The sequence below is a fragment of the Nelumbo lutea genome, chromosome 1 (assembly GCF_056320005.1).
Source record: "Nelumbo lutea isolate HS-2025 chromosome 1, American lotus-T2T, whole genome shotgun sequence".
Classification (NCBI taxonomy): Eukaryota; Viridiplantae; Streptophyta; class Magnoliopsida; order Proteales; family Nelumbonaceae; genus Nelumbo; species Nelumbo lutea.
The window spans coordinates 112,011,939-112,083,849 of NC_142684.1; the positions used below are offsets into that span (position 1 = coordinate 112,011,939).

Here is a 71,911-nt window from a genome sequence, read left to right on the forward strand (position 1 = left end):
CTACTTCTTTCTAATTACTTACTAACTTAGTTACTTATTTTTAGCATTAATTTTTTAGTTACTTCTTTCTAGTTACTTACTAACTTAGTTATCTATTATTTCTAGTCTTTAGGATTGGCATTAATGGCAAGTAATGCTAGGAAAGAAAAATCCCTAGTCCCCACACCTTTAGAAAGATTGACTTCTTGCATTTTTGGAAAGATTAAAAGAGAGGTTCTCTACTCTCTAAGGTATCCTACTATCCTTTACACCAAATTGGCAAATAGGTTCTCTACTCTCTAAGCATTGCAAATCATAGTCTTCTTCCAAATTTCATTCTTCTTTGATTCTTTCTTTCCTGGTCCGCCTCTTCAAGGCTCAAGCACTTTCAAGATTTTCAAATTTCAACATCACTCATTCACTTGGCTCTCCCATCTTCTCAAATCTCAATTTTCATTCTCTTAACTCTCAAGTTTCAACTTCTCAAGACTCAAGCATCACATTCATAGGTTAGTATTGTTTTATTTAATATTTTTAAAATTTAATGGATGTTAAAAGTTGATATATTTTATTTGTGTTTTGTTTAAGCTTTGAAAAAAAATCTGGTTATTTATGATATATTTGCACAAAAAAAAACTTTAGTTTTGTATGAAAAACCTAATCTATTTAAATATATATTTCAGTTTTAATTTAAATATATATTTTATATTTAAAACTGTTAAATATAGATATTTCAATTTTGCATAAAAACCAAAATACCTGAAAAATATTTGTTAAATATAGATATTTCAGTTTTAAATAATAAATATATATCTGAAAAAATATATATATATATTCTGAAATATATCAGATATATATTTCCAAAATAAATAATCCGATATATTTGTATATATTTTTTGGTTTTAAATATATATATTTTTGAAATATATATTTCCAGAAAATATATTCTGAAATATTATATATAATATGTATATTTCAGTTTTAAATATATTTCCAGAACTGACCCAAACTGACCAGACCGGTTTTGGTTAATAGAGGGTTATTCTTTAGGTAACCCCAACTAGGTCAAATCGATTGAAAAAAAAAAAAATTAGTAAACCGATCCAATCCAATCCATAAACAACTATCTTTCTCGTTCTCTTCCCTGGTGATATAAGAGAGCTGCCGGAACCATAGAGGTCAGAAAAAGGAACCATCGAAACCACAGAGGATGGATGGTATAGGGGAATCGCAGTTATAGCCTTTCCCCTCATCTCTCTCCCTCTCGTTCTCTTCCCTGGTGCCATAGGGGAGCCGCCAGAACTGCAAAGGTCGGAATCAGAAGCAAAGCAGCCGGCAGTAGTTTTGTTGATAGTCATCGATTATTGAAGCCTCGTCATCTGTTTTTGCGCTCTACGACTCTGATTCCAATGTTTGTCACTGACTATTTACTCCTGTTTGCCACCAACTATTGATCGCCACCGACTATTGATCGTCACCAACTGTTGATAGTCACCGACTATTGAAATGGCAAAGATCACTGACTATTCAATTTTGACCCCCTTGTTTGACTATTCAATTGAATCTGTTGGAATATGGGTTTCACTTTGCTTTTCGTATCAATTTATCCAAAGAATAAAATAGAAAAGGCAGGCGTTGCACACAAGACCTCAAAGAGAACAACCCCAAATGGGTATATCAGACTTCTTTGTCAACTGCTACCGACGGAAATACTTCAAATAGAAAGTGTAAGAGGGGCCGGAGGTGGAGGGGGTTAAAGATCGAGCCAGCTCAATTTGCCGCTGCTGAAAGGAAGAAAAAGGAATTGTTGAGGAATAAAAGGTAAAATTGGGTTTTAGAAAAATTGTGTCACCTTCAAATATACTTAATCAATTAGTTAAACCATAAAAGTAATTTAGGAAATTTAACTTTAATCAAACAATAAGGGTATACTTAATCAATTAACTAAACCATAAGAGTAATTTAAGAAATTTGAGGGCGGGGCCATCGGCCCTATCAAAAAATTGAATCGAATGTGAAACCTTATAGTGAACGACAATAACCACTTCCATCTCAGTTTAGCGCTTACACTGGACGGATTTACGTGATGGATTAAATGGCCTCTGCATCTTTGGTAAAAGCTAAAAATGGGAAAAAAGGAGGGAAGAAACGAGGAGAGGAATAATAGTCAGTGTAGAAGAGAGGTAAAATGTAGAGACTTTCGCAGTTATCTGATTCATTCCAATCATAATTAGTAGTTTAGTACATAATAACTGCTTATTTTCTAAATGCATTCCAATTGTGGAATCAACTCCACAAAAAAAAAAAAGAAAGAAAAAAGAAAAGAAAAGAAAAAATCCAATCAAACAGGAATGGCACTCCTAAGTGAGGCCATCGCCCCCCTGATTCTCTCTGTGGCTGCTTGCAGCGTGGAAAGGGATGCCGCATAGGAGACTCGAATACAGTTATCATCTCCAAATGCATCTCCAGGGACAACTGCAACCTGTGAATTCAGCCACCACTCAATTTCTAAATAATTGAAGACATTTATTAAATCTACAATTTAGAAACCAGGGGGAAATAATTAAGAGGAATGGCAGCATGGGAACCAATATCTAGCTTTGATGGACCTAGTTATTAATCTTCTAAATCATGACTTAACAAGGTGATCTTAATTTCTACCTACAAATTCTTGTCTCGTCTGGTATAAATAATAAAGTGGCAGTTAGGATCATCTAACCAGAAATTTTTTCTGCTATAATAGATTCCTAAGATGCAAATCAGTGGTTCTAACTCATACCCTATTGCACTTTGGTAATGAATAGATGATCTAATTCCTCTGTCCCGTTTTTAGGGCTGTAAGTTGAGTTGCCTGATTTGAGGAATCAACCATATCAGGCTTAGGTTAGGGTTCGGGCCCATTGAAAATTTAGCAAATTCCCAACCCAACTTGCATCCCTGCCCATTTTTGTACTTTTGATTCTCATTAGGGAAAACAATGCATCTGTTTTTTTTATTTTTTGATAAATAAAATAATGCATCTGTTACCTGTGCTTCATCAAGCAGATACCGACAAAGAGACTCTGAATCCTTGATGACACCAAACCCCTCGGCCTCTACCCCATAGTAGGAGCTGAAATCAAGGAAAAGATAGAAAGCACCCTGCAAAATACACAGGAATTCATTAAGAGAAACTGAGAAAGTTTTCAAAGTCATGGTTCAAATGAGTGAAAGAATACAAATTGCTACCTGAGGCTCTGAAATCTTAACACCCTCCAATTCTTTAAAGCTTTTAACCAAGAAATCTCGCCGCTCCTGGAATGCTTTTACCATGGTAGAGACTGCCACACCTCCAGCATACCCTAATCCTAAAGCAGCAACCCCCGCTTTCTGAGAAATACTGCTAGCACCAGAAGTTGACTGAAACAACACCATGAAAATTAGTAAGAGCTTCATTATACAGGAGAAAACTAAAAAGAGCTACCTCTACTAATCTTGACTAGACTCTTGGACAGAAAATTCCAGCCTTGGTGAGGTGAAAACTAACAACAAATTAAAAGAAGCTGAAAAACCAAGATATTGTAATTGAGCAACACTTGCTGCTTCAGGAAGAGGGGGAGCCCCAGGTTACTATGCCGTATATGTGCCCTTAAAAGTTAAAGGGCATATGTTCTATGCCAAAATTGACACAATTGATCCAGACAGCTGAAATCAGCCATCCAACCCAGGGAACAATTGTAACAGTTGGCCATAAATTTGACCATCCACCCAGTCTTGGAATCATGTTGGATACTCAACTTATCTGTAAATTTATGCATTCAAAACCATGTTCAGTTCTTATGTATCTGAGTAACATAGTGAAAAAAAAAAAGTCAATTTGGTGCAGGTTTTTTGGCCAAAAAGTTTGCTCAGAGTAGTATCAAGCAAATAGTTAGGGGGTCAGTCTCCTGATCCCTGAACAAATCTGCCACACCATTTAATGCAATGGACCTAACAGATCTTATTAGCCACAAAGCAGTGGAAGAATAACATATATCATATTTTTCTAAATTTTAGATAAGTATGAAAAGAAAGCCCAAGAGAACAACTGTATGGATCAAATGTTTATTTTCTTTTGCTTTTATTTTTTTATTTTTGTGGGTCAGTGAACCATACAGTTATGGTCAGACAATCTTGGTGAAATTTTGGCTTAAATCTCCTAGGTAGACTCTCACTGGATGATAAATGGTACCTGGCTCTGGATTTTCCCACATGCTGCAACAAAATGTCTAGGACCAGCAAGATATCCAAGCCGCCAACCAGTCATTGCAAAAGCCTATAAATATGCCACCTTCAAATATTAACCCTCAAGAAAACATATCATCCAATTAAGTTAAGTAGCTTTAGGCCATGAAACTTTGTCTAGATCAAGAATGATAAGCAGGTAAAATGTGAAATGAGCATGAAGCAAAGATAAAGTCTTGGGTCAATGCACAAATGAAAAGCAGGCAAATTGTACATTACCTTAGAAAAACCATTCACTGTTAAAGTTCTCTCCCACATGCCTGGCAAAGAAGCAAAACTTGTATGTGTCTCTGGTGCATAAATGATATGCTCATAAATCTCATCAGACAAAACCTGATGCACAAATGAGGATCCCAGTTAAATTTTAGGCTGAGATGAACAAAGAGAACATGCATCTTTTCCTCACTTTTATCATAACCATATGATCCTACCAGAAGCCTGGGATGCTTTGCTACAATATCAGCTATCTCCTCAAGCAGTTTCTTTGGATAAACAGATCCAGTTGGATTTGATGGAGAACAAAGAATCAGCAGCCTTGACTTATCAGTGAGTTTGGATGCTAGAAGCTTTGGGTCTAATAGGAAATTGTCAGTGATGTGCGTTGGCAGAATAACAGGTGTTGCATCAGCCAGCCTTGCCATTTCTGGATAGCTTACCCAATATGGAGCTGGAATTATAACCTGAAAAAGAAAATTTAGAGTGAAACACTTTCTACATATAAAATCATTAGAACAATAGATCTCAACTGGTACAAAAGCAGGTGTCGTCCATATGCTCTCAAAACACTTTCACCATTTACACTATTAACTCTGGGTCTTGGAGTTCCAAGCATGTCAACATTTTGATCAGGAAGTTTGCTCAGATACTTAATAGAATAAACAAAATCCTACTGTTAAAACTGAAAAATAAAAAAAATCTGACATCAATCATCAAAATATCTCACCTGTTATTAATAATTCGTGCTTTAATGACCCCTATCCTATGATGTAAATGGCCTGGGAATTTATACAACTTTATTTGTATGTTAACTTTTTCTTTTAAAGGTGAAGTAAGATTTAAGCCACATTGAATAGCTATAAGTAGTAAAGATATTTAACTAGGTTATGAAAGTGAACAGTTGTTGCTCTCACCACCATCCATCATCAACATTATGTTGCAACATGGAATTTTCTATTTCTGTATCATTTCCTAATAAGGCATCATAAAGTTACAAAACCAGACTTAATGTACATATATTTGTCCTCAATCACATAATTAGTACAACAGATCAAACTTTTTTACCAAAGCAAGATGCTTCGGCAGCAGTTTTGCATGGTTTTGTTATGGAACCTAGAAGGCTGTCTTGAGATTGAAGAAATAAAATATCTGAAGAATATGAAGATAAGGTTTCAAAGTTGAACTCCTAACTTGACCTTGCAAAACATGTCAAGATCTGAATTAAGAAGGTAGAAAGAGGAAAAGAAATATTAAAAACAAGAAAGGGATTACATCCTTGGTAAAGGACTTGGAAAAATGTTATATCAAGCTCTAAACAAAGAATTTGGCATGACAATTCAGAAATCCAAATCATAGGCACACGTACACAGTTCCAAATGTTACAAGATATAATCCTAAAATAATTTCATCATGTGATATATGACAATAAAAAAAGTCGTTACCCAATTTAGGTCCCATGTGATATATGGCAATGATACTTTAAAATAAACTAATACACAAGAAAAGTCATATAAATGGTTTAAGTAATTTCAGTAAGAACGTGATAAAGTAAGTTTTTTCTCTCTCTAAATACTAGCATGTGTCAAAAAATTGGTTTCACTTTGTTTCGTGTGTCAGAGACATTATAAAATGTTGATGCAGGCTATCTAGGGTCTAGGGAGAAGTGGATTTAATGTGGATCTAATTTTTCTTTCTTTCTAATATTTATTTTTGTGCACATAGAGGTCGCTCTCTGATAAAACCTGTCTTTATATGTTTGCCAGCTTGAGATTTTACAATTACACCAAGAAATGGCCCCCTTTTAGTGCATATGCCATTACAATAAATCCACAAGAAGAAAGACAGTTCTGAAAGTGTTTCGCCCAGAGATTATACAGATTCTGTCAATGATACGATGACAATGAAGGTAATAATCACTTTACCTCATCATCTGGAGAACAAACTGCAAGCACAGCTTGCAGGATACACTGCTTGGCCCCATTACTAACCAAAATCTGCTCAGGTGTATAAGTCAGCCCATTCTCCTCTAACATACGAAAATGAGGTGTCAAAACCTTTCCCAAGAACAATCGTAAAGTTCCCAAGTACTTACTTGGTTTGAGGACTATAGAAACTTTAGATTTACAACACAAGAACTAACCTTTGAGCTTATGACAAATTGCTGTCCGCAACTCCAAAGTACCAGCATTTGGGGTGTACCTTGTGTAACCTTCACGGATTGCTCTAATTCCTGCCTAAATTTTGAAAAATAGGGTAGATAATAGAGAAACTAAATGATGAGTACCATTGGTATTAACATAGAATAAACACAAACGATTAATGGCAAACAAATTAGGCGGAAGTGAATAGACAACCTCCGCAATTACAGCTGGGGTGTCAAAATCAGGTTCCCCAGCCGCTAATCGAATAACAGGCACTCCAGCTTGTGCAAGTGCAGTTGCCTGGTCGGTTATAGCCATTGTCTTGGAGGGCTTGACAGAATTTACTCTGGGGCTCAACGAGATGTCAACCTGCATATTCTCGAAGATGCTCTGTGCTCTTACCACAGCAGATATTCTAATTGTCTGGACGCGTAACCTCTTCCCTAAAGATCTACCAGAAGAACATAACAGTGTAAGAAATGCTGTCTAATAAAGACTAACCGAGAAAAGGATCAAGATCAACAGCTTAGTAACCCCTGCATCACTACTTTGAGCTTACATAAAATCTTCACAATCAAGTTCTTATATAGTACTTGAACAAACGGATGTAAGTCAGAACCAGACAAAAAAATTCTATAAATAACAACTAAATTCGTGCAATAATAAGAAAATTTTTTCGGAAAAATTTTATCGACATACAGTAAAGAGTAAAGAGATAAATAAATAAAGTAGCAGGGAATTTCAGAAAGAGAAAATGATACAGGACGGCAACATTCAAGCTTTAGTTTCAAATGAAAAACTCCTTGTAAACTGAGGCCACAGAAAAAATCTAAAAGAAAATAGGAAAAGCAGAAAAGAGGTACTCAGAGAGGAAATGGGGGCTCACTTGAGGGAGAGATGATGAAGATGGGAGGAGAAAGAGAGGGATCTGAAAGCTTGGGGGTCCAAAGATATTCCGGAAGGCTGATTTCGAAGAAGACGAGCTGGTCTTGAAGTAATGCTGGTGCCCCGAATAGAGCCGGCCATTAGAGAACTTCAATTTGCGATTCCCTCACCCCTCATCCCTCGTTCCTCGAATATTTGAAAGGCAGAAAGCTAGAGGTTGGTGAGAGAGAGCGCATAAAGGGAGTTGGTAGCGATGAGGACGTTAGGTCTGTTGGGCCCGGCATTGCAATGACCAATCCGGATGAGCTGGAGACAAAAGTATACACACCCGGCTGAACTAGCTATCATAGTTGAATACACCAGTGTTTACTGTAGACCCATATGAGATCCAGCTTTTTAAACACTGGTGTGTCAAACCGTGATAGGTAATTCAGCCGGGTGTATATGTTTTTGTCCAGCAATGCCAACTGAATTTTGGTGAGAGAGAGCGCATGGTTTGTTGGTTATTTGGAGTTTGAAAAACGGATCGGGACGAATAACCCGAAAATTTTGGGGAAAAAAATCTTCCTGTCGGCGTGGAGTCTGGCCTGGTGCTGTGGGTTGCACTACAATTCAAGTTCGTGCAAATAGAAGCTCGAACACAGGTCTTGGATACTCCAAGCCAAGGTCAAAGGACTTAAGATAAACGGGTACGGATCTGGAACAGGATTTTGGGTAGGCAACAGTTAATGGACTTCAGTATTCGAGTGGAACCTGAGAGCTGCTGTAGTGGTAGAGGAGACGGGAGTAGGTGTGACACAACCACCCACTCAATATTCAAAGTTGGGATTGGCAGCTGGAAGTGGAACTGGACATTGATGATTGATCCTTTACGGTCTTGTCTATGTTTGATGTTCGGTTGCTAATGGGCTGGGGCAAATCTCATGCATTGAAGTTTAACCTATTGTGTCATTTATCTCCAAGCGCTTTTTGCAACTTTTGGCTCTAAATATCAATAAAAATAAACTTTTTATTATAATATTTAGACTATCTTTAAAAAAAAAAATATTAAATAAAGGTAAAAATACTGTTCACTTTGTTATCTCGGACGGTGAATAACGGTGGCAAACCTTCTTCACCCCTCTTTCTCTCTCTTCTTCACATTTGAGCTGTTCCAAACTCAGAGTAGAGCAGAATGGTGAGATCCCTCTCCACTCAGATCTGTAAGACATTTGTCGCACCTGAGTGCGCCAATTTTGCTGCTTACCATCTAGGGCTAGCTGAGCCAAATAGAACGAATAGGTTGTGGTAATAGGAGAAGGAATGTTTAATCTGCTCTGAGTTTGGAATAAGTGGAAGAATGAGGTGAACAGTATTTTTGCCCTTATACTAAATTTTTTTATTGATATTAGGGGCCTAAATTGCCCTCATCGACAAGAAGGGAGGAAATTCTAACAAGTGCGTGAACCATGACACATCCCATGTATAATGATAGTCTCGTAATTTGCAAAGATATTATCATCACTTTGAAGATATGTTTTGCATATTTATAATGTCAAGTTCAAGGCATTAATGTACTCGATTCCTTTTATTCATGAAAAAAAATAAATGGCCTTAACAAAGTGTCCAAAACTCTCTTTGTATCAAGTTCGGTATAATAATTGTATTAATTATATAATCCAAATTGTGGCAAATGCCGTCAAATTCCAATCTCATTAGCCGTAAGATTAAATAAGGCGGTAAATGAGAACAACATTGATTATCAGGTTAGACACGACCAATGCTCTACAAATGCATTTGTATTAATGCAAATAAATTTATGCTGCAACCAAACACAGCCTGAAGGAAAGAACTTGAGAAAAGAAGGTGAAATAGTGAGACTGTATCACTTGTGCTATTCTCAATTGAAGATATTATGACTGAGAAGCTCTTTGACTTGTTATTCAGTTTGGTCGTGTAAATAAAGCCTTTTTTTTTTTTTTTTTTTATCTGTGTGCCTCTTTTGCTCTACCGTTGAAGATGTGAAGCATATGAACGATGGAAACATGAAGGTAGAAAATGTTGATGGCAATGGACTTGATGGACAGCAGTATTCAAAAATCAATTATGCCCTATGAGGACAAAGTAAAAGATTGATATGAGAACGGTTACTGATCCCTATCCCGAACTCCATTAAGGAAACTAATTGGCTATATGAAATATCAACGACTTATGGGAGAACAAAATGTCACAGAAAATGGTGAGTTAAAGTGTCTCTTTGAATGTTTAAAAGAAAAACTATTTTCCAGAAATGAGAGTATGGCAATAAAAATTAAAGGAAAAAGGCAAAATATAACTAAAAAAACAGTTGTTTACAGGACCGACACTAATAAGCATAAACTACGGCTCTCAAGAACTTGTTCACACTTGCAATTTCAGTTTTCTTATCCTGTAGAACACTCACCAAATAACTGTATTAATAAAGCATCCGAAAAGAGAAGCATGAAATATATAATGATAAAAACCACAAGTGATACATGTAGAAAAGCCGTGATCAGCATGTTGGCTTGATATTAGAGACTAAAGTATGAGCAGAATACTAAGGGCAACTGACAAAATGTCGTTTTAGCTGGTTAGAATTGAAAATTAGGGCTTTGAACAAATTTCGACTATAAAGAAATGAAAAATAGAAAAACTAATGCAAAAATCATGCTTAGAGGCTGGATGACAGAGAGAAGTGGTCGGACTGAAACATTGATGGTTGGCCGAACCATTTGCAAGCCCAGCAAAGAACATATAATTCATCAAAGATCCTCTTATATATATATAATTCATCAAAATAATTAATGACCTGGTAAGAAGGGGTGAAGCCCTGAAGAAAAAGAAAAATATATATATATATATATATATATATATATATATATATACCTACTGAACTGAGAATGAAGGACGATTCCTTTGCTAACGGTGGCTTACTGGTGGTGGTGTGGTGGAAAGAGGAAGAGTGAGGCTGAGGAGAGCTAGAGAGTAGGGACTACCTCCATTTTTTCCATCATGTTCTCCTTTGGGGGTGAGGTCTTTATATACCGGAGTCCTCGTGGGTTAGGTGGGTAAAAAACCTCCAAACGGTAAGACTCATCACATCCCGTCAGAACTAGGGTATGGTGGTGAACTCCTCGAGGTTGTCAGACTGGCGTTGGTGTCAGGCGGCCAGGTCAGCACCTGGGCTAGGTTGTCAGGGCAGCGCTTGCGTCAGTCGGCGGGTCGGTGTCTGGGCCAGGTTGTCAGGTTGGCGCCTGTGTCAGTCGGCAGGTTGGTGTCTAGGTCAGGTTGTCAAGCAGGAGATCTTCCTGCGATATGCCAAACTACTCCTGTACCGAGCTACCCTACAAGTGGCGAGCTGCTCGGGGGAGCTATGCCGAGCTCTTTGGTGACCGAGCTCCTTGGTGAGCTACCAAGCTCGTGGGGTATGCATGCCGAGTTTATCGGTGGGCGTCTTATGGGCGGCTAGGTCGGATCATGTGCTAGGCTGGTCCAGGTCGTGCAGGTCGCACGCAGGTCGCGCAAGTGGCGCCAGGCCGCGTGCAGGTCGCGCAGGCCGCACACATGTCGCGCAGGTGGCGCCAGGCCGCGTGCAGGTCCTGCAGGCTGCACGCAGGTCGCGCTAGGCCGCGCCAGGCCATCCAGACCGGTGCCCGGGTGGGTCACCAACTTCGTAAGTTGTTGCCTGGGTGTTTGCCTAGTTGTCACGAGGTGCCACATGTCGCAATTTCACTGGAGGGCCAAATCTGCCCTCATCAATTGCCCCCCACTCCCGAGCTGAGAGTAACTCAGCGAAGAGAGTAGATTTCTTCTTTTGGCCTGTAAGTTGACGAGCTAGTAAGTGCTGATCCCATTCCTTAGGCTTTGGGAGCCACCTTTATGTGGCGAGCTGCTAGTAAGGTGAGGAGGTCTCCGCCAGTTCAGTAGTGTAGCCTTTAGGATTTGGGGGCAACTTATAGTTCACTTTTGCTGATTTTGCTCCTGCTGAGGAAGCGACTGGATATTTAGCAATAGTGTGGCCCATAGGCTTTGGGAGTGACTCGTAGTCTACTCTTTTTTTTTACTTTGCCCGTGCCCGAGAGGAAACCAGGTCTTAAGCAGTAATGTGGCCCGTAGGCTTTGGGAGTGACTCGTAGTCTACTCTTTTTTGACTTTCCCTGTGTCGGAGAGGCGACTAGATCTTAAGCAGTAATGTGGCCCATAGGCTTTGCCTGTGAGGTGTCGAGCTATGATTGTGCTACATCAACTTCATAATGCCGGTCACCCACTCCTACAAGAAGCTACTAGGAGCTCGACCTTCGGGGGCAGCGCTACTAACTTTAGGTCGCTAGCTCACATGGGAGCCTTGGAAGGCTCGACCGGTAAGGGTACCTATGTAGTCTGTTGGCCGCCAACTCCTGCGGGAAGCCACGGAGAGCTCATCTTTGTAGGGGGGACCTTGCGGAGAGGACTGATGAGGCATTATCTGAATTGGAAGTAAGGTTGGTAGAGCTACTTAGTCTGTTAGCTCCCTGCGTAGTCTTTGAATTAAAAAAAAATGTAAACTATAAAGCGATAGCTTCAATTTCCAAAAAGTGAGGCTTTGGTAAGATGAGAACTTAGCTTTTGTAGGATGAGAACTTAGCTTTTTGTAGCGTGTTCCCACAGACGATGCCAATTGATGTAACTGTTTCTGGCTACGTACCAGTTTTTGTGATGTATAAATTTTTTGGCTAAGTACCTCGTTATTTGACCTGGTGGTGACATGCCTTGGTGATGAGCTACTTGGTGGCGAACTACCTAATTGATGTAACTGTTTCTGGTCACGTACCATTTTTTGTGATGTATAAATTTTTTGGCTAAGTACCTCATTATTTGACCCGGTGGTGACGTGCCTTGGTGATGAGCTACTTGGTGGCGAACTGCCTGGTGGAGAACTGCCTGGTGGCGAACTGCCTAGTGGAGAACTGCCTGGTGGAGAACTACCTGGTGGCGAACTGCCTGGTGGAGAACTGCCTGGTGGCGAGCTCCCTGGTGGTGAGCTCCCTGGTGGCGAGCTCCCTGGTGGCGAACTCCCTGGTGGTGAATTGCTTGGTGGTGAGCTGCCTGGTAGAGAACTCCCTGGTGGAGAGCTACCTGGTGGCGAGCTCCCTACTAGGCGTCATGTGACTTAGAGAACGGTGGAGCTCCCTGGTTTAGCGCAACCCAACTGCTCTCTGCATGAGGTGGTCTTCTTTCCTTTGTAGGCAGTGGGAGCTGAGGGACCTGCGAGAACTCCATCTTTTCCTCCTCTTTGTAGGCGACGGGAGCTGAGGGACCTGCAAGAATTGAATCAGAGGACCTAGGGGTATTTTCCCGGCGGGGGCTCTCCGACGCTTAAGTTAGCACTCTAATTGTAGAGAGCTTTGAAGATGATATTGGAGAAACGAGAGAGCTAGAGAGCAGGGATTACCTCTATTTTTCCATCATCTTCCCCTTTGGGGGGTGAGGTCTTTATATACCGGAGTCCTCGCGGGTTAGGTGGGTGAAAAGCCTCCAAACGGTAAGACTCGTCACATTCCGTCAGAACTGGGGTACGGTGGTGAACTCCTCGAGGTCGTCAAGCTGGCGTTTGTGTCAGGCGGCCAGGTCGGCACCTGGGCCAGGTTGTTAGGGCGGCGTCTGCGTCAGTCGGCGGGTTGGTGTCTGGGCCAAGTTGTCAGGTCGACGCCTGTGTCAATTGGCGGGTTGGTGTCTAGGCCAGGTTGTGAGGCATGAGATCTTCTTGCGATACGCCAAACTACTCTTGTACCGAGCTACCCTACAAGTGGCGAGCTGCCCGGGGGAGCTATGCCGAGCTGCCTGGCTCTTTGGCGAGCCCTTTGGTGAGCTACCAAGCTCCTTGGTGAGCTACCAAGCTCGTGGATATACATGCCGAGTTTATAAGTGGGCGTCTTATGGGCGGCTAGGTCGGATCATGTGCTAGGCTGATCTAGGTCGGCTAGGTCGCGCCAGGCCCCGCGTAGGTCGCGTCAGGCCGCCCGTAGGCCGTGTGTAGGTCGCGCCAGGCCGCGCCAAACCGGCCAGACCGGTGCCTGGGTGGGTCACCAACTTGGTAAGTTGTTGCCTGGGTGTTTGCCTAGTTGTCACGAGGTGCCACGTGTCACAATTTCACTAGAGGGCCAAATCTGCCCTCATCAAGTTCCTATGTGCTTAAATAAGAGTCTTGATATCAAAATGTAGAGGCTCCTTTTGTCATTCAACTCAAATAACTCACATGTGTGGAGAGTGAAAAAGCAAAGAGCAATGTGCAAGGCTTGTGGTGACAGACGTTTCAATTCTCACATATTCCTCTTTATATTATAGATGCCCTGATTCTCACTGGTGACCCTTGATGCTCATACAAACCTTAGGATGTATTTAGTTGCAGTGCAACTTTATTTGTACTAGTATGAATGCATGAGAGTGCAAATGAAAAGAATGTAAGTTTTCGTTTAATTTTGTTTTGGGTTTTAATTTATATTGCTTCAGGCTTTATTTTATTTCATTTGTACTGTAAGAAAATAAAAGTATAATTTAAAACAAAAATAAATCAAAATTTGCACCACCAATATTTTGCATCAGTGAAAATAAATTTACACTGCAACCAAACACAACCTTAGGCTCAGTTTGGAAGGAGTACAAATGCAAATACCTAAGAGTGAGTGCAAAACCTTGTATTTTGTATTATTTTGTATGTATTTGTATTGTACATATTTGTATTTATACCCTATTTGGGAAGGGTATAAAAACGATGGTTCAGTCTATATATGCAAACTGCTTTTGTTGGTGTTTGATAAGAATGCATTTGTCTCTGAAATGACGACAAATATTTATTTCAATAATCAATGCATTCAAAATGAGAGAAAAGTTTGGATCTAAAATGGATACAAACTTTGCACCCAAAAGCTATTTAATATTAAAAAAGGTGAATTCCAGTAACTTTTATACTTGCAACAACTAAAAATAATTGGACAAGACTACAAAATTATGACCACAAAACTAAACCAACTTTACATTTTTTATGACCAGACATTCACATTTGTACTGAACATTTCTGTATTTGCACTCGTCCCAAACAGAGCCCTTCAAAACAAGAGAAAATATGAATGGTAGATGCCGCCTCCATCCATCCAACATACGGAATGGTTCAACCACAATGGCTATTCTTTTCCAAAAGGAAAGCTTACATCCAGACCTGGCGAGAGTTTCAAATTCCGAATTTTTCTTAACAAAGGCAAAACATCTTACAATACAAATAATCTGACAAGATACCTTTGGATTGGACCCAGATTACATTGTCCCTAAGGAGATCAGATTACATTGTCCTTACCCCTGTTTTTTAATACCTTTTGACAAATGATCTAATCTATGACAATTCCATTGCCCGTAAATAAGATTAATCAAATCCTTTGGGCTGTGTTTGGTTGCAGTGCAAATTTATTTGCACTAGTATAAATATATGAGTGCAAATGAAAAAAATGCAAATTCTCATTTAATTTTGTTTCGAGTTTTACTTTATTCTGTTTCATGTCTTAATTTACTTCATTTGTATTGCAATTAAATAAAATAAGCTAAAATTTAAAACAAAAATAGGTCAGCATTTACACTCAAATCATTTGCACAGCAATAGTTTTGCAGCAGTGCAAATTTATTTGCATTGCAACCAAACGCAGCCTTAAACACATGGTAACTTGATTTATACTTACGGTCGTCCAATAGTAGCATAATAATCACCGCCAGCTCATATCCAGGCCACATTCCACACGTTCAAATCAGACCTTTTATGAATTTGCCAACCAATAGTCTTTCGGATGCACGAACAAGGCACTTCCAAATAAGAGATGTTAAAATTATTAATTTTGTGAGCGAAATTCAAATTAGTCTTCAAGTATTTAGATTTAAGCATTTCAAAGAATTCAGTAAATGCCAAGCTAATTTACCAATAAGAGCTTTAATCACCACAACGTATTTTTTTATAATAATAATGATATTATTAATAATCTCAACAGATTTCTTAACACCAAGATCCCCCTCAACTTTTCACATAATATAAATTTAGAATTACCCACCCAGTTGAACAATGGGTCAATATGGGTCGAATGACAGGGTCAGGGTCGATTGGGTCAAGAGTTACTCCATTGACTCTCTCTTTAGGGTTGGATTTATTCTCCCAAAATTCTCTCCCTCTCTCATGTTGCCAATCACCTCCTCACAGCCTCACTGCCTCTCGCTCAGATCTCTCTCTCTGTTCTTCGGTTTGAAGATTTGAATGAACAAAGACTACACTCAGAAATTTGAAATATTTGCAAAGTCTTGTAAATTTTTGCAACATGAATATGGAAGGTGATGAAGGAAGATTTGGCCCGAACTCACATTTATGCGACACGTGGCAAGAACAACAGTTCGGCACAAAAGCAAACCTAAAGCGTGAACACCAAGGGGACACCAGCGGCACAAAAGCAAACCTAAACTCGCTTGCCCTACCTTGTAACAGTTCGCCGAACTGGCCGACCTTGTAACAGTTCGGAATACACCTCGCCGAACTGGCCAACCTTGTAATAGTTCGGGATACACCTCGCCGAACTGGCCGACATTGTAAACAGTTCGGGATACACGCCGAACTGGCCTACCTTATCAGTTTGGGATATACCTCGTCGAACTGGCCAACCTTGTAACAGTTCGGGATACACCTCGCCGAACTGGCCCGCCCTATACATACCTCTGAACTCAAGACTTCGCCTCGTTCACCACTTCGCATCACCTTCTGGGCACCAAAACCAAACAAGTCGTACCATACCTGACACTGAGGAAGTCCGTACCCGAGGGCACCGCACCCGACTGACTTGGGATCTGACGCTTGACGGCCGCACTTAAAACGGCCACCTACCACCGCCACCTGACACCGCCACCTGACACCGCCATCTCCAGTTAGAGAGACGGTTAGGCAGTGGCGGTTCTGTCCCAGCAGAAAGGACGACGACCGAATTGGCAGACGCAAGAGTAATCATACCCGACCTGACAAGGGCCTCGAAGCGAGTGCACGAAGTGATTATAAGAACCCCCTGCCCCCAACAAACAAGGTATGTGAACTTTGCGCTATCTGGTCTACACTTTGCCTTTGAGAGATTACTGACTTGAGCTTCGGAGTTATCACATCGGGTTCCCCTCGGAGTTCTCTTCTTTCCCGTTTCAGGCTCCCCGACGCTCCAGCTCAGAGGCGAGTTCGTTGACAGCTAAGACCGGCCGGATTGCACTCCATCAATTGGCGCCATCTGTGGGAATAGCTTCTAAAAGCCTCCCTCTAAATCTCTTCTACCTACCCTCCTTTCAAAAACTCCAACACTGAAATGGCCTCCTCCAGCAGTGCCGGACATGGAACCGAAACAACCACTACCGGAGAGCAACTTCATGCTCCGGCGGCGTGCATTGGGCAGTTCACCATCCCCCTTTCAATGGATGGGATCCCAAGCTTGAATGTGCCACACGCGGTGGCACCTCTCCCAATACCCATCGAAACGAACTTCGCGGAACCAACTGCTGTCCCACTGGTAGCCTGCCAAAACCAGATAGATGATCTGATGCAATGCATGCGGGCAATGCAACAGTTCCAGCAGCACCAACTCCAGCAATACTAGGTGTTGCACCACCTCTCCCAACACCATTATCAACAACAATTCCCTCAGCTACCCTTGAACCAGCCGCTCCCCGACACCCTGTTTCAAAGCCAATCAAGGCCTCCCCCCAAGGTGGATGACCTCACCAAGGAGAGGCTTCCCGACCGCAAAACCCCCCTAACAGTCAGGCCTCATCCCCGGGCCGAAAGCAAAGAAAGATCACCCCCGCCTCGCAGCCTACGGGTGGGTCAAGAACCTCGCCAACAAAGTCACCTCGGTGCTCCAAGCCCGAGTTCCCACTCACGGAGAACCGCTTTAGCGCCTTAGCAGTAGGCCAGCAACCCGGGCCCATTGAGCTTGGCAACACGGAGGCAAGCAGCACCAGCACCAGGCCCACTCAAAGAAGGCGCCGGCGAAGTCGCCGAACTTCTAGTCGTGTGCTACCCGAGCTCAGAGGCAAGGAAGAAACGAGCTCGAGCGAGGTAAAAACCGCCCCCATTCTCTCAGTTCCTTCCCCCCTTTCAACAGAACTTTTGGCAATCCCCTTGCCTAGAGATTTCAAACTCCCTTCTCTGGACAAGTATGATGGGTCCTTCGACCCCAACGACCACGTTGATGCGTTTCAGTCGCAAATGCACCTCGCTAGGGCAAGCGAGTCATGCATGTGTGTGGCCTTCATCACCACCTTCAAAGGGGTGGTCCGCACCTGGTACCGGAACCTAGCTTCTGGGTCAATAAAAAGCTAGCCCCAGTTCGTGCAGATCTTCACTGCGCACTTTGTCACCAGTAAAAAGTGTCCAAAAACCGAGGAAAGTATCTTCGGGGTAATCCAAAGAGAGGGAGAACCCATCCGGAGCTACATCAAACGGTTCAATGAAGCATGTTTGCAGATCCCTCGGTTAGACCCCGTGGTACAGCTCGCCGCGGCCAAAAGAGGGGTGACGCACAAAGAGTTCAAATGGCACATGGTGGCCAGCCAGCCAACAACCGTGGCCGACTTCCTCAAGCTCGCAGACAAGTTTATGAGAACAGAGGAAGAGATCAACCAAAGAATCGAAGGCGGGGTTGAAAAAAGAAAAAGAGAGGGCGAGCAACCCTCCAACCCTGGCGACAGAAGAGGCCATAACCGAGAGGCAAAGCCGAGCCAACCGTCCCGAGCTCCCTTAGCAGTTCGGACGGATTACACCCCATTGAACGCAAGGCGAACCGAGATTCTGATGACGATCAAGGACGCGCCTTACGTAAAGTGGCCACCTCGCCTGAAGAGCAACCCCAACGAGAGGAACAAAAATTTATATTGTAGTTTTCATAAAGATCACGGTCATAGCACCGAACAATGTAATAATCTCCGCGACGAGATAGAATGACTCATCCGTTGCGGGTACTTAAGAAATTTTGTACACTACGACAATAGTAATAAAGCAGGTCGGCAAGGGGAATACGGGAAGGATGTCCCCGAGCCAAGCAACAGACTGACCGAAGTCTTGCAGCGACCTCCCCCAGAAGAAAGGCCAGTCCGGGGAACTATCCACGTGATAGTGGGCGGTTCGGTGGTGGCAGGATGCACTTCAGCGGCAGCAAGGACGTCGGTTCGCGAAGCAGCCCAAGAGGAGTAGAACCCTCCCAAGAGGTCGAAGAAGGAAGAACCGATCTTTTTTACAGAAGACGACGCACGAGGTGTTCACTACCCCCACGACGACGCGCTCGTCATAAAGATAAGGATCAACGACTTCGAAGTTCGGCGCGTGCTGGTCGACTCAGGCAGTTCGGCGGACATACTATTCAAATCGGCGTTTGACTAATTGCAGTTGCAGAAAAACGATTTGAAACCCGCTCATACTCCTCTGGTAGGCTTCAGCGGAGAGGAAGTCAGGCCCTTGGGAAAAATAACAGTACCTATGGAAGTCGGCACATGGCCGTGCGCGATAAGACTCAACCACGATTTCTTGGTGGTCGCGACCCCCTCCCCATACAACGCCATAATAGGGCGACCAATTATGCATATTCTGCGTGCAGTGGTCTCCACCTATTATCTGGCAATGAAGTTCCCCACAGACTTCTGTGTGGAGGTAGCGGGGGGCGACCAACTCGAGTCCCGCAAATGCTATGTTGCCGCCCTAAAGAGAAAAAACAAGGCAGCCGACGACCTCGAACTAGAGCGACCTGCGGAGCAGGGCGAGGAACGAGCTTCGCCCACTGAGGAAACAGTCGCAGTCCCGACCTCGGCTACAGATTCGACGCGAACTCTATAGATTGGCGCCTCCGTCAAGGAGCCTTTGCGAACTGAACTGGTGAGTTTCTTACTCCAAAATTTAGATATTTTTGCATGGTCCACAGCAGAATGCCCGGTATTGACCTTGGCCTCATAACTCACAAGCTTAACACTGACCCTGTAGTCAGACCCATTAGACAAAAGAAACGCAACTTAGCCCCGGAGCGCTGGAGGGCGGTCGATGAAGAAGTCGAAAAGCTCCTCACAACAGACTTCATAAGGGAAGTTCATTACCCGAGCTGGGTAGCCAACCCAGTGCTGGTGAAAAAAGCCAACGACAACTGAAGCATGTGCGTCGACTACACCGATCTGAACCGAGCTTGCCCAAAAGACTGCTTCCCCTACCCCGAATTGACCACCTCATGGACGCGACCTCGAGACATGAGCTGCTAAGCTTCCTGGACGCCTACTCAGGCTACAACCAGATTAAGATGGACCAGTCCGACCAAGAAAAAACCAACTTCATTACCGAGTTTGGCCTATACTGTTACAAGGTCATGCCCTTTGGGCTAAAGAATGCTAGTGCGACCTTTCAATGACTTGTAAATAAACTTTTTCGGCCTTTAATTGGCACGAAAATTGAATGTTATGTAGACGACATGGTCGTCAAAACACAGTTTTCGCGAGAATTAATAAGAGACTTGGATTATGTCTTCCAAATTCTGCATCAGTATAACATGAGACTAAACCCAAACAAGTGTGTATTCGGTGTTACCTCGGGTAAGTTCCTAGGGTACATTGTCAACCGGCACGGCATTGAAGCCAACCCGGACAAAATAAAGTCCATCCTTGATATGAGACCACCTCGGAAAGTAAAAGAAGTTCAAAGGCTAAATGGCCGCATAGCCGCTCTGAGCCGCTTCATGTCCAAGTCGACAGACCACTGCCTGCCTTTCTTCAAGGCAATCAAAGGCAAAGGGTTCGAATGGACCCGAGATTGCCAGCTCGCATTCGACGAGCTAAAGACTTACCTCGCCACCGTACCAACCTTAGCCAGACCCGAGGAGGGCGAAGTCCTAGAACTGTACCTCTCGGCGAGCGATGAAGTGGTCAGTTCGGTATTAGTAAAGCAAGTAGATCGGGTCCAGCGGCCCGTCTATTATGTTAGTAAAATTCTGCAGGGAGCAGAAACAAGGTACCCGCAAATAGAAAAAATTGCCTACGCACTAGTGATATCAGCTTGGAAACTCCGCCCGTACTTCCAAGCTCACACCGTCGTTGTCTTAACCGACAAACCCCTAAGACAAGTTTTGCTGAAGCCCGAGGTCTCCTGTAGGCTGACGAAATGGGCCATCGAACTCAGCGAGTATGATCTCCAATACAAACCCCGAACCGCAATTAAGGCCCAAGCTCTGGCAGATTTTATCGCCGAGTGCACTTTCAGCCACGAAGCCCTATAGGTCAAGCCCGAGGTCCCCAGTTCGGGCGAACCCAGAGCTCTCGAGCCAATAGAGTCTGAACCCCATGAAGTAGCAGCCAGTGTGGCATCTCTCCTGGTCAGGCGAAACGCGAACTGGGATGAGGAGCCTTGGATCCTTCACGTGGATGGTTCCTCGAACCAGTAAGGCAGCGGGGCTGGAATAGTCTTATGCGGCCCGGGCGACACAAAATTAGAATACGCACTACGCTTTGAATTCGCAGCATCCAACAACGAGGCAGAGTACGAAGCACTGATAGTCGGGCTGAACTTAGCGCGAAAGGTAAAGGCAAAGCACTTGGTCATCTGCAGCGATTCCCAGCTCGTAGTCAACCAAGTTAAGGGCGAGTATGAAGCACGCGAGCTCTCCATGATCGCATATTTGGCGAAAGTAAAAGAGGCCCTGCTCAACTTCCAGTCACACTTCATCAGGCAAATCCCGAGGTCAGAGAACACTGAGGCCGACGCTCTGTCCTGGTTAGCCAGCAAAAGTCACAACAGCGTGAGAACCATGTACATAGAGGATTTACCTCGGCCTAGTATTCTCGGGGGGGGGGGGGGGGGGGCAGAGGAGGTCGCTCCCGTCATCGAAGTAGAGCCGAGCTGGATCGACCCACTTGCGAGCTTCCTGATAGACGAAACCCTCCCTGCAGAACGCAATGCGACCAAGAGGGTGCAGCGCCAGGCAGCCAAATACGTCATAATAGACGAACGGTTATACCGACGGTCCTACACGCTCTCCTACTTGCATTGCCTGCGACCTGCCGAAGCCGAGTTCGTACTCCGCGACACTCACGAAGGCCTGTGTGGCGGACACTTGGGGGGCAGAGCACTCGCCCAAAAAGCACTTCGACAAGGATACTACTGGCCAACGATGAAGGTCAGAAACACGCCAATATCCACCATCAGCCTGCTTCCGACCTCAAATACCTCGCCAGCCCGTGGTCTTTTGCACAATGGGGCATCGACCTCCTGGGACCATTCCTGCCAGCAACAGGCGGAAGAAAATTCTTAGTTGTTGCAGTAAATTACTTCACGAAGTGGATAGAAGCTGAACCTCTAGCAACTATTACGGCCCGAAACATATAGAACTTCTTTTGGAAGAACATAGTATGTCGTTTTGGGTTACCTCGGGTACTAATTTCCGACAACGACAAACAGTTCAAGGATATCAAGTTCCAAGAGTGGTGCCAGAACATGGGGATTCGGCAAAACTTCACATCAGTCGCGCACCCGCAGGCAAATGGTCAGACGGAAGTAATGAACAGAGCCATCCTGCGCAGACTGAAAGCACGTCTGGATCGAGCTAAGGGACTGTGGGCCGAAGAGCTACCAAGTGTCTTGTGGGCTCACCGAACTACAGAAAAAACCGCCACGGGAGAAACCCCCTTCAACCTCACCTACGACACTGAAGCAATGATCCTGACGAAAATCAAAGTACCAACATTGCGACTAGAAACGTACGACGATCGGACAAACAGAGATGAGTTACGTACCAACCTTGACCTACTAGACGAGGTAAGGGACCTCGCGCATATCCGGACAGCGGCCTACCAGCAACAGGTAGCTCGCTACTACAATGCCAGAGTAAAGCAACGAAGCTTCCGAGTCGGCGACCGGGTCCTTCGTAAGATTATGGTGCCCGAACCCGGTTGGGGCAAACTTGGACCAAACTGGGAAGGGCCCTATAAAGTAAAGAGAGCGCTTGGGGGTGCATACGAACTCGAAACCTTGGAAGGCAAACAAGTACCTCGAGCATGGAACATCGTGAACTTAAGGCGATATTACCTATAAACCGCTAAACGAAGTGGACGAAATCAGGTCCTATGGGCCACGATGCAGAGCCAAGAGGAACATCAGCGTAAACAAGCAAAGAAAAGTCGGGCATATTATCAGCTTGTCAAAAAATCAATTCGCTGCAAAAGACTCGCGGCAAAACAGGTCGCGAAAGTATAATAACCCGGACAAGTGGCATATTATCAGCTCGACAAAGAAACAGTTCGGGAAAAAGGAACACGTGGGCAAAAAGATTATCTATTCCGTTGCAAGAAACAGTACATTGGCCATCAGAAGGCACTTACAAAAAAAATATATATATTTTTACATGCCCGAAGCTACTTCTTCGCCATCAGAAGGCACTTCAACAACACCCGAAGGCCCAGCTTCTCCTTCAGAGTTCGGCTCGCCATCGGCAACATTGGCCATCTCCTGAGTTATATGCGAAGTGGATATGGCACTAACATCAAGGTCGGGGTACGTGTTCTGGATCATCCACCGGCTCAGTTTGAACCCCCTCCTGTAAGAATCCACCATCAGATCGTCAAAACGCAAAGAGGCAATGTAGTCTTCAACTGCCTTCTTCTTGGCGTCTTCAATGCCTTGGGAAAAATCTGCGTTTTCTCCCTGATGTCCTCCTGAAGATATTCGACTTGATGCTGCAAATCCAACTTCAAGTCTGCCATGTGCTTAACAACGACCCCCATGGCCTCGGCATCACGCTGAGACCTCGCCTGCCTGGCCATTGCGATGCGAGTAGCCTCTTCGGCAGCATAAGCGACCGCCTCAGCAGCTCGGGTATTCGCCTCTGCAGCACGGAAAGCCTCTTCAGCAGCATGAGCGGCAGCCTCAGCAGCTCGCGTCTGTCGCGAGCTCCTCTCCACTTGGGCTGCTAAAGCATGAATTGAAGAATTCACCTACCAAAAGAAACAAGTGAGCAATGACAACAAAAGCGACAGAAAATGAAAAAGGCAGACGAAATCTGACTTACCACCATAGCATGTGTTACAGCGCGACAGGCGACCTAGTTCAAAGGAAGATCGGTCCACGTCGCGATCTCCTAAGGGAAAGTAGCCTCCCTACTCTTCTGAAGAGCATAGTTCGGCGTCAACACGCTCCTGAACTCCCCTTGAGCTCCCAAACCCGAGAGCCCAGGCCGCGTATGAGCGGACCCAGAGTGAGCATGAGAACTTGAGTATGCAGGAGCGCCCGGCAGCTTCATGCATCGGTGGAGTCACCTCGGGCTCCCTGGGTAGATCCTCCGACGTGTTGGCTAGAACTTGAGGCTCCTCTTCCGGGGGCAGCTTAGTATGAGTTCGCTTGGCGACCCGCTTCCTCCTCTTCATACCTTGGAACAGACGCCTCCCATGAGTTCTCTCTGCGTCCATCACACCTGCAGAAAACGAGTTCAACATCAGAAAAAATAAAGGAACAAAGCAACAAGAAACCACAGAACTAGAAACCTATCTGAACTCAGGCCGACCACAATAAGCTTGGCCTCCATTAAGTAGTAATGGCACTTCAAACCTTGCCGTGCCCATTGCCGAAGGCCCTTCACCGTCTCTTTGTCGAGAGTAACACCTGAATCAGGAGCGGCCTCACCCCACCCGGTCTGAAAGGGCCATCATTGTGCACTTCGCACACCGAAGTAGTCCCGCTTCCACGCCGGGACTTTATTAGGAAGATCGTGCAGAAGCTTGAAGCCCGGGCGAGGAGAAAGGTAATACGCCCATCTTCCCCCAAGAAGAGAACCCGCCTGTCTCTTGAGCATAAAAATGGAGGAGAATATCTCTAAGTCTAAAGGGAAATTCTACTCGCAAAAAGGGAGACTGTCCCCACCAGGTTCCGAATAGAGTTCGGATGAAATTGGCCAATGGTGACACTGAAGTGGTTTATGACTTCAACGAGAAGGGGGTGGAAAGGAAGTCACAACCCCGCAGCGAACTGCTCTCGAAAAATCACGATCTCATCAGGACCGTGTTCCCAAGGAAAGCTACCCGAAGGAATAAAATATGTATACCCCCCAGGCAGATTGTAAGACACAAGTATCGATTGAAGCCCCTCAGGCGTAATGGTCGAGGGACCAAACCTGTCTAGCATCCGACCTCGGCGAGAGGTAGATGCCAAACTGCTCGAAGCGACTCGGCCTACTGGTTCATAGTCCTCGAGTTCCACCTCAGGATCACTGAGGCAGTCGGGGGATACGGCTCAGTTTGTAGAACCTACGTCAGTCCTACTTGAAGAGTCGACTGAGCTATCAAAGCTAGACATTGAGGAAAAGAGGTGGATTCAGGAAAGTATTCACCGGAAGAAAGTTTTGAAGGCTCCGGAGACGGGAACAAGCCAAAAAACCTTGGAGGCTATGTAACCAGCCTAGACGCGAGCTGAAAAGTTGGACGCGAGCTCAATAGGCAAACCACAGAAGTGACAAATCGACTGGGGTCCCCCACTATTTATAGCTACAGTAACCAAGAACCGACTGTGTAGATCAAAGACGATCCGACGACCCACATTTGCGTTGACCACACGTCCCCTGAGGTCGAGACGTGATTGGCGCACGTCTTTCCGAAAAAAGCGAAACGTCAGCGCACGTCTTTTTGAAACCGACGTCGCACTGACGCACGTCTTTCTGAAACTGATCGCGCCGCACGTCTCCCTGACAAATGCCAACGCACGTCCAGCAGTGGCGCGTCTTTTTCTGACCCGCTGTCATGTCCCAGCGGTGCGAATTTTTGAAATTCAAAATGCACCATCAGTTTCCTGCCTTCTCGGAAACCGAAGAACCCTTGCAAAAGCAACACGCGCAGTCAAGATTCAAAGGACAGGACAAATCCACCTACCACCTCGCAAAACTCCCCGCACCAGGGCAAGACCCTTGGCATGAGGAGTGGGGGGCAATTGATGAAGGAAGATTTGGCCCAACCTCAAAGTTATGCAACATGTGGCAAGAATAGCTCGGCACAAAAGCAAGCCTAAAGCGCGAACACCAAGGGGACACCAGCGGACTGAACTCCCTACTGGGGGCCCGAACTCACCCTTGGCCCCAAACCAGAAAGTAATCCGACCTGGCCTGCCTTGTAACAGTTCGCCGAACTGGCCGACCTTGTAACAGTTCGGAATACACCTCTCCGAACTGGCCAACCTTGTAACAATTCGGGATACACCTCGCCGAACTGGCCGACATTGTAAATAGTTCGGGATACACGTCGAACTGGCCTACCTTATCAGTTTGGGATATACCTCGCCGAACTGGCCAACCTTGTAACAATTCGGGATACACCTCGCCGAACTGGCCCGCCCTATTCATACCTCCGAACTCAAGACTTCGCCTCGTTCACCACTTCGCATCACCTTTTGGGCACCAAAACCAAACAAGCCGTACCATGCCTGACACTGAGGAAGTTCGTACTCGAGGGCGCCACACCCGACTGACTTGGGATCTGACGCTTGACGGCCACACTCTAAAACGACCACCTGCCACCGCCACCTGACACCGCCATCTCTAGTTAGAGAGACGGTTAGGCAGTGGCGGTTCTGTCCCAACAGAAAGGACGACGACCGAATTGATAGACGCAAGAGTAACCATACCCGACCTGACAAGGGCCTTGGAGCGAGTGCGCGAAGTGATTATAAGAACCCCCTGCCCCCAACAAACAAGGTATGTGAACTTTGCGCTATCTGGTCTACACTTTTCCTTTAAGAGATTACTGACTTGAGCTTCGGAGTTATCACACCGCGTTCCCCCCAGAGCTCTCTTCTTTCCCGTTTCAGGCTCCTCGACGCTCCAGCTCAGAGGCGAGTTCGTGACAGCTAAGACTGGCCGGATTGCGCTCCATCAGAATGTATATTTATTGTTTTCAAATACCCATTGAGGGCTTCACAAATTTATGCAAAAATATTTTCATAAATTTTTATCTGATTGCAAAATATTTTTTGAAAACTTAGTGCAATCTATGTTCGATGCTACGTTTGATTTTATTTATTTTTTGTTGAATTTTTGTATCATTTTATTAGCTTGTCTACATTTTCATTTTTTTCTAAAATATATAAATTTTAAAATACAAAATTTATCATTTCTTTTTCTGTAATTTCAATTTTCTAGTTGATATGTATAAATTTTATTTTAATTTTTATCATTTTATGTATTGTTCGTAGTTTCTGATTGTCTAAACACTTTTTTTTTCTGAAACTTTCATCATTTTCTTGTTTTTCTGCAATTTTTTTTTACTTTTTTGCCATAATATATAATTTTTGAATTTTTTTATTATTTTATGTATTTTTGCAATTTCTGTTTTTATCCAATCTTTATATTTTTTAAGTTTTTTTTTGTCTTTTCCATTTTTCTTGTTTTTTTTTGCATTTATAGTGCTTTGCTATAAATTCTAATGTTTTTATAATTTCCTTTTTTTGTAATTTTCTATTTTATGAAATCTATACATTTTCCTATATTTTTTGTTATTTATTTGCAATTTCTGTGTTTGTCTATAGTCTTTGGTGTTTTTTATAATTTTTGTGGTTTTTTTCTACAATTTCTATTTTTGAATTTTTTTTATTTTTTTGCAATTTTTGCAATTTCTACAATTTCTATGTGTATATTTTACATTTCCTATTACTTTCTTCAAATATTTGCATTTCCTGAATTTTCTTGCAACTTTCCTGTACTTTTCTGCTATTTCTGATGTTTTTACATGAAATATATATTTTTACGTTTTCTGTGTTTTTATGACTTTTTTATTTATTTGAAAAAAGTGGACCCTTTTATGTTTTTTAGTTGAAATATATAGTTATATGTTTTTATGCAATTAGAATAGAGAAAAATTAAGAAAAAAGTATACTTTGAATTAGGGTGTCAATTGGACCGGATTTGGTTAAATCCAAACTAGTCCAATGGTCCAATCCAATCCAATGAATAATATGGACCATTTTGGATTGATCCAATTCAATGTCTGGACCATCCAATCTGCTCAAATTAGTTTTAATTTATATTTGTTCCACTCCAAAACTGGCCCATTCATTGATACCTGTACTCTTATCTTCTATCAATGGACCAGATCCAATATAAATCATTATGAATGGACCAAGTCCAATCCAATCCAATAAATACTTTGGACCAGTAAATCTCTGGATTGGTCCAATTCAATGTCTTATTGGTCCATCCAATCAGTCCAAATTGATGTTGATTTGACACCCCTCAAATTGGTGGGTTAGGGTCGGTCAAGGTCAGAGTGGGTTGTGAGTCTTGTGACCCCAAATATGGGTGGCAGATGGATTAGTGGGTCAATATGGGTGGGTTGGTCCTACAACCCACACCCAACCCACCCATTTGCCACCCCTAGCTACGATACTCTTTTTTTCTAATTTTTTCAGGCTGCCCTTTTGGTGTTAGGTCCTAGAGGCCCCTTGAAACCCTTTAAATGACGTTTCAGTGGGTTCAAAAACTAATACATATCATATAATATGCAGCAAAATGTTGCCATATTTTGAACCATGATATGGAATAAAAAGTGACGAGATTAAACTTCTGAACACTGAAGAAATGCTGCAGATGATGGCCAGGCATCGTGCAGCTTAATGTTCATGCAAATTTGAGGTCTGAGAAGACACCAATGATGTTTCTTCAACTGCATGAAGCACCACCTGTCATACCAAAGTGATTTGGATTTTGGAGACAAGTATGCAATTCCCGCCACTTTAAGATGACAATCTCAAATCCAGTTTGACTAACAAAACGATTCATATCAGTTTTAAAATGTATGAGTGATTATTTACCTCAAAAACATAAATTGTGTTGTCATCTTGTAGATGGCATACTAGAGATTAAAAATGAGAGACTTTAGGGCCTATTTGGATGCAAGATGGTTACAACTGAAATGCCACACGTATTTCTCTTAACCATACCGATAGCCAGAAGTCAGTTATAAGTTTTCGAGTTCTATGCTATTTCATTTCCATCCCCATTCTCTAAGGCTATGACAAGCAAGGATGATCTCTCTCTCTCTCTCTCTCATACACAAATAGGAATTTATTTAATGAGAGAAAACTGTTCTCTGCTCTTAGGTCTTATAGCTAACAGGAGTCAGACACAATAATACAACATAAACAGCATGAAGCTCACCCAACCAGCAGGAAGGGAAAAAAAGTAGAACCAATACAGGTTGTTAATTTAGTGTTTCTTGTATATCCCTGGGCCTAGTTTGGCCACAGAAGTCCTGGAGGATCCAAATGAACAAGCTATTCGCAGTTAGAGCTAATAATCTAACCCTCTCTAATATGAAAATGGACCTTGTGCAGCTGCCAACATCCAGTCATTCACCATCTAGCAAATAACTCTCCACAACCAAATTCAATCACCTTGAAGAAAAAGTGAACTTTAATTATTGCAGCAAAGCAAGAAATTCAGCACTTGGAGAATTGGCCTCTTCCATTGGGTCTGAAAAGCTTACAAGAATAGTTCACTCAGTCTTTAAAGACACCACCGACACTTAAAAGGCTGAAATCACCTAAAAAGCATCCTCAAAAACCAAAATTAAAATTGATGATCCCATCACCCTAAGCAATGCAGTCCTGTATAGGCACAATTTTCTGTGCAAAGCCAACTACTACTTTCTACTAATGCAGAATAGGGTCAACGAAGATCCTTTTTAAGTTGAATTGTGGAAATCCAATGGGCTACCTTCATTGCAATGAGGTCAGTACTGTTACATCCTTTGCTCCTAGTTGAAAATAATAGCATTTATTTCATTCTAAACGCTCCATAGGATTGCAGCCATTGTATACTTCTATATTATCTTTCCCCTTTGTGCTAGGAGCAACCATGTTGTTCTTGAATACATCCATGATATCAAGAGGGAGAGAGCATGATACTGAAAAGAGAGGAAGAGAGTGGTTCAATATCACCAATATGTGGCTCAACTGTTCAAGAAAGGAAGTGGTGATTGACATGACATTCTCAACATTCTTCAAGGAAAGAATGTCTACATAATGGGAGATTACCCAAGTTTTCATTCCACAGTGGAGCATCTAACTTGTGTTTATTTTCTTCAAAATGACTACCTAACAAAAAACTTTAAGCCTTTAATCTTTACATGAGTAAGACCATCCATAGCACCTTCCCAAAAAAGGAAGGTCAGAAGAAGCAGTGACATCAAGGTATTTCAAAATAGAGGAACAAGAGAAATGACCCAAGGAATCTAATAACCACACCATGGACCTGTCCCTTTAAAAGCATCAGAGGGAGACAACATCATCACAGTCAAGTTCACTATGGCCCCTTCTAAAACTACAATCTCGAGACAAATCAAATGAGAGGTTAGAATGGAACAATCAGCTACAGGCTTTGGTGGGGTCAAAGAGAAAGTAAAACCCTTCTTCCATAGAATTTACAAGATCAGATAATTCCATTGATGGGAGCCTTGAGAATGGAATAGTGAGAATGAGCATTACTAAGCATTACCAAGCCATTTTATGGCCTAGACAGGGACTACTATTTGCATAGTTTGTACAAGGGCTCGCTGCTGGGCCCTACCAACCTTAGTTCATTTTTTTTCTTTTTTTTCCCCTCCCATATTGAATGCATGGATTAATGGATTTTGTCCATTAATGGATTAATGGATTGGAAATCGAGGTATCTTTCAAAGGGAGGGAAACTTACACCATTAGAAAGTGTTTTGTCTTCTCTTCCTACCTACTTGTTGTCTCTCTTCTTTATTCCAGCTAATGTGGCTAAGAAGTTGGAGAAGACAATGAGAGATTTTATTTGGCAGGGATGGAAGGATGAGTTTAAATTCCATTTAGTCAATTGGAGCAAAGCTTCTAACTCTAGAAAGGCAAGAGGCTTCGGTTTAAGGAATGTGAGAAAGTTTAATTTGGCTCGTCTTGGGAAATGGTATTGGAGGTGGAATGAGCAGACTACAAGTCAATGGAGAAAAGTAATAGAGGCTAAGTATGGTTCAAGGAACTCAAATTGGGACCCAGGGGAATCAAATTTAACTTATGGATGTGCGGTCTGGCAGGGTATTCAGAAGTCAGAGGAGGCTTTCAGACATGGTTTAAGAATGGAAGTAGGAGATGGTTCAAGAGTTAGATTTTGGAAGGAGGTCTGGTGCGGGGATTAACCTCTTGAGGACAGATTTCCAACCCTCTTTGATATTGCCACCAACAAGGAGTGTCTGGTGTTGGAGGTATTCTCAGGTTGGAGGGGCAGGTGTGTGGTGTCCCAGTTTTAGAAGGAACCTGACCGATTGGGAAGTGGAGCAATGGGAGGAGTTGATGATCCTGAGCGCGATAAGGGTGGGTACAACAAGGGGGGACAGAAGGATTTGGGCAAAGGAGAAATCAGGTAGTTTCTCAGTCAAATCTTTTTACAGCAGCCTGTGCAGGGAGGAAGATAATTTTCCCGAAGACCTCATTTGGAGGACGGTGGCTCCTCAAAAAGTTTCCTTTTGTCTATGGGTGACAGCATTAGGGATGTGCTTAACAGCTGACAATTTGACAAAGAGAGGGTGGGTAGTAGAACCAAGTAGATGTGTCCTATGTGGCAACAAATCTGAAAAGTTGGAGCATCTCTTCCTGCACTGCAGATTTAGTTGGGTAATTTGGATGAAAATGTTGGAGGTTTTTGGAGTTCAGTCGTGCCTCCCAAGGAATGTATTGGATCTGCTACGGGGTTGTGTTCTAAGGGGTCTGTCGAGAAGAGGTAAGATTGTATGGAAGGTGCTGCCAGCAGTGGTGGTGTGGTCAATCTGGTCAGAAAGAAACAAGAGACCCATTGAAAATCAGTTGAGATCAGAGGAGGAAGTCTTAAAAAGCATTTGGGGAAGGTTACACTCCTGGGTGGCAACGCACAAACTGTTCAAGAATTGCCCTTATAGAAATCTTTTTGTATGATGTTCTTTTTTGGTTTTTTCTGAGTTGTACAAAGCTTTGCCTTGCTCAGTTCCTCAGTGAGCAAGGCTGGATCTTTTTTCAGTCTTCAGTTAATGAAATACTTTACCTTTTCTCTCTCAAAAAAAAAAATTGATTTTGTACTTATTTCCTCTTTTCATGCATAATAAAAAAAACATCTTTTGTTGCTAATAAAGAAAAAATAGGGGAAATGTAAACACCTCTGAAAGCGGAGACAATTACCAAATGATAAGAAAACAGAAATTAATTTTTCTCTTTAAAATCTTAAATAGATGCACAAGAACGGTCATGTTGACATGTTTCCCTAGATGCTTTTCTCCTTATTTCAAGTGCGTGCCTTGATTACAATCTCTGATACACTCATTTTAAATGAAATGAAGAAACCAAATTTGTATAATTGGTACTTCTAAAATTCCCAATGGCTACTATAAATAAAATAGCCACATATATATCATGGCATTGCTATTTTTTGAAGATCTAGACCATCTAATTGATGGCCCAAATTTTTGACTGACCACACAGCAACAAATTTCAACAATCTCACAACCCTAGTAACCTCTTTATTGGTAGACTCATCAAAGTCACTACAACTATAAGACATAGTCCAGAATATGAATGCAGACATCATATCTTAAGGTTCATCTTATGGGGCAGATTTTAGGCCTCGGAACATCCAAGAGCTGGACTTTAAATTGGACAGTCTGGTATTATATTGTGTGCTTACTAAAGGGTAAGGGATGGCATTTGTAAAATAGATTAAGATGATATTCTTATTTGACCTATAATGAGGCAGGTTTAACTAACGTTTCCATTTGTCCTACTTCTACAGAAAACAATGCAAGAACACCTATATTAGAGTGCTCTAGCATCACAGTTAAGAGTAAATGTTGAAAGATTATCCAATTAGACATAATCTTGTCACTAATAATACATATCAAAGGTGCACACAGCAGAGGGCAAGAAAAAAGGATAGATATATCAGGCACATTAACTGCAGATAGGTCCACTATTTATTCAGATTAACACCCCCAAATAAAGCTCTTGGTAAGCACCATTAATTGTCAATGGTGGTTAATATCTACAACACCTACAGATAATCTGACAAGTAAATAGAAATGAAAAATCTATTCTTTCAAATTTGGGGGGAGGGGGATGTACCTCAAATTCGGGTACAAGATGAATCAAAATCATCAGGGGCAACTCGAGCAATCCAGTTACTGAGCGTCCTCTTGATGTCAGAATGATTAACATAAGCCAATTCATACATGCTACACAAATTCACGACTAGAGTTTCATTCAGAGCCACGGTCGGGATCCTCTCTAATGCATTCTCCAACACCTTGATCGAATCTGAGAGATCCCTCAAATACATCAAGCACAAAGCTTTGTTATTGATTGCCACCACATCGGTTGGATCTCTCTCAATGCACTCCTCGTACTCTCTAACGGCAGAAACATAATCCTTTCCCACCAAGTATATCAGAGCCTTGTTCCTATTAACGAGATTCTTAAATTGTACCTCATCCAATAACGCTCCCGGATTACCTTCCGTCATCAAGGTTTCAACTCGATTGAACAATGCCTTGGATCCCTCCAGATCTCCAAGTTGCATTTGTATGTAACCAAGCTTGGATAATAAGACCGGATTTGAAGGATCACTGTTAAGCAACTGCCTAAGCAACGCCAAGCAGACACTAAATTCCTTATGACTCAAATGGTGACTGGAGATCGAACTTATCAGAAAGGCTTCTCTTTTCTTCCAACGATCGACACAGAAGTTCATGTTTTTCGATTCTTTCTCTTTCAATTTTGTCCGAACGAAATCAAGTAGAGAATACAACCTATCTAGGGTTTCTTGCCGCTTCCCTAACCTCTGCGGTATCTCCGCGTGAATCCACCGAAGCGCAAAAGGAACCATAGAACCAGATCGGTTGGGGTAATGTTCCGGATGCGTTTCGTACTTGTAGCGAGCAGAATCGAAATCCTCAAGGGAGTCGAGTTCCTCGGAGGCTTCACCATATTTACGAAGCTTAGTCAGGGCAAGAACGTTGTAGCAAAGATAGATCAAGTGTTCGTGGGGTTTTTGCAGAAGAGAGAGTTTTCGAGCTCGGACAACCTTGTCGAGGATCGACCGCCATGAACCTCGAGAAGCTAGTTCCTGCAGAGATGAGGCTTCGTAGCAGAGATCGTTCAAAGAGCTGAACTGGTTCGACAATGGATCCGATACCGACAAAGCTTGCAGATCGGATGTTAGGGTTTGCCCGTCATTTTGTTCGACGTCCATTTCTCTCTCTGAAGGAGTTTGCCTCTTCGGACACTAAAATGCGCCAGCAGTGACAGAAGAGAGAGAGAGAGAGAGAGAGAGAGAGAGAGAGAGAACCATTGATCGAGCATACTATTACCTCTGTCCTCGGGTAATAGGGCATCAGGCCAATTGCTTCGCGAGAGAGCAGATCGAACCGGATGGTTGATCCAGCCATCCAGTCTAGTGGGCAAACCGGATTTAAAGCAAAGGTCATGGGACACTTGGCATGGGCGTTGTTATCCATCGGTAGAGCAACGAATGGATATATTGTCTAAGCCCAACATGGCCACATTGAATTTTCAATTTTTTATTGGGCTTACATCACATCAAGTTGGACCCTGGCAGTACTTAACTGGTATACGTTATGGGTGTTTTAAACGAATCCAGATTTCCTACTAACTCAATTCTACAATCCTCTCTACTAACCCAATAAAACAATGCCACCTATCTCTAAACATGTTTTAGAATCTTAACTTGAGCAAATAGTTAACGATTGTTATTGTCCTTACGTTTGATATCCTTCCCTAAAATATTCTTTTTTTCTTGTGCACGATTTCTTTGAAATTCCTCTCACCCTCTCCTTTCTGGTGTTGCTAGAATTTGCTATATTCATCGGACAATATGCTGATTAGGACGTTCCCATCTCAGATGCTCTTTGAACCTCTCAAAACCCTTCAAAGATAAGTCAATCTCTTATCCAAGATGTATTGGAAATCCCAGCTCCAATTCACGTTGAATCTGCATCAATCTTGTTAACAACTTGTTTTGAACAGGTTAGAAAAGTTAGACATCCCCTTACTTTTCTTGCTTGTACTTCCGCCATCCTCAACTCAATCGAGTATAGACACTACTGCTCTGTTTTCTTTTCTGCAACTGAAACAAGTCAAACTAGTTTATTGTCGGTCATCCCAAATGAAGAGGAAAGAGCAATGGAATAATAATGGAGATCCATGCGGCTTCTTGAGAGCAAGAGCAAGAACAAGAGAATGGAGGAAGGGCTTCCTGAAAGCATGAAAACGGAGAGACAGCTTCGTGAAGCAGCATTGTAAGGGAATGCGGAGTCCATGTCCGATTTGCTTGAAAAAGACAATCTAATTCTTGATAGAGTAGTTGTGGGTTGCATCAGAGAGTCTCCTTTGCACATAGCAGCAACCCTCGGTCACGTTGATTTTGTTAAACTGCTCTTGAGCCGCAAGCCTGAACTTGCTCGCCTCAAAGACCTACGAGGACATACTCCGCTTCACTTGGCAGCAGCAAGAGGGCACCTTGAAATCGTGAAAGCTTTGCTGGATCAAGATTCTGGCCCTGGCCTCTGCCATGCTCGCGATACAAATGGAATGATTGCTGCTCTCCATCTAGCAGCAATTGAAGGCCAAGTGGATGCCATTAAAGATCTGGTTATGGAGAATCCTAGAACGATTCTTCAACTTGTGGGTCGTGGTGAGACCATTCTGCACCTTTGTGTCAAGTATGGGCGCTTGAATGTGTTGGAGCAGCTGCTGGATTTAATGAGTAACCCCGATAAGTTTGTAAACGTCGGGGATGCTAATGGTAATACTACTGTCTCTGAATTTTTGAATTTTTCTGTAGCCGACAAGCAGGTTGAGGTAAGATCTTATTCATTGCTTCCAATTATCACAGTTTTTGACTTTTGTATAGCCATTCCTGTAAGACCAATTAGGAATAGAAGGGACTGATTTGTATAGCCAGCCCATGGTCAGTGAGCATGACCAATTTACTCGATAGATGAATCACAGGCCCAACCCATGATCACTGCGTGGCAAGATGACGTTCCAGGCGATCCTCTCACCACCAATCCAAGCTTGAATCAAGCAGGCATGGCCATACTAGCCTACAAGAATGGAGCAAAATTCCGTCGACTATTTCATTGCAACACGACAGGCTTTGCTGCCTCCCTAAGGTGAGAGGAATTTCAAAGAAATCGTGCACAAGAAAAAAAAAAAAAAGTTTTTAGGAAAAGATATCTAAACGTAAGGACAATAACAGTCATTAACTATTTGCACAAATTAGGATTCTAAAGCATGTTTAGAGACAGGTGGCATTGTTTTATTGGGTTAGTAGAGAGGATTGAAGAATCGAGTTAGTAGGAAATCCGGACTGGTTTTAAACAAGCAACAACAACAAAGAAACAAAAGCACAATAGAAACACACTACAGAAAGCTCTTAAAACTGGGATTTCAATGGACGAGAACCAGTCCAGGAACAAGAATGATGAACTGAGACCAGCAGATGCAATATTGTGAGCTGCTACATTGGCTTCTCGCAGGACCCAAATAAATTTCAATGGACAGCCTTCACAGAGGCCTCTATCAACGTTGACTTTTAGAACACCCTGAGCTGGAGGTAACCACAAAAACTGAGAGCTTGGAGCTACCTGAGATCTAGAACAGCTTTCCAATCTGAATCCCGGAGGCGATGGCTGAAATATCTCTGCTATCGACCTGTTCACGTTTGATATAACCACAAAAGGATTTAAGTCAGTATTCTCAAAGTAGAAGGAGTTTCTGTCCTTCCAAATAATCCACAGACAAATAGCCACTTAAGCAGCAGTTTCAGTAACAAGCTTCCCATTCTGAGAGATGGATTTCAGAAACCAACTACTGAACTCTTCATTTTGATCAATTGAATCAGTCCTTAGACCTATCCTTGAACCAAACCACGCACATCTAGGTTTAGTACACAGGGGTTTCCTTCGCCTCACCATATCTATGACACTCAACAGAGCTTACAACCTTTCTTTTCTCTAACTTCTCTCTCACAGGCAGCCCATTAGAACAACACCTCCATATGAAGTGTCTGATCTTAGGCTCAATAAGAAGCTTCCAAATCAGATTCCAAACATCTTTTGGGAGGGATCCTCTCCTTGTAGAGATTAAGGATTGGTGATTAACATTGGCAGCCAGCTGATAAGCTGACTTTATAGAGAATTTTCCTGTCGGAGTTGGGGTCCAAATAAATTTGTCTTCCCACTCATTAGTAGCCAGACTGATGCTACATATCTTTTTAACAATAGCTTCAGGAAAGAGATTCTGGATTCTCTCCATGTTCCAGCACCTTCTCTCCGGATCAATCAAGGAGCAAACTGTAGCATTTTGAGTATCTCTAATCCTAAGTCCCATCGGCTTAAAGTTTTCAAGATCCGGAATCCGTGGATCAGACCAAATATTGGTATTTGATCCTACATTGGCCTTCCAACACCCTCCAAGAAGAATGAGTTTCCTACCCTCCAACACACCCCTCCAGCCTCATGATTGATTAAATCTATATTTTGCTTGAAGAAAGTGGGTATTGGTGTAGTATCTAGATTTCAAGGTTCTAGCCCATAAGCTTTGAGAGTCCTCACAAAGCCTCCAAGCAAGCATAGCTAAGAGGGCTAGATTAAATATCTAAGGATCCCTTACCCCTAAACCACCATCTCCTTTACTCTTAATAATTTCATTCCAGGCTATCCAATTTAGCTTTCTCTTACTCTGGGTATTTTCCCACTAGAAATTCCGTTTGAAGTTTTTGGAGGGTGGAGCAAATTGATTTTGGCAGGAGAAAGCAAGACATGCTATAAGTAGGAATAGCAATGATTACTGACTTTAAGAGTATCTATTTCCCAGCTTGGAAAAGTAAGGATTCCTTCCGGCCTAGGACCTTAGAGGCCACTCTTTGGGTAAGGAGAGATGCCACTTTCTTCTAGGAATTAAAGATTGAGACCCCAAATAGATAGAAGGCTTGTCTACTTTTTTAATATACAAACCTGTTGATAAGACTCTTTGAAGTTTTGGATGCAAGTTTTTACTAAAGAGTACCTTTGATTTGTTATAGTTTACCTTTTGTCCAAATGATTGCTCATAGACTAAGATAGCCTGTAGGAGGGAACCAACTTCTTTGAGATCTGTTGAGGAGAAGATAACGCTATCATCTACAAAAAATAAGTGGGAAATCACTGGAGCACACACTTCTAAGCCAAACATCATTTTATCTTAAACCAATTTATTGAGAATAGCATAGAACACATCAGAGCAAATCAAGAAAAGATAGGGTGAGGTTGTATCCCTTGCCTGAGGTCTCTTTTTGGAAAGATCCTTTTGGAGGGGGACCCATTTATCAAAATTCTATAAGGCACTGTGGAGACACATGTCATGATCCACCCTATCCATTTTTCCCAAAACCCAATTTTCTTATTGTCTTTTCCAAAAAGGTCCATTCTACTCTCTCATAAGCCTTGTTCATTCTAATTTAACTGCCATAAAGCCTTTCTTGGACTTGGAATGTTGCATAAAATGGATGATTCCATGGGGCCAGAAGGATATTATCAGAGATAGCTAGCTCTTCCAGACAGGAAAGCACTCTGATTCTGTGAGATGATCTTCTCTATGATTGGCTTTAGTTTGTTAGCTAGAATTTTTCCAATAATTTCATAAACTATGTTGCACAATCTAATTGGCCTAAAGTGTGTCGAGGACTCAAGGTGCTTGACGTTAGGAATTAGAACCATGAATGTTTGATTTTGTCTCCAGTTTAAGGTACCCTCAGAGAAGATGGTCAAAACTTCCTTCACCACATCCTCTTTGACTATGCTCCAATACTTTTGGAAGAAGATATTGGGATAGCCATCCGGGCCTGGGACCTTTCAAAGGGGCCATTTGAAAAAGAGCAGCTTCAATATCTTCTATAGAAACAGGTTTTTGGGTATCATCATTTTCCTCAACTCCAACCTTTGGATGGAGGGATTCCAGGGCTGGTTCTATTTGAGGAGTACTAGAATAAAAGAGGATATCTTCAAAATGATCATTAATAATATTTGCAATTTGCTCCCCCTTCTATCCACTCACCTGAATAATTTTTTAATTTGAAAATTCTATTTTTTGCTCTATTTCTGATAATGGTATCGTGGAAAAATCTTGTATTTCTACCCCCCAATCCATGGGTAGAGCAATGACACATCTTTTAGTTTTAACTTTCACTGGGTCAAGAAGTCCTTAAATGGCAAGAGGATAAAACATTAACTTAGGGTTTCGTGCAAAATGGATGTTGCTTCCTTTATGTCTTATTCTTATCTAGGATAAATTTGGGTACTGGTGTTTGGTTAGTAAATAAGTCACTATGAATTACTTCTTCAAAAGTGATTATCACATTAACTATCATCAGTGAAAAGGAAAAAACAATGTGTCTCTTTTACATAACATAACATATGTATCTCACTTATAAGTGATAATTATCAAATTAAGGCCAATTTTGGGAGTGTTTAAAAATAATGGGTTATTTGAAATAAGCACTTATTTTGAGCTGGGACTACATCAATAAATGCATATTTATGTTTGGAAAATAAGTCCTGATTAAGTGATTATTCAAAAAACTCAAATTTTGGGCTTACCTTTCAAGTGCTTATTCAAGAATTCTTATTTCTTTTTGGCCTATCTTAGCCTATCACTCATTTTGAAAATACCTATACTATCCCTGTTTGAAATAAGTGCATTTTCACCAAAAACTCATGAATGGTTATTAGAATAAATACTTATTTTTCAAATAAGCACTCCCAAATTCCACCTAATGTTGCTTTCTAGATGAAAAACCAAACTTACTTTTTTACTTTTCCTTATGATCGGTTGATCTCAAGATAAAGGAGTGGGACTTGACCAAATTGGGAACTACGTTGGCCAATTTTGCTAGCAAACCACTTTTTCTAGGATAATGTCATAGTGATGCACTAAAACAATGAAATTAAAGCCTTAGATGTCATCCACTGCATCATTGTCGCCCAAATTCTTGGTTTTAGCCCTGCACTATAATATTGTGGCTCCGAGTCTGTACTAAAAGTGAACACTCCATTATGGCCAATGGCCAAGTCTGTAACCCTTATTATTTATTTATGTATAACTATTAGCATTGTACTAAATATGAAGAATAATGGTGACGTCAAAAAATATATATGAAGAATAACGGAAATCGAGAATTAATTGCATTTTTAACTTGATTTGCATTCCCACCTACAAATTGGTGTTCTATTAATTATGGCCGTGTATTGCATGTAAATAGGGATGTCAATGGATCAAATATTGGTCCAACCTCATCCAGTACAATATGAGTCTATTACAGATGGGTTACGTCTAAAATCCAATCCAATAAATATTCTAGATTGGATTGGTCCAATTTAATATTTTATTGGACTGTCCAACTTCAATTTGGTTTATATTTAGATTGTGTTCAATCCAAATCTGGTTAGTTGACACCCTTACTCTTATCTTTTGTTAATGGACCAGATATTAGTTCAACCTGACCCAGTCCAATGTAAATCCATCATAGATGAATTGAGTCTAATCCAATCCAATAAATATTTTTACCTACTAAGTCTGGACTGGTCCAATTCAATATGTCTTAATTAGATTCTGTCCAATCCATTGAGATTGGTTTTGATTCAGTCCAACCCAAATCTTGTCCATTGACACCCCTACATGTAAAGTGGGCGCTAACGGGGCTGTATGTATTGTGTTTGGATGACAGAAGATGTACAGCCCATCAAAATTCTCTCATAGTATACAGCCTTTTACTGATTTGGTAGTTGATTTTGTTTTAGGAAATAAAATCATTGACAATGAGGAACACCCCTTAATTATCTGTGGCCATGTTTGGCAACGTTCCACGATAACGTTCATGCATTCCCAGTGTTCTCATAGAGCAGAAACATGTTTGGCACAAGAAAAACAAAAAAAAAAAAGGGTGTTCTCGCATGAGAACAACACCCACAGAATCCGTTCTTTGGGAGTGAAAAATCGGCGTGCTCCCAAAAGAACGCATTCCTAGGGAACGTAGGGTTCCTAGGACGTTAATCCCTATTAACGAACGCGTGTTAATGACTCCCATGAAAGAGAAGGGGTATTTTGGTTATTTTATACTAAATGATAGAAAGAAGCCCTACCAAACATTTTCGTTTGATAGTGAATTCCTCCAACTTGCCGTTACAACATTTTAAACTCGTCAACAAGTATGTTGTCTCGTCACTATACCTGGTTTTGTATCGTGTGCTCTATTTTAAACTCACATTTTCTCCGGCCAAGTTCACCCGAAATCGTTTTTGCTCCCACTGCAAATATGAAATTTAAACATTCTCTAACCGATAATATTTGAAATCATTTTTCTTATATTATTTTGTTTGCATTTGTTATATGTTATGCCAAATGGGTGTGGTTTCTTCTCTAATCCCATCGGTGGTTATATGTTATGCTGAATGGGTGGAGTTTCTTCTCTAATTCCATCATTGTGTTTTGTTATGTCTTTTGTTATATGTTGAATATCATGAAGATTGTCCTTTGTTATGTGTTATGAACCTTTGTCCATGTGTTGGATTGTTATGCCTTTTGTTATGTATTCTATTACTAATTTGATGAAGGATGAACATTTTAAATTTGAAAATAAAAATAAAAATAGATAAAATAATAAAGGAATTGAATTAGCATATCTATATGAATGAAAACATAGGGAAACTATTGGGAATCAACAACTCATATCAAAGAAGCAAGTCTAGTATTGGTACCAAATAAAGAAGCCAAAGGTTAAAGTTTTTAATTTGATGGATTAAGTTACATACAAAAAACAAGTCTGGTATTTGTTGATTTTTTTTTTCGTTTAATGGATTAAGTTGCATACAAAAAACAAACTCCACTATATAATGAAATGGGATGTTTGTTGATTTCAGAGCTCCCACACCCATCATGATTGAAAGTTGATTTCAGCTGGTGAGAATTTCAGATCTCATTTTTTTATTATAAATTGAAAGTTTGGTTATAATGACTAAAACAAGATGATGCAAATCAGATGGAACAATGTGAAGACATTGCTATGACAACGATATATGTTTTTTATGGTTAATTTTAGGCTTAGTGTGGGTGGATTTGCAAAACTAATGTTAAGAAATAGTTTCATTATCCAAACATTATTTCTGTTCTTGTAAAACAAAAAAAAAAAAAAAAAAACGTTCTCGAAGAACAATTTGCCAAATGTATCTATTACTCTTGAAGGGTAAGAAATAAAATTCTTGTTCTGGAATAGGAATTTCTAAAAGAAAAGAAATAGATGGAAATACTACCAAACAAAACCTTAATCTCATTATCTGAACCAAACTCGATGCTCTCAAATTCTAACCTATTATTCAATCCCAACTTTAGAGAAACCCTTTATCTAGCTAATTAAATACAATAAATCACATGGTCTAATGGCTAGGATAGCGAGTTCCAATCTTCTAAAATAAAATAGTAAAATCTATATATTTATCATTTTATTTATATTATATAATTACGGGACCCAAGACTACTCTATTGCCCTACTTGAAAAAGGGATTAAAGCTGATAAGGGCAACTTTTGAGCCCTAATATCAATAAAAATAATACTTTTAATATAATTTCTAAAACATGTTAACTTTTTTAAAAATATATCAAATAAGGGAAAAAACATTGTTCATCTTCTTCCTCTTCCAAACCACTTCTGCCCCAACCCAACCCTGTAAACCTCAATGACCATCCTCCAGCGTCGCCTCCGACAACGCCTCTGCAAACCTTCAGCAACACCGCCAGCCACCTCATGTCGTTTGATTGGCGTTGCCGGAGGTGGACAGAGGCAAAGGGGGCGGCGGCGGTGGTGACGTTGGTGGATGGTAGTCATTGAGATTTGCAGGGTTAGGGCAGAGGCGGAGGCGGCGACAATGATGGATGGTTTGTAGGAGGAAGAAGATGAATAGTGTTTTTGTCCTTATTTAGTATATTTTTTAAAAAGTTAAATTATTTTAGAAATTATATTAAAAGTATTATTTTTAGGGGTTTTTATGATTCAATCCACCTAGGGGTGGACTGAATCCTGCCCGTGGATTGATGCCAAATTCACAGACAGTATGTGGTTTATAGGGAGGGGTTACTAATAGACTAGGAGGGGGCTGTAAAATAGTTTTCTGAGGGGGAGTGCAGTCCAAAAATCCCTTATTTTTATTGATATTAAGGCCCAAAAGTTTCTCTTATAACTTACAATCCCAAAAAAAAAAAAACATGGAGTAGTACTAGAAAAGTGACCAATTTACTAATTCACACAACTCTTGAATCCCTTAATTTTTACCCTAAGGGGGTGTTCTTTTTCTGGATTTGGAGAGGGGGGAAAGTTGGTTAATGGGATTTTGGTTCCCATTGACCAAGAATACCATGTTCTTTTTTCAGTTTTATGTGGAGACCGGAGAAAGTTTATTTTCCTGGGTATCACTTACCCAACAAAATGATACCTATATCCTGGGTATCATTGCATTATTTACCTCATAAATAAAAGAATATGGATAAATGCACTTACTTTAATAAATGTTCCCAAAAAAAAACTTGTCCGGCCAATTTGTCCTTCACTGTGTCTTTTCAATGCATGCATGGGTCTCACCAACAACATGAATGAAGTGTAAATAAATTCCTTTGTTCGTAGAAAGAGCAGCACTGACTCATAATATTGTTGTCGTTGAAGTTCAAACTTCAAACAGGTTCTGCAATTAATCTTTGCATAAATTCACTATGTAAAGGATTATTCATTTCTGGGTTTATTTACTGCGTGCAATTTGTGGGAGCTCTACACACCGTTCAACTGAGTATTGATTTTTCATTTGCCCATTTACCAAGTACCAACGCATCCCATTTCGATTATGTATAAATAGATAATCCGGTGCACAGTAGATAGATAAAAGAATTAAAAGAAATGTTCCTTTAATTTTCTCTTATATATTCCTCACAGATCCATGTATTTTATTTTACATATCTGGAATGCTGTGTAAATCCATCGGTAGTGAAAGTTGTGGAATCCACTACTTGAAATTACACAATGTTACAGCAAAAAAAAAAAAAAAAAAAAGCTTGCTCAAAGCCTCAAATAAATAAGAGTTTGGTACCCAAAGAAAAATCTTCTCAACGCAAATTAATAACCGAACAGGTTTGAGCTGGTTCAGTTGTCCAGCCGAGCCAAGAATTGCCGGCAGTAGTAATGGGCGTGATAGCTGTTTGGGTCCAACCCTTTTGGCTTCATGTCTGCGCCCCGGCTGGGACCTCGAGTAGAGTACTCATCATCAATTAATTGAGCAATCGACAACTGAAAGTGGCCACTGGCCGAGGCTAGTACACACCGCCGGCAGCCGGCAGGCAGAGATCCAAAGAGGGTTTGGCGCCTGCTGCCGCTTGTGCATGGACGGTTTCAAGCAAGGAACTGCTGGGGATTAACGGATATATAGTTCTGACTTCTGTTCTGAGTAGCTACCCATTGCCACCCCAAAAGCAAAACCGTAACTCCATGCTTCACTAATCACTAGCGAGTAGGTTGTCAACATTCAACAGTAGTGTGCATAGAATATACAAAATGTAAATAAAGAAATAAAAATAAATCAAGTAAGTCATTGTCAACTATTAAAACAAACCAATCCCATACACAATAGCCAAAAGATGCAAACACCTCCATCAACTACACATCCTCATCCCCACTGCTTCACCTCCCAACCAACCATCAGCCTCCAATCGTTGGACTATCATACTTTTTAAAAAGAAGAAAAAAAAAAACTTACCCAACCAATACAGATAAAAACAAATTTCCTGCAGGCTTCTTCTTCTTCTCTTTGGCACTGTTTGATGCTAAGGCAACAAGTCTCTATCCCTTTCAGCAGGTCCAGAACTCCGCCTTCTTCACCTTTGATACGCTCTCCAGAACTCCGGCAGGTGAGACGTGCCCCATTACAGTTACCCTCTTGGACTCCAGATCTATGCTGAAGGATGTCACTCCTTTCATCACAACACAAAAACAACAGACCAAACATTAGTTAATGGGCATGACCAAAGAGAGAGAAACAGAAGGACAGTTGGGTCCTGGGTAAAGCTGTTCATTATTTTGTTTGTACACTGCATGGGCAGTTGGTCACATATGACCAGTGGTGAGGCCCACATCTGATCCACCCATCAATATTAGTAGGTACTAGGCAGTGAAGTTCACCATTGATTGGGTAATGATCTTATCTTATACATGTTCCTGATACAAAACTGATAAATGCAAATGCACTACATGAGATCAACCCACTTTTGGTGGGGAAACAAGTATTACCTTCCATCTTGGATAAATGTTTCTTCACTTTGCCAGCGCAACCTTGACAATGAAGAGAAACTCTCATAACAACCACCTGGACCCATGTCATATTGAATAAGAACAATATGTGTGTAGTTAAGATATATATATATATATATATATATATATATATATAACATAAATGGAAAATTAATCAATTCTTCTTTTCTTTTCCATCTTCATATATTTCTTTCTTTCTTTGAGTAGCATTTTCCTTTTCCCTTCTCTGGTCAGTGATGTGATCAATATGGCAAACCATGAACAGAAAATCACATTCACATACCCCACCTAATAAAAGAATTCTTAATTTAATTAATTAAGCTTTTGAGGAGAAAGAGAGAGAGATTGTTGAGTGTTTAAATGTGCAGGATAGATAGATACATGGATGTAAGCCACGTATCATGATTTATGGGATAAGACAAGTCTTACTACATGACTTAGGATTCTGAAATTGCTAACTACGAGCTACAAACAAACCCCTTGTAAAGAAAGAAGACAGAAAAGGCAGAATATTCCTTTTATTTTGTTTATTTTCTTCATCAGAAGAGAATAATACATTTCATCAATTAAATCTAGTTAGCTTCTGTGATCGGAATTGACGACATGGGTAGTCGCGTGGATGGAAGAATCCAACCCGTGACTTCATTATGGTCGCATAGCTAGCTCAGTAGCTCTCCCCTAGGGTTAAAGAAAAAGAAAAAAAAGGGGGGAGAAAGAGAAACAAAGGTTTATGTTTAATGATTGTTATGAATTCAGACCTGAAACACTTGATCGGAGGAAGTCAGTGCAGTGGATAAGGAGCATGCGTTGGAGGACTTTCGTTCTAGCTCTCGTTCCCTCTGGATGGACGATGACAGTGACAACGGTGGTGCTGGTCTGTTGTCAACACCTAAAGGGAGTTTACGAGACTCAATGAGACGAGAGTATTTGGAGTTGATCAACAGGGAATGGTCTACCGAAGATCTGCCGGCCGGCCTCCTTGGCACGACCACTGATCGTGGGTCGCCGGGGATACACACCGCCGTCGCCCCTGGAGATTGGCACATGAAACCCCTCATCTTCTTTCTCGTCTTCACATTCATGGCTGAAACTCTGACAGACAGATAGACAGAGAAGTGCACTGCTAACTGCTAAGCAAGAAGAGTAGAGAGGTGGGTGAATAGAAGAAATGAAGTAACATGCATCCTTTATGATCTAGCTAACTCGGGTGGCGGATTTATCTGGCATAGATATATAACCCCCCCCCCCAAAAAAAAAAAAAAAAGCACGGCCAGAGTTAAAACTCCGATTTGTCTTTGTCTAAAAGACTAAAATGCCCTTACCTTTCCTGACGATTCAAGCTTCAAAGGTTATAACAAGACAAACAAGCCACTATACACAGTTACACAAAACATATCGTCCAAAGGAGTAGTATGCCTCGGATAAAAGTCTGGTTGGTAATAACCATGCACGTGGCTGTAACTAGATGAACTTCTGGTTCTAGTAGTAAATAGTAATGGAGTAAAGTCCAGATTTTCAAGCTAGCTTAATCAGGGTGGATGATGCAGGGAGAAGGGTATTTTGGTGAAGGGAATTTTTTGGAGTAAATGAGAAGAACACAGAAGTTACTTGCTTTCATCAAGTGCAAAAGAGTGAGAAAGTGATGGTAAAAAACGAATACAAAAGTAGAAAGGGAAAAAAAAAAAAGATCGAGGATTCAGTTAAGAAGCTGATCAGAGCAATAAATGGAGTTACAGAGGGTAAGATTCGGTTACAACAGGGGGGCAGAGCTGCAGCCCACAGCTCCATGTTGCCGGCGAGTTCCGGCCCACCACCACCACCTCCTCCAAGGCTGCACGTACGTACGTTCTGATCAGTTCTCACTACTTCTCAGTAGTTTCTCAGACGGAAGACAGCCAGCTCAGGGAATTCAGAGTTGCTTCCCCCACAACCACAATGTTGAAGGGTATTTTCGTCTACGAAGATGCTCAATTCACGTGACCCGCTGGCCGCTGCTAAAAAACAATTAATGAAAACAAAATAGAACTAATCGCCACAGCTTGCAAGGCTGGCTTATATAAACATTCTCTTTCTCTACAGTTAAACGTAATCCATGAATTATTGACGCAGATATTTAACCCCCCCACCCCATCTCATTCATGATTCAACTCGTAGCTGCATACCATGATCACGAGCTCACGTCCACCATTAATGGGTGCCATCTAGGGTTCTCCACCAGAGCAAAAATCAAGACTGTAAAATTCTACCAGCAAATGACGTAAAAAAGTTTATTAAGATGATGATTGTTTCGTAGTAAGTAAAACTTATTCTCGGAAGCTGGGTACCAGCTTTTATGGGTAACAGTATAATATTTACGATCCTAGCTAGCTTCCAATTCCAAGGTGTAGCAGCATGCAGCGAACGGACCAGAGACAGACAGACGGGGATGCAAAGCCTTAGTACGTCCGGGAGTAAATAACCACAGAGAAGTGCTGGAGTATTAATTCTGGGATGTATGTATGTAAGACCTTAGAATCTGAATTTGTACAGAGTAGCTACCTGCTGCACCTGCTGCATTATATTGGAGTGGAGACACAATTTGATGTAGTCAAGCCAAAAACCCGAGCTGCTGTGGAATTGAGCTAGGCATGTTTCTGGCACCCGTAGCAGTATTTCACACCAATTTGGCCATGTGATGACACATACGCCTCATGCAAATTAACCCAGCATGACAACATACAGACATGCATGAAAGCAAAATGGGTGCAGATATGCTAAGCAGATTTGCTTAATTTGGGGTTTTGCTCAGTTCAGATATATTTTAGGCAAGAGCTTATGGAGAGCCAACTTATTCAGTTAATTAATTATAACAGGGGCGATGAGGATCAAATGATAGACTGCTTGCTTGCTTGGTCAAATAAATTCTGAAACCTTATCAAGGAACCATTCTACCTAAAAACTCAAACTGTTAAATAATTACCCTGAATAGGTGTTTTTTAATTCTCTAACAAGTTCTTAGAAAGAAATAAACTCATCAATAAGCTATGATCTCATAATTAAATTGGGTTTATTACTTATACCCTCCATTAATATTTTATTATTTAATTATTTTATCTAAGAAAACATAATGGTGACTCTTGGTACCTCTCCATTTGTCGGTTCCAGCAACTTTTTATGCGTATGTCGGGACTTGGATGGTTTGACATCACACTTGTTAGCCCAGACTTGATGTTAGTGTGAACCCATGTTGAAGGACGTTCCTTCCTAATTAACTGCATGCCAACTCTACAAGTAGAAAAAACTCTGCACTTTTACTGTTTTTGCAACATGAAATGATCACTTCTCACACACTGGATGGCCCTTTCGTATACCTAGAATTAGGGCAATTCTGTGCATTTTTCCCTTTTTTTTCTTACCTTTTTAGAGGCAAACTGTGAATGGTGATATATCATTGTTGAAATGACCAACAGTGCTAGCTAGGTTGCTCTCATCTTCGGACCATTCCCATATACATTTTATTTTTGAATTATTAATTGAATTTGGTCTGATTCTTGTATTATTGAATTTGGTTTGTAGTTGTGTTTTATTTTTGAATTATTAATCTGGATCGGAATAAGAAAATATTCGAATCTCGAGGACAAAAAAATACAAACTAAACAAAAGACAACAATTGTCCACTTGGCTAGTTATATAAGTATTTTGGGCAAGTTTATCTAGCCAAGCGAGCAGTTAGCCGATATAAGACCAGAGAAAGGGTTACAAAAGTACTTTTTTAATAACTCTGTCAAAAAAAGTAGTTTTTTTTTTTTAATTAAACATGCAAGCTGAAGAAAAATACATATAATGCATACAAACAAAACATGGGTTCAGAGAAATGTCGGTTAGCTAAAAGATGGTACATTTCATCATCAACATAGGGAATTTCATGCCAAAATATTGTAAAAATTCTGAAACACCCTGGAATTGGTAAGTCTTTAAAATTCGTGAAAGTAAAAATCCGGATGCATTACAAGTAATTAATTAATGGAAAAGGCAAGAATCAAGACTGAACTCAAGAAAGCATATCAAGACACAACATACAGAAGGCAAACAAAGACTATTTGTATATGGTTCTTATGACCAAGCTTCAGGAAAGGAAACAGAAGGTGGATTGAAGAAATTGAAGCTTTTAGTCATGCAGCTAACATTGTAAAATGGGTGGAATAAACATTGAAGGACTTAGTTCATCACCTTCTCTGCACTGTTTTAAAATGTTAGAGCATGTAAAGAGATCTTCTGATATATTAGTTCATAAAGTAGCTTATATATAGAGAGAGAGAACTGCTGTAAATATGGAACTAGCTGATCTATGGATGTACAAAAGGTTATAGAAGTGATGAATATTTAATTAGTCTCTTGTTTTTTTGCAGAAAAAAATATGGATATTTTTTCTAAAAATGATTAAAGATGCATTTGAAATATATATTTTTTTGGTTCTATAAAAGGAGTCAATAAATATCATAGTTCCCTCTAACCTAGGGATTAAATTCTGCCTTAACCACCCCTACCTCTAAGTATTTGAAATATTTTCACAAACCAATGAAGAGACACTTGGTGCAAGAAATCTCTAAAAGAGCAACGGAAAGAATGAGAAAAGTGTTAAAGAATGATTCTCACAATATGACAAAAAAAAAAAGATCTTTATAGAGCAAAATAATGGGATATGATTCATGTAACTTACCCCAGATGGTTGTAACTAAGACTGCTTAATTGAGTTGAAAGACGCATTTTAATTATTATATCACTATAAACTACTAAAATTATCTAAAGAGAGAAGGAAAAAAGTACTCTACATTTATAATGTAGCTAAAAATATGATGTATTTATCAGTTTTTTCTAATATGAAAGCTAGTTTTAAAATTTGATACATTTTATGTTATATTTTGGGTACCTATTATGGCTTAGGTCCATGTTAGTCAAATTATGAATCATCTCAAGTAATACTTGTCCCAAGGGTTGTTAAATGATGACAAAGTGCACCCAAAAAGGTTTCATAAGAAACCTAATCTACTTACCACATGAATCCAAACATTTTCCATAAAAGGAACAATTTAAAATAGATCAGCCATAGAGACACTATTTGATGTTGTACTATACGATCCGAGGTGGAAGGATAAGACACTATTTGACACAACAAATAAGATCCTGCCAACTTGCTGATGGATCCTTGAAAAGGTACTCCGGCACTCAAGTTAGTAGAAAGCGGGTAGCGCCGGTCAAGCCGAGCTTTTGGGGGCAAGTTGGTCTGAACTGAAGAAAACAATAAGGTAGCAAGAGAGCTAGAGCATTAGGGGAGTTGAAGATTCTTTATCTTTAGGAGGAGGTGCTTTTAAATAGGTGAGTGTCTGTGTTATAGCTAAACAAGCTCTTTGCGGGGTTATTAGGATGAGGCTGCCCACTGATGTTCTTGAGAGGCTCCACTTTCCCCGATAGGGGTGCGACTCCTTATCCATGTGGGGCTTCGCTTCCTTGTGAATTCTTTGACAGTGTGGCTGCTTAGTCGAGCATTGGTGTGGCCCGATGGCGTCACTCATGGATGCGACCACATGGCAGCTTTGGCCAGTTAGGACACCATCCGAACACTATTATTGGAATATTTCTATTGTCTGGAGTACATTTGTTCACATGGATGAAAGTATTAGGGAGAAAGCCCCTCTCTACGTTTATCATTTTTGTTGTGCAAAGTGTAATCGAGAGGAACAAATTAAGTTGAAAGTAAAGTATAGCAATTTAATTTAAAGGCGATGCCTTAGCCTTAAATAGGGCTGCAAATTAAAAAATTAAAAGGTGTCCATTTTTTTTTCTAAATTCAATCCCATTAGGGTTCAATTCAATCCACTTAAAATTTTATTGAATAAGGATCAACCTCAACCTCAATCTGTTCCTAAAATGACTTGCAGCTTGTTTGGTTGTGATAATAGAGGTCTTGAATCGGAATCAAAATTAAATGTGCCATTCTGATTCCGGCCAATTGTTTGATTGGATGGAACCGGAATTTCATTTGAGAGAATAGTCATTCACTCGCCTTTCCTAAAGAATGAAATCCCATTGCAGTTGATTTCAGTTCTTGTCTGAACCAATCAGATTATGGGAATAGACCATTCTAATTGATTTCAATTATAAACCAAATGAACCCTTAAATGTTGTTAGCAAAGTTGGTTCAAGAACTTACTTTTCTCAAGTAGATCAAATTAAAGCTAAAATTAAAAGTAAAAGTTAGAGAATTAGGGTTGAGTTGAATTGTAAGAGAGAGAGAGAAGCTTATGTTGCTTGTACAAACCGTTTCTTATTATGAAATCATTGTCATGTAAAAGGGTCTCTCTGACTCTCTTCCCACATCAATGCTGGTCTGCTACGTACAGGCTTACTTTACCCTGATTATTACCTACTGTCCGCAGAAGACTTGGGTGTGGGAACTGGGAAGGACCAAGTCTTCTCATGAGTCAAAAGTCTGCACATAAAGTACCTTCCCTGACTCGCTATATATGGTGCCATGTGAAAAGTAGGTCCTTGCCCTTTCTAAACATTTAGATCTTCCCATGCCTCCAAGGACCAAGACTGTTTAGCTGGGCTATGTTTGCTTTGGCAAATTATAAGAGTAAAACAGAAGTTTTCTAACAACTTTCTCTCAGCTTTCTGTTTCCCTCCTATTTTCTGTCAAACCAAAGTCAGCCTTAAATTGTGAGGGACCAGACTATATTATGTCAGACTATCCCTCCACCGCATCAACTTTACAATTACACATCATCTACTTCTGCGTGCGTTGCGTTGATGTAACACCAATTCTTTTTTGGTGTACCAATACCACCGAAGTTAAATAGAGAAATTACTTGATTGTCATAGAGACCCATTTGATTCAGTAGGAGTTGCATGTTTTCGTTGATACAATGTTGTCCAGATCTAGGTCCCAGTTTTACTTTATGGTGAGGTCAAGATTAAAATTTCACAATCTATTTGGACGTATTGGCCGATACTTAATGGTAATTGCTTACCTTCTATCCGGGTTTTACCTGTTTTAGGGGATAAACGAGCCGGGTCCTAAACCGATCCCCTGAACGGGTTTGAAAAACCAAAAAGCGGCCAAAGATACAGACTGACACGCCCATATAATGTATCAGCCTGTGAATCAATATTTTTCACCTTGGGTTGGGTTAGATGTGCAGGCACAGATTGTGTTGGAAGATGTTGGGACAGTTTATGTTGAGAGGAGATCCCAACTTGCTACAAACGAGAAGCTCATGATTTGAGATGTTCATAGTTTGGTTAATCAAACCGGAGTTACCAGCTTTTGAAAAACCGGTAATTGAAATCAAACCAAAATCAATCGATTAACCAATTGATTAGTCCGGTTAATCATCAGTTTGGTTCATTGATTTTTTGGTTTTTTATTATTTACAATATATATTATAAAATATATATAAATATATAATAAAACACTAAAAATACGTATAAAATATTATATTTTAAATAATAAATAAATAAATATATATATATAATACATATTTATTAATTTATAATATATAAAAAATAATATATATTATTTGGTTTAACTAACCACCGATTTTCTATTTTGTTTAACCGAAACCAAACCAATACATTTGATATTTTAAAAATAACAAACCAAAATCAAACCAACCAACTTAGTTAAGTGAATTTTAGATTTTATTTTTCGATTTTTCTTGCTCACCGCTATATGATATAGCCAGAAAATCAGGCCGCACATTACGCAGCTGGACCCTTTTTGATGAGGATCATACTTGACACTCTGATACTTGCTCCATCTGATGTTGAGGATCACTATTACTCATTTTGTCAAACAATGGGCGGTTGTAAATCTTGTTTAATTATTAACTGGACAAGGGACATTCATGAAACCAGCTGGTAATTTCCGGTGAGATTCGGCCAGGCCAGGCGGGTGCCGGCTGGAAATGGCTGGTAGGACTCGCACCTAGCTGGCTAGCTAAGGTGTTGGTCGTACGTGTTGGTTGGGACTTAGGAGCTTGAAATTAAATGTGAAGGATACAAGTTTAAGTGGAGAAAGAGCCCACAACTCCGACTCCGACTGCAGATAGATAGAACCGTTAGGAAGGGGGAGAATGACGAGGAAGCAACGCATCGATCGCATTTAAACGTATAATATAATCAGTCAATGCAAGAGGATTGTCCTCCTCCTCTGATGAATTTATTATGCTCATTCATTTTGGTGGGACGATGCTCCCTCTTCACCGTGTGGACTCATTACTATTCACAAACAGCTTTTATATTAATTTCTTTACCAGAGAATGTCCCCCCAACCAACCGTACACTTTCCACACTATTTTATTATTCATGAATGATGGGCCGGGTCGGCTTAATTCTTCTTCTTCTTCTAACTTCTAACTACCCATTTAAGGGTCCCACAACGTAAATCACCCAGTAAAAGAATGAACCCAACATATTATCAGGTGAACTTACACAAAATAACGACTTGGGCAAAGCATATTGATTAATAGATAGATCAAAGAAAGAAATAAAATTATTTATATGTTTTTGGGATTCGATCCTTTTCCATCAATTATTTACAACTCTTACATCTTGTTTTCATATATATATATATTATTTTAATTTGTTTATTTGTCCTTCCATTGAAAGGACTACTGTCTACCTCACCTTAATTTGGAGGTTCTTACAAGGACATATGATCCCTTAAATCCTTTGAAATTTTCCTCTTTTATACAACTACTTGGCCCAACTTGACCCAACCATCGAACCCCCACTCTTTAAATTTAGAATGGAGGAGCCTCTGATAAACTACACTACTTAACCCTACAAGTTCTAGTTACAAATGAAACAAGGAATTTTAATATACTTGTTCACCTTTCTTACTTGCAGTCTTCTAATGCAGAGACGCTGAAGATCTTTCTTATTGTTTTACATTTTAGTCGGTCTTGTTTCTTGATACAAGGAATTGCAAGATTAGTCCAGGCTAGGGTGTCCACGGACCGGGTTTGGGTTGGACTCCTTCTGAATCAAAATCAATTTAATTGAACGGTCCAATAAGACATTCAATTGGTCCAGTCCAGACTTATTGGATGATCCCAAGTATTTATTAGATTGGGTTGGACCTGGCCCATCTGTACGTAATGGACTAGTATTAGATTGGATCTGGAGCAGATCGGAACTCGCTGGGAAGATATATGGGATTGCAAACTCGAATTCTCCATATTAATTTTTCTGAATCTATTAATAGCACTGGTGGTCTCTCACTTGTTACTTTTCAGGCTTTTAGTCCATTAACAGTAGTTGAGACTTAGAGATGAGATATTCTGTTTAAGTGGTAAAAGAATTAAGAGAGGTATTCCATGGAGGACAAAGGACCTTGACGTCTGGTCTAATAATCATATATACTGGCTAGAATAGTATTGGCAATTAATCAATCTCATAACATCTGTGAATTATGAATCATAAAGGATATTCAATTTTGTGCCAAGGGTCTGCTGTGAGAGCTCCAATAGTAAATTGAAAAATACAAACTAATAGGGACTAATTCAACTAAAAATGCAATAGCGTTATAATAAGCTTAAATCAAGTTTGTAGTGAGCTTATTCCATGATAAAATTCTGTTTCCCCAATGTCGAATGGAGATCCATACAAGGCTCCTACTTATTATTTGTAGAGAGAAACAAAGAGGGATTATAGCCAATCACAATTAACTCTCACTGCCATTACTATTATTAACTGTTGCTCCTTGTTTTCCGCCAACCGAGGTAAACTAAATACCAGAAGCCTGACAATTAATATTACTGCAGGCAGCACCAAATCACTAAGGACCAACCCCTGCTCAAGTTTATGAAAATGGAAAAGATCAAAACAACCATAACCATGTTATTCGTTTAACGAAACTAAGCATCAAAATTCTAAGTAGGGGTGAGTAAGAAAAAACTGAAAAATCCATTGAAATCAAACCGAAAATTCGGTTAATTAAATCGGTCGATTTGGTTTCGGCTCAATATTTTAAAAAAATCAAAGTTATTGATTCAGTTTCGATTAATCAATATAGAAAATTGGTGGTTAATCGAATCGACTGGTATACATATATTTTTATATATTTTATGTATATTTATGTATTTATATATATTTATGATTTAAAATATAATATTATATATCTATTTTAGATTTTTATTATGTATGCATATATTTTTATAATATATATTATAAATTAAAAAAACAAAAATCGACTGTTAACTGAACTGATCAACCGATTAATCAATGGGCTTCAGTTCGATTTCAGTTACTGGTTTTTCAAAAACCAATAATATCAGTTGGGTTTCAAGAATAGCCCACGGCTCGATTACCCCTAAAATTTCTAAGTATATAGGAAAATGATATAAAAAGGAAGAGCTCCTCAGATGAACGAAAATGTCGATCACAAGAGAAGATCCACAGATTGGTATATATTTACATCCTCTAATTATTTTGGGTGAACAAACCCAGCTATAAGTAACAAAGTAGGCCGGTTGCCGGTTGGAATCAACTTACCATGTCTTCTCTTTTCAACAGAGGCCATAAACGCACGCAAATGGGGATCAACAGGAAGACCCAGCTCTTCGTACCGTGGATCGTAAACTGAGAAGTAAGCGTTCCTGAAAAATATAAACAATATCTTATATAATCACGCTGGGTAGAACTAAACTTAAAACTATTTGTTGGATGAATATTGCTTTCAAGTTTCAACACAGGAGGAAGAAAAAGAGGCACAAAAGCAAGAAATTAAGAAACACTAGCTCCCTAGCTAGGTAAGGAATGAGATATGAAGTGGGGTTCAGTGTTGCAAAAGATGTGAATATATATATATATATATAGGCCCATAAAGATATGATAGATTGACATTCATGAGAGAGAGAAACTTAAAAATGAAAAATAGCAAGAAAGGAATAAGTTATAATACCTAGTGTCAAAAGGGAGAGAGATATTAGTAGTCTGGTCTGGATTGCCTTGAGCTCGGGAGAACCAGTTGACTTCTCCATGGGTGGACATTTGCGGAACTCCATCTTGCATTGGCGCTTTTCCCTGAGCAAATTTAACTTATAACATGAATACAACTTGATCAGCTGAACTCAACCATAATTCCCATCTATTTGGGGTTTGCTACACAGATTATTAAGTTATAGTATGAATCTGCAATCAAAATTCAAAACAAACATAGCAGACAATGTAGAAAGAAGAAGAAGCTAATAAGACTTGAATCAAAAGATGGCACCTTTAAATGCTGCCTTGAAGATTCTCCTGATGATGAATGTGGACTATTAAAATGCATGCCAATCCCTACCATTCCTTGCTGTCATGATTAAAGAAAGGCTGCTAAGATCTAAGTTGCTTCACAAACAGTTAGTATTATCCAATTTGAGTTTAATTTGCTGGCTCTAGGTGATACCGCTTGTGGTGCTCTCAGATGATCAGTACATGTGGATCCCAAGTTATAGCCTAAATCTCCCTGTTTTCAATATTGATTTTTGTAATCTTAATTAGGATCAATGAAGAAGAAATCTGCAAAACAGGAAATATATATAAATATAATATGCTAATAGGGTCTGGTCTATATATACTTGCTGATGAATTGGTATGTTAGAGAGTTGAGAATTGTCGAAACTCCTTGGATGACCAGGATTTGTACTTGATGATCCCATTATCTGACTAAAAAAATCCACAAATGGGATTTCTTGGGGCCTATACATAGGAGAATGAATATCATATATTACTCATCAATTAGTAATTAATAATAGATGTCAAAGTTTTTCATATGTCAAAATATTCAAAAGTAAATTTCTTTATTTTGAAGGAACAACTAATTAAAGATATTAGAATCTATCCTTTATTCAATTATTATTTGCTTCCTCATACAATGATCCAGAAAATGCACCTGAAACTATAAATTTTATAACATGAGAAGATGATGATATTACATCATCAAAATGGTATAAATTATTATTATGGTGCTTATGTCATATTATTTATAGTTTGAGGTGTGCATATTTCTTGCTACTAGCTAGTAACACAAAATGTGCTATGTACCATATATAGAGTTTGCAATAATAACAAGCATTTACCTTGAAGCTATTGAAGGATTGGGTTGTATGCAATTGTAGTTTCTGGGATCATCACCAATCCAGTTGAATTGCTGAGGACCAATTCCATTAGGAACTGAGGGTAGTCGATTTAGTTGTTCTGAAACTGGAAGCTGTAGAAGTCTAAAGAGAAGTAGAAAACCAAAGAAAAAAAGAATAAGTTAATAAATAAACAAGAAACTAACATTCAACTTTTTCTTTTACACTTTAAGTCATTCATTCATTCATTCATTCATTCCCATAATAATGGCAATCTTAACAGTGAATATTAAATAGATAAATACACATAAGGACTAGAGGGATCATATCGAAGGATGTTGTTGCCCTGGATTGGCTGGTTTAAGTGGAGCCCTGCAGGAGTTTGCTCAGATGTTCCTCCCTCTCTAATTCCTAACTCTGTCTGTTCATATAACAATTGCAACATTATCAACTTAATTGTATCTAATAAGGGAAATCTCATACAAACCCCATATAATTAATAATTTCATTATTCCAATTTATAGAAGGGAAAAATCCCGATCAGTATCCTGTACTTTGGCTCGAGTGATAATTTGGTCCCCAAACTTTAAAATGCAACAATCCAGTGTTTGAACATTCAAAATGTGATAATCCAGTACCCGAACTTTCAAAATGTGACAATTAAGTACCTGTCGTTAACCAACCGTTAAGTGACATTTGAAAAATCAAAAATGCCCTTCGAGTGCCATCTAATTTTCTTTATCAACCATCCAAACGTTGACCAAAAACTGAACAGTCCCAAATCCTAGCCTCTTCTATTCAAAAAAGTTGGTGGCTGGTTAGAAGAATCTAGAATTTGGAACTGTTCATTTTATTGTCAATGTTTGGATGGTTGATAAAGAGAATTAGATGGCACTCTTAGGGCACTTTTGACTTTTCAAATGTCACTTAACAACTGATTAACGGTAGGTAATGGATTGTCACATTTTGAAAGTTTTGGTGTTAAATTGTCACATTTTAAAATTCGGGACCCAAATTGTCACTTGAGCCAAAGTACAAGGTACTGATCAGGAATTTTTCCTTTATAAAATATCAAGGAAGGAGATGAATACATTTACACATACTATATTTTGAGAATATGATGGAATCTGCATCCTTTGGTGGCTAGATGATGATGAGCCTAGCTGATGCGCTGGCGGCAGGTTCGATATTGGCAAATGGTAACTATCATTGCAAGGATACATAGTGGCCATGGAAGGTAAGTCGTGTAGCTGCTGGTTGTTTGGTAATGGGGTCCTGTTGTTAAGTATGGCACTGATTTCTGTTGGTCGATTCCTATGAGCATTCAATACACAGATATAAATGTACAAGTCATCAAGTCAAAACAAGAGTTAGAGAATATATATTGCAAAGTAATGTTGATGAACTGTAAAAATATAAATATTTACCTAGAAGGATTCAAAACATCAGACTGGAGGATATTTGAAGGAACAAATAGATGGTTTTGTTCTTCTGCATATGGATGAGATCTTCCATCTTGCATGTTTTTATCCGTCTTATCAAAAGCAAACATTACATAAGAGAGCATTAGAGTGCTTGGTTACAAAATTCTCGCCATGAGCCACATTCTTTTTAGAATGAAAAATCAGTCCATAGCAAAAAAATTAAGGTAGCCTGCAACATGAAAAATAATAATGCCCCATCTTACTCATTTTCATTCTTTGAGGAAAATATGCCTACAAAACTGTTGTCATACATGTTTACTAGCAGACTACCATGGAAGTACTTTTACAAAAGCACTTTTATAAAATTAATTTTATGAAAACACATTTATAAAAGTACTTTTGTAAAAGCATTTTTGTAAAAACACTTTTATGAAAGTAATTTTATAAAAGCACTTTTACGAATGTACCTTTATAAATATACTTTTACGAAAATACTTTTATAAAAGCACTTTAACAAAAGCATTTTTATAAAAGTACTTCTATAAAAATCAATTTTAGGAAAGCACCTTTATGAAATACTTTTATCAAAGTATTTTTATGAAAGAACTTTTACAAAAGTATGTATTTTATAAAAACACTTTTACAAAAGTACTTTTACATAGGAGATAGGACACTTGTCAGTCTAAAAGGAAATCATTTTTAGGAAAAAGTGTTTGGTTCATAGCAATATTTTCTCATTCTGACTATTTTTACCCAATTTTGTTCATTTTGGAATTTCATCTTGGGTAAGAATGAGAAAGATTGAGAATTGAACCAAACATGGCCTATGTTGCTATGCTGGAGAATTTATTAGAAGGTTTAATTCCATCCTTAATTTGTACCCATGAATTATATGAAGTTGATGATGAGATTGATGATTGATTGCTCTATATGGAATTTATAATTGGAGAACCTACATTATCACTATTGATCATGCATGTGGTAGAGTCTCCTTGTAGGGTTTGAGTTTCTGGTAACTCCATATCTTGATTATCTGCTTCACTGAATCCAACTGCTGGGGTCCTAATATCAAATTGAAGGAAAGATTATTAGCATCTAAGTTGGAGATTCCTTTTCACCCATATTCTATGGAAAGAACTACCACCAGCACCACCACTAAGTGCTTAGACCGTTCATGGGCCAGGCTCGGGGTAGGTTTTTTGTCAAAATTTGAATGGGCCTGCCCAAAGCCCAAACCTGACATAGTGTAAAGTCAGCCCAAAGCTCAGCCCATGAGCAGGTCTCCTAGTACTACATACAAGCAAACAAGCACACAAACACACATGCACACACACTTTAGGGAGTTAGGGTTCAGATGACACAAACTTTTGATTTGATGTAGACTGATTTTGTGGCTCCAAACTGGTTTGACCAGGTTTGCTGGATGGTACAAAGTTTTGATCTGACGTGGACTTAATTTGTGGCTCCAACTCAGATTCAGTCGTTCGTAATCCTTTCTCCATCATTGACTCCAGCTCCATCTGCTCCTAAAGAAACATTAAACAAGACATAAATTACTATTATACATTTGAACAAAACATAGAATGATCTAAATGATCATTTGAGTCTTCAAGAACAAAAGTAGGAATATAAAGATAAAATGGTCAATACATTACCTTTTCAATATAAACAACAATTTAGTTAGTATCAATAAATTATTAACAAAAGTTATTTCATAAATAGAACTATTATAAGCTAAGTCTTTATTAAATTATAATTGTAAAATGAAATCATTGATTAAGAGACCTACAAAATATTCGGTATCTATATGTTTATATCTACTATCTTGTACATGCAGTTCATCATATAAAATTCTATAAACAATTTCATCTAAATTTTATGTGCACTTTTCATCAAAACCTATAATATTTGACTTAGCATCTTACAATGGAATAAAAGTAATACACATTAAGTACAAGTTTAGTGATTCTACTTGAACATTTGTTATCATTGTCAAGGTTAAGAAATTATTAAGTTTTTTTTCTGTCATGGCCAAGATTTTCAAAGAAAGTAAAGAAAGCCTGCATTGATCTTGAAAATATTATCTTTTTAAAAATAAATTTGCAGGAAATGGTTGGCATAAGTTTTATTAATTGTTCTGTTCTTTGAAGTTATATAAATCTTTAGGTAGAACAATAATAGAGAACAAGATAACAAAATAAATTTTAAGTTTTAGCTCCTTGTGTCATGTGTTTGTAAAATACATAAAACCTACATATGAAAGGCAAAATGATACAGTTCCATAACTTTCTGCAATGATCCATCATTAAAAAAAAAGAAGTGAAATTATGGTGTAATGATTTCTTTGGGAATATAAAGATAAAAATCATTTTAAAATGATTACAAAAAAAAATTATAAGTTCTATTGTTTCATTTATATGATAAAAAGTTTTACTATAACATTTATCAAGTTCCAAAAAAATGCATATACTTCATATCTTAAAAAACAGGTGATCATGCTCTTATTTGTGTGTTGTGAATCTTTTGAAACATATGACAGAGACTGTGGGTGCCCTACAAGATTCCATTCAGAGGTTGTATAACTTCATAACCAAGATCTTTTATATGCACTATATGCCACATAGAATAAACATTGCATTCACTATATTCATTAATAGAAGGTATTAGTTACCATATTAGCATTTTGCCCTTTTCTAAGTCTAGTTATAGTTTTTTTTTTTTTTTTTTTTATGTTGAAAAACAATGTTATATATCCAAGCCAGTAGGTTTTGACATCTACCTTTTTATTTCTCAATGTGCCTTCAGCAAATTTTCAACTAACTAATTTTCAGAAGTTATGTTTTCAAGATCATAACTCTTCCAAAATGCATTGCTTTGCTATTTAATATTTTATCACCTTGCAATTTTCTTTATGAAATACCATAAACATAATAAAGATTAACAAATTAATCAGTTATTAATAAATTGTTTCATTTACTTAACCAAAATTCTTGATTGGTATATGCAAGGTAGAGCTTTGATTTTGCTTCTAGTTATAATAAAATTAAAGGCATTGATTGTCTTAGTTTTAGATGTGTTTCAATCAAATAGGATCATCTAAATTCTATATTGACTAATTTAATTAGCTAATTATATAGATACAATGCAAACTTGCATGACAAAATTTTTGTCAAATATAGTAACAATTTTAAATGTTTATTTCTCTTAAATAAAAAATAAGCATAAGGAAAAAGTGACTGCCAACATAAAATTAACAAAAATGAATAATAAATAAATTAATAAATAAATAAATTGAGTTTTCTTTACCTCCTAATTCCCGGTATGACTTGGAAGTTTGTGAAACACATCTATCAACCAAAACCCAACATAATGAAACACAAGAACAAGACAAACTAAGAAACAATAGTAACAATGATACAAATATTAGTGGACATGATATCATATTATTGGATTAGATTCTCAAGTAGATTAATGAAATGGCTTATTCAGTTTTTCAATCTGGAAAGAGGATGAAAACAACAAAACATATCGTGGATATATGAGGTATTAAAACACAAAAATAGCAATGAAAATAAAAATGAAAGTTACTTGGGTTGCTCTTCCCTTGACCAAAAAACTGAAAAATAAATGAATTAAAAGAAAAAGAAAAGAAAAGCAAGAAAAAAAGATTCTTTCATAGAAAAATGAACAAAGACAACAAAATTATGAGAATGATTGATTGTGAAATATCTTGGAGGAGACTAACCAAAATTTATATGCAAATGATCAAAAGTTATCTGATGACAAACCTTGTCTTCTGATATTTTTGCATCAACTTAATAAACTATCACCCAAGGAGGAGAATAATAACAGTGTGAGAGAAAACTTGAACAGAGCTAGCTTAGAAGTTCATTGGTGAAAAGAAAGAGAAGAAAGAACCATGCTATTGAAAAATCCTTGGAAGTGAAGTAGCATATTTATAGGCAAATAAAAGTGTATAGTTAATGTTGATTCCAAGGTTACTTGTTTTTTAAAATTTTTTAAAGGGTTGTATGAGGAAATGTGTTCTTATAAGTTGAGTCAATTAGGGTTTTTACAGGCCTGACTCAGAACTCTCTGGTTATCTTTGGGGATAAAAAGAATGAAACAAGGATGTGGTCAGGTTTATTTATGGGATATGAAAGAAGAGCCAGAAATTTTATTCTCTTAAGTATGTTACCTTCATTAAATATTCATTAAATCATATTAATACTTGGCCATTTTATACATGGAAAAATAGTAAATGCAAGTTGATTTTATATAATTGTGACAAATGTGATTCTGAAATCCAAGATGGTACCTCATAAAAATAATAATCATTTCTTATACACAAATTTGTCATTAAAAAAGCCATCTTATTGATGGATAGAAATAGCATTGAAAATCTTATTCAATGGGTAATTGATTATTAAAAATTAGTGTCTATTATTGAATACTCACATGATAGAATTGTTTGTTTTGTAATAGAGTTACATTAATATTTTGAAACGAATACAAAAATACGATTAATTCAACAATCCTTGTGGATAAAACATGCTACTTGCAATTAATTCCATTATTGATCAAACAAATCATTTCTGCCATAAAATTATTTGAAAGTCAAATTTTGCTTTTTCCATCCTGGTTGTTCTCTCTTTTGATGCTTTAATAAAAAGCCAATTCTGTAGATTAATAATAATGAGTTACATATAACTTGATCTATTATTCATAGGATTTGCATAAACTTTTTATCAACCTAACTTAGCTATCAAAAACATACTCTTGATCCATAAAGAACAGAAAACATAATGATTTTAAACTGAAAAAAAAAAAAAAAAAAACTATACTTAGAACTAGGTGCAGGAAAATGATGGTGAACTATGGAAATATATGGTTCATTCACTGATGGTACTATAAAATAAGGAATTGATTATGGCATCCATGACTTCATTAAGTGCGAAAAAAAGGCTTATAATTGATGTTCTAGAGCTAATTTCGTCATAATGGCAGAGGGATATGATTCAGGAATTTTGATGGGGTAGGTAGTAGGTTTTTTATTTCTTTGAGTAATTTTCACGAACATGATACTAGTGTTTCAGTTTTCTTATTAAGTCAATGAATTACTAAACCCAATCCCATTTAAACAACCTGCAAATTATCAATAATATGACTAACCATAGTTCCTTCTCATCCATGACTCTAGGATATCTATCCAAAAATTAAAATTAAAAAGTAAAAATCCATGACTGTAGGAGATATTAGCTTTAATTACTTATAGATAAAATAACCAGCCGGCCTAACCAACTATGGATAATTAGAAGAATTTTCTTCATAGAGAGTATTCTTTTACTCAATATTAGCTCATGAAGCTTGCTTTATTTTTTTTAAATTGCAATAATATTTATTTAAATTTTCAACAATTCAACAAATTGAAATTTAAATTCTACTCTCAAACAACTGCGGGCCTACTACGTGGGCTTAGATTCCCCTACTGCCATGCAGTGGGCCATGCATCAAGGCTCACGTGCATTATCATTTCTCAGACGTTGTGTGTATCGAAAATTTAATAAGTCCTTGTCGTATCTTCCCGGACCAACTAATCACCAAATCATTGCTTAAAGCTGGCCGGATTAACTTTTACCACAGCAAATACTCGTGACTCTTGACTCGTGACTCGCGACGCAATCTAACGATTCCGTGTTGCAAGGGTACATCGTATATCCCGCCCTTGTCACGTCTCTTGCCGTTGGATGATAACCATACTCTTCTTAGATGAGAGAATATAGGATCCTCATGCTTAATTACAGAGTACAGACTTACACACCACAGAGTCCATGCCTGATACCCCGCTGACCAAAGTTAGAACCATTTAATTAGACCGGTTTTCGGCGCCCTTGGTTTACGGGAAATTAGTGAGCCCGGTTTCAGAGTCCGTTACTTTCGGACTGTTTCGGTTTTGGTTTCTCTTCTACCGTGAAACGGTGAAAGATTGAAAGCGGACATCTCGAGGTCGAGACATCTTCTTTGGTGTTGACAAACCGGGTTGGATGAATTCAGTTGTCGGTGCTGTTTTACGTTCGATGTCGGATGTCGGAAATCGATCCTCGGTCATCGGCATCAGCTTCAATTCTTCATTTTTCATATTAGGTTTAAAAGGGTTTTTTCTCTTTAAAAAAATAACAGGAAAGTGGGGTTATTTATTTATTTATTTATTTTTAATTAATTTAAAATAAATACTAAATATAACGGAGGGGGAGCTTCTCTTCCGTTTAACTTCAAACATTAAAAATAGATTAAAAGTGGGGTGCTTACGTGTTACAATGCCATTGGGTGATCAGCTTGCGTTGTAAATTGTTGTCTTCAGCTGAATCAGTTCATCCGGACCCTAAGCAAAAACGGTGATGGACCTTGGTCCTTGGACGGCTTTTGATAACCGTTGCATCTGGGGCATGACACGAGTCGGATCTGGAGATGGTTCGTCATGCAAAATCCATGACCATATCCAAATGGGTAACAGGTTCGTTCTCGGGTTTGGATAATCACCATATCCATTTATCTTTATGGATTTGGATAATCCCCATAAAACCGCTTACACCATTTTTTAATTCTTGTCCGAAAGGGGAGAAGAGATGGATAAAGTCGAAGTTGAGTGGGTCTGAAACTGAATGCTAATAAAACTATTACCAAATAAAAGAGTGGTAATAAAACAATTACTGAATGGTTCTTTAGAGGGCCCACAGCCACGTCATGGGCATTAAGAATAGGAAAAGGAAAATAGTAAAAGTATTACTCAAACTACTTCTCTGACTTACCAAGAAAACCGAGTTTGAAGCCCTCACCGAAGCTTATAACAGGAAAAAGGATTTGGAATAGGGAGAGAAATTCGGGAGAGCATGAGAGTTGCAGAGGGGTTTAGACTTGTAGGAGGGTTTTGATATTTTTCATTCAAGTTGTTCATTTGTTTAGATTAAAGCAATGACAAAGATCAGTTTATGCAATTTAATATACAAGGTCATGGCTACAATTCTATTATATGTTTGGCATTGATGTTGTGCAATCGAGAAAATTGTGTTGCTGATGTGTGGTTTGGAGTATTATTTTTGTCTTTTTTTTTTTGTTTGGAATCGTTGCTGTCATGTAGGACGTTTCCTGTAGCAATAGCAACTTTTTCTGTTTGGTACCAATGCTCCAGGAAACGTTTTCTGCACTTCTACCCATTATCCACTACCACATCATTGCCCTGTTGGCAGCATTGAGTTGCAGCTCCAGGAAACGCTAAATTTGGCATTGCTCCAAGCTATGCTTTCCTGATTTCCGAGACGTGGCTTGGAACACCGTTTTCTATGGAAAAACGATTCCAAACAAATGGTTGTTTTTTGTAGCACCATTTTTCCCTACATGACGCTGATGTGGTGCCATTTTCTAGAGCTACAACAACGGTTCCAAACAGATGCCTAGTAAACAAAATTAAATCAATACTAGGAAACTTGATTTCTCCGTACCAAATTGCTTTTGTATCAAATAAAAAATTATGAATAATATTTGTATAGCTCAAAATTTGTTTAATTTAATGAAAGGAAAAAAAAGGGGTGCATTAGGGTTTATGGCCTATAAAATAAAGATGCAAAAATCCTACAATAAATTGAAATATATTATCAAAAAGATGATAGAATGAAATAAAAGTTTATCAAAAAAAATCCCAATAAAATTTAGGTTTATTGAAAAGTGGACTAATTGGGTGATGGAATGTATAACTTAGTAATGTTGTTATCAAATACAAATCAATGGCTCCCTGATGTTTTCACTCCTAGGGAATCAAATAAGGTGATTCAATTTCACCATACATTTTTGTCTAATATGTATAAGCACTAACAAGATAAGTAGAAAAAGAAGCTACAACTAAAAAAAGAAAAAACATAGAAGATAAAACAAATAGAGGAAACCCTAAAATTCCAATTCTTTACTAAAGTATCTATATTGATTTGTTCTAAAATTTAGATGATAATAGAGCAATAGACAAAATTTAAAATACGAATATTAGCTGCTCAAGATATGTAAACAAAAAACTCCAAAAATTTTAACTAGTATTCTAAGAATCCTTGATAAGGCAAAAATAATAATTCTTATGTAGGGGCTCCAAACATAAATGGAAAGTTAACAAAGAAACCTCCCATAAAATGGTCAAGAAAATCAAATAAAATTGATGAGGTGAAAGCAGAAAACCATATCGCACAGAAAATAAGTCTTCTAAAACCGATTATTGGGAAGATTCTTCAATATTATGAAATCGTTCAGATTCCCAAATTGTACCTGTAACAATATTGATAAACTTCAAAGAAGCTCTCTAGAGCAAAAATGGTAAACAATCCCCGGCTCTTGCAAAATGGGAAAAATTGCCTTCCCACCAACATTGGAGATCTAAGTCTAGAAAAAATGAAGTAGGTAAATAAAGAAAATATTGCTAAATTTGAACGGAAATTTATATTGATGGCAAAGAGAACCTTTGGGTGAGAGTGATTGATCAAAACCCTTCTAGCATCCGGTTCGCTCCCCCCCCCCGCCCCCCCCGACTTGCACCCCAAAACCATTAGAGGTTGCCGTGTGTCCTCCCACACGCATGCATTTCAGTCTCGTGTGGAGCGACCTGCCCTCTGAAACCCAGACCACGGATCTCCTCCCCCGCTGGATCTTGTCAAAAAATCAACGCCGACAATCATTCCGGTAGATACACCGGGGGTATATACTCCCCGTCCCTCTCATCTCAGATATTCTTGAATATGCTTTTCTCAGTTTTTTAACCTTCTTTTTTGCAATAAAAAAAACGCAGAAGGGAAGAAGATACGGGTGCTGGCTCTGGTTAGGACTCTAAGGCTTGAAACAACGACAACAAACCAACTGCTTGATTTCCCTTTAAAGCACAAAAACACATCACTTGTTTATGAGGTCTTCAGCGCCAACCCTCTGATCACGGAAACGAATGTGCTCTGTCTGGCCCACACAATTTTTATGGTTTTAATTAACGCTATATTCATTCTTCAAATAACCATGGATTTTGCTCTTATCTTTGCACTGCGTATCAGCCCAGCTGGAGACAATCCATGGTTAGACTCAAATCAGTGAATTTAGAGTAGAGTATTGCAGGAGGAAGAGAGAACAGATTCGAGAATACCTATCGGCGATTCTTCCCTTTTGCGTTTTTTTCTATTGCATAAAAGTTTAAAAAATTATATATAAAAAAAAAAAACATATCTGAGAATATCTGAGATGAGAGGAATGGAGAGTTCTGGTGTATCTGCAGGAATGATCGTGGCATCGGATTTCTTGGCAAGATCCGATGTTGGGAAGAAACTAAGTTTATCCACAAACTATTTCTCTCCCAAAAATAAAAACTTGTAGATATTCAGCTATCACAATTCCAAACAAGATATCAACAAAAACAATCATAAGCCAAGCAAAGATAGACACACACGATATTTAACGTGGAAAACCCCTCCAATGTGAAGGGTAAAAACCACGGGGTCAAGGAGACCCAACCAAAAATCTCCACTAATAAGTTGAAGTAACAATTACAGCAACCCAAACACCACAATATGCTCACAAACTTAGAGCAAATACAGATTCTCAAACATACAAACGAGAATACCAAAAGCGGTGAAAATAACAATCAGAAAAACTCACAAACGCGGTTACTATTCAGGCCATAACATGGAGACCTTCATTACTCCAAATCAGATCTCCACCGTTCCGATCGTAGGTCTTTAAGTTTCGAACAATCCCACCAAATTTCAGCCAAATCGAACCACAAATGACCCTTGATCAGAATAATTGATGAAGACTGCCACGAAATGTTTTCTTTTCCCAAACAACTACGAGTTGCTTCTGTTCGACCTCAAATAACCGGTGATTCAGAACTCCAATCAAAGATCCGACCATTCAGAATGAAGAAAAATGAGTTATCCACTTACTGTCCAAATTTCTGCTCGATCGGACGGTGGATCGAAAAGTTTCGGCCGTTTGATAAACTCTGCACACTGAGAAATCTGCACAGTATTTCGATTTCTCTCTTTTCCTCTCTCTCTTCAACACGCCGCGCGCAAAAGAAAATCTAACCCTAGTTTTTTTTTCTTTTTTTTTTTTTGAAAAAAAAAACAGTTGGCTGAAGGAGAGTGGGCTATAATATGGGTCAATATCCCATAATGGGCTAGGGCCAACAATTCTCCCCCTCCAGCCCATGAGAGAAGGGAGACACTTCAAAAAAGGCAACTATGCAAATTTAAGGCCGGCTACTCCGGCACACAGTTCAAGCTTCTCTCGAGGCACCACTTTTGTCATCATGTCAGCAGTATTTTTGTCAGTGTGAATCTTTTCAAGTTCAATCAACTTGGAGTTCAAAACATCTCGAATCCAATGATATCTTACATCAATATGCTTCGATCTATTATGAAATGTTGGATTCTTACCAAGATGAATAGCACTCTGACTATCACAATATAAGACATACCTCTTTTGAGTGAAACCAAGTTAATGCACAAACTTTTTCATCCACAGCAACTCCTTAAATGTTTCAGTAATAGCGACGAACTTAGCCTCAGTCGTAGACAATGCAACACACTTCTGCAACCTAGACTGCTAGGCCACAGCTCCCCCTGCAAAGGTAATCAAATAACCAGAAGTAGACTTTCTAGAATCAACATCCCCAGCCATGTCTAAATCTGTAAAACTACAAAGAATAGGTTTCCCAATTCCAAAACAGAGTTTTAAACTAGAAGTACCTCAGAGATATCTCAATATCCACTTCACAGCAGTCCAATGTTCTCTACCTGGATTGGATAGAAAACGACTAACAACACAAACTGCATGAGCTATATCAGGCCTTGTGCAAACCATTGGATACATTAAACTTCCTACTACAGATGCATAAGGAATACGTTGCATTTCTCCTTTTTCTTTATCACTAGAATGAGCTTGTCTAGTACTAAGCTTAAAGTGTAAAGCAAGAGGTGTACTTACCACTTTAGCCTTATCCATATGAAACCGCTGAAGTATTTTCTCAATATACTTCTCTTGAGATAACCGCAACTTCTTGGCCTCTCTGTCACGAGTAATCTGCATGCCAAGTATATGTCTTGCTGGTCCCAAGTCTTTCATTGTAAAAGACTTACTAAGCTCATTTTTCAACATGTCAATTCTAGAACAATTATGACCAACAATCAACATGTCATCGACATAGAGCAATAAAATGATGAAGTCATTATCAGAAAACTTCTACACAAAAACACAATGGTCTGAGGTTGTCTTCTTGAATCCCTGCTGGATCATAACAAACTCAAACTTCTTGTACCATTGTCTCGGGGCTTGTTTCAACCCATATAGACTTTTCTTCAATCTGCAGACAGTCTTCTTTACCCTTCACCACGAAACCTTCTGCTTGCTCCATGTAAATTTCCTCCTCCAAATCACCGTGAAGGAAAGCAGTTTTTACATCCATCTGCTCAACCTCTAAATCAAGACTGGCTGTCAAACCAAGAACAACTCGGATAGAAGACATTTTTACAACAGGCGAGAAAATCTCCTCAAAGTCAATTCCCTTTTTCTGACGATAGCCTTTGACAACTAATCTAGCTTTGTATCGTGGATTAGTAGTATTCTCCTCAGTCTTTAACCTGTAAACCCACCGATTTTGCAAAGCTTTCATGTCCTTAGGCAACTTGACCAGCTCAAAAGTATGATTGTCAACCAAAGATTTCATCTCATCATTCATAGCGGCAACCCATTCTTTCTTGTGCTCAGACTCCATAGCCTCTTTGTAGCAATCAGGTTCTCCCCCATCAGTGAGAAGCACATATTCATTAGACGAATAGCGAGTAGAGGGAATATGTTGTCTAGAAGACCTTCTAAGTGGGGCAACAGGTCCACCAATAGCACCACTAGTAGAAGCATCAATATCATCAGCAACATCATCATCATTATCTTCAATCAAATCATCATGAATATGATTCTGGTCATCATCATGATTACCAAACTCAGCTACACTGGGCGTATGTGTCTCAGGAACTCAATTAAGATCAACCAATCCATCAGTACTTGAAGACTCTGATTTCTCCGCCTTATCAATATCCTCAATGGTCTGATCCTCCATAAAAATAACATCACGACTTCTTACAAGCTTCTTTTCAACTGGATCGTACAATCTATAGCCAAATTCATCGTGACCATAGCCAATGAAGATACATTGTCTTGTCTTGACATCTAACTTGGACCTTTCATCTTTTGGCACATGCACAAATGCTTTACAGCCAAAGACACATAAGTGGTCATAGGATACATCTTTTCCGTACCACACCCTGTCAGGAACATTAGCTTGCAAAGCAACAACATGAGATAAATTAATAACATGTGCAGCAGTATATAAAGCCTCACCCCAAAAAGATCCAGGCAACTTTGCTTCTGAAAGCAAACATCTAACTCTCTCCATCAACGTCCTGTTCATCCTCTCTGCCAGGCCATTAAGCTGAGGAGTCTTAGGGGGCGTCTTCTGGTGTCTAAAGCCCTGCTGCCTGTAGTACTCATCAAATGGTCCACAATATTCACCACCATTATCAGTGCCCTGTTGTCTAATGCCCTGTTTCCCTCTCAACAGAAGCTTGAAACTGCTTAAAGACACCAAGTACCTAGTCTTTACTCTTCAAGACATAAACCCAAAGTTTCCTTGAATGATCATCAATAAAAGTAACAAAATAAAATGCACCACCAAATGTTTTTGTCTTCATCGGACCACAGAAATCTGAATGCACCAACTCAAGCAACTCTGATTTCCTAGAGGGAGGATGGCTCTTGAAAGAGACTCTATTTTATTTCCCAGCCAAGCAATGAGCACACTTTTCTAACCTTGCACCTTTCAAACCTAAAAGTAGATTCTTCCTCGCCAAACAATCAAGTCCCTTCTCACTGATGTGGCTTAGTCTTTTGTGCCATAACACTGATGAGTTATCACACTCAACTGCATTCACACCATCAATGGAAACTGAAGTCTTGGTCTAGTACAGACCATAACACTTCTTTCCACGTGCCACAACCAAAGAACCTTTCGAGAGTTTCCATTGTCCATTACCAAAGGTACTAACATAACCATCATCATCAAGAACACTGGTAGAAATCAGATGCAAATGAATGTCTGGTGCATGTCTGACATTTTTCAAAATCAATTCAGTCTCATTACTTGTTTTTAGACAAATAGCGCCAATGCCAATCACCTTTGACAAACCATTATTACCCATCTTTAAAACCCCATAATCACCTGGAGTATAAGATGTGAAAAAATCCTTTCTCGATGTAACATGAAAACAGGCACCACTGTCAACAACCCAACTTGTCTCATCACAAGCAATATTAATCAAATTCTCATCACAGACAATCACAAGATCACCTATAGTGGTGGTGGCAACACGATCATCATTGTCATTATCTTTATTTTGTTGCTTACCTTT

The 71,911-nt window shown here is 39.4% G+C and overlaps 4 protein-coding genes across 8 annotated transcripts; all 4 read right to left on the bottom strand.

The window, feature by feature from the left end:
• Positions 1-2,163: 2,163 nt before the first annotated feature.
• On the bottom strand, positions 2,164-7,855 carry LOC148876832 (bifunctional aspartate aminotransferase and glutamate/aspartate-prephenate aminotransferase-like). Its single transcript, XM_088972888.1, has 10 exons — positions 7,486-7,855; positions 6,813-7,050; positions 6,599-6,692; positions 6,381-6,484; positions 4,674-4,922; positions 4,462-4,575; positions 4,190-4,273; positions 3,208-3,378; positions 3,007-3,120; positions 2,164-2,461 (listed from the first exon to the last, which is right to left on the bottom strand). Exons 1-10 carry the CDS (start codon positions 7,623-7,625, stop codon positions 2,321-2,323), a joined length of 1,449 nt encoding a protein of 482 aa, XP_088829014.1. The 5' UTR covers positions 7,626-7,855; the 3' UTR covers positions 2,164-2,320.
• Positions 7,856-14,376: 6,521 nt separating this feature from the next.
• LOC148876833 (Tetratricopeptide repeat (TPR)-like superfamily protein) lies at positions 14,377-34,002 on the bottom strand. 5 transcript variants are annotated; one of them, XR_016107944.1, is made up of 3 exons: positions 32,626-33,868; positions 15,191-15,311; positions 14,377-14,679 (listed from the first exon to the last, which is right to left on the bottom strand). XR_016107944.1 is itself a non-coding variant. In XM_088972909.1 (2 exons), the coding sequence occupies exon 1, from the start codon at positions 33,749-33,751 to the stop codon at positions 32,627-32,629; it is 1,125 nt and encodes a 374-aa protein (XP_088829035.1). In that variant the 5' UTR covers positions 33,752-33,855; the 3' UTR covers positions 28,585-28,993; position 32,626. The 5 variants fall into 5 exon arrangements, 3 of the variants coding, with proteins under 3 accessions (XP_088829035.1, XP_088829043.1, XP_088829050.1); XR_016107951.1 differs by lacking the exons at positions 14,377-14,679; positions 15,191-15,311 and adding exons at positions 22,814-23,480; positions 23,555-23,956 and having other exon boundaries at positions 32,626-34,002; XM_088972909.1 differs by lacking the exons at positions 14,377-14,679; positions 15,191-15,311 and adding an exon at positions 28,585-28,993 and having other exon boundaries at positions 32,626-33,855.
• Positions 34,003-44,170: 10,168 nt separating this feature from the next.
• On the bottom strand, positions 44,171-46,929 carry LOC148876834 (uncharacterized). Its single transcript, XM_088972991.1, has 3 exons — positions 45,661-46,929; positions 44,882-44,957; positions 44,171-44,565 (listed from the first exon to the last, which is right to left on the bottom strand). The coding sequence occupies exons 1-3, from the start codon at positions 45,982-45,984 to the stop codon at positions 44,444-44,446; spliced, it is 522 nt and encodes a 173-aa protein (XP_088829117.1). The 5' UTR covers positions 45,985-46,929; the 3' UTR covers positions 44,171-44,443.
• A 7,517-nt stretch (positions 46,930-54,446) lies between these two features.
• On the bottom strand, positions 54,447-56,269 carry LOC148876835 (uncharacterized). The gene is made up of 4 exons (XM_088955015.1): positions 56,160-56,269; positions 55,848-55,969; positions 55,439-55,542; positions 54,447-54,736 (listed from the first exon to the last, which is right to left on the bottom strand). The coding sequence occupies exons 1-4, from the start codon at positions 56,229-56,231 to the stop codon at positions 54,723-54,725; spliced, it is 312 nt and encodes a 103-aa protein (XP_088811141.1). The 5' UTR covers positions 56,232-56,269; the 3' UTR covers positions 54,447-54,722.
• Between the last annotated feature and the right edge of the window lie 15,642 nt (positions 56,270-71,911).

Bases quoted from the DNA above. Each gene is read 5' to 3' on its own strand.
- LOC148876832 (XM_088972888.1), bottom strand. From the start codon at position 7,625: ATGGCCGGCTCTATTCGGGGCACCAGCATTACTTCAAGACCAGCTCGT. The intron at 4,923-6,380 runs GTAAAGTGATTA...TTTCTTTTTCAG, and splicing joins TTTGTTCTCCAGATGATGAG to GTTATAATTCCAGCTCCATA. The intron at 2,462-3,006 runs GTAACAGATGCA...CTGAATTCACAG, and splicing joins ATCTGCTTGATGAAGCACAG to GTTGCAGTTGTCCCTGGAGA.
- LOC148876833 (XM_088972909.1), bottom strand. From the start codon at position 33,751: ATGGACGTCGAACAAAATGACGGGCAAACCCTAACATCCGATCTGCAA.
- LOC148876834 (XM_088972991.1), bottom strand. From the start codon at position 45,984: ATGAATGTGAAGACGAGAAAGAAGATGAGGGGTTTCATGTGCCAATCT. The intron at 44,958-45,660 runs GTCTGAATTCAT...ACATGGGTCCAG, and splicing joins CCTCCGATCAAGTGTTTCAG to GTGGTTGTTATGAGAGTTTC. The intron at 44,566-44,881 runs GTAATACTTGTT...TTGTGATGAAAG, and splicing joins ACATTTATCCAAGATGGAAG to GAGTGACATCCTTCAGCATA.
- LOC148876835 (XM_088955015.1), bottom strand. From the start codon at position 56,231: ATGGTAGGGATTGGCATGCATTTTAATAGTCCACATTCATCATCAGGA. The intron at 55,970-56,159 runs GTGCCATCTTTT...AAATTTGCTCAG, and splicing joins CTTCAAGGCAGCATTTAAAG to GGAAAAGCGCCAATGCAAGA. The intron at 55,543-55,847 runs GTATTATAACTT...TATATTTTTCAG, and splicing joins TCTCTCCCTTTTGACACTAG to GAACGCTTACTTCTCAGTTT.